This window comes from Mirounga angustirostris, unplaced genomic scaffold, assembly GCF_029215605.1.
Source record: "Mirounga angustirostris isolate CCGP_5_RB_7025 unplaced genomic scaffold, mMirAng1.0.hap1 SCAF_6, whole genome shotgun sequence".
NCBI classification, from domain to species: Eukaryota; Metazoa; Chordata; class Mammalia; order Carnivora; family Phocidae; genus Mirounga; species Mirounga angustirostris.
Window position 1 is genome coordinate 143,170,221 of NW_026991714.1, and position 53,139 is coordinate 143,223,359.

The 53,139-nt window shown below is 50.6% G+C and overlaps 1 protein-coding gene across 1 annotated transcript; it reads right to left on the bottom strand.

Moving 5' to 3' along the window:
* Positions 1 to 9,908: 9,908 nt before the first annotated feature.
* Positions 9,909 to 48,418, bottom strand: RGS10 (regulator of G protein signaling 10). The gene is made up of 5 exons (XM_045878960.3): positions 48,269 to 48,418; positions 36,951 to 37,069; positions 35,256 to 35,342; positions 23,726 to 23,869; positions 9,909 to 10,259 (listed from the first exon to the last, which is right to left on the bottom strand). Exons 1-5 carry the CDS (start codon positions 48,315 to 48,317, stop codon positions 10,113 to 10,115), a joined length of 546 nt encoding a protein of 181 aa, XP_045734916.1. The 5' UTR covers positions 48,318 to 48,418; the 3' UTR covers positions 9,909 to 10,112.
* Between the last annotated feature and the right edge of the window lie 4,721 nt (positions 48,419 to 53,139).

Here is a 53,139-nt window from a genome sequence, read left to right on the forward strand (position 1 = left end):
TTAACGCTCGCTGCACAGCCAGCCTTTTAATTTCAGGGGACATGATGTAGGTGTGAGCTGGAAAGAACTGTGTAAACTTATGGGATATAAACTTACTAAGGAATGAGGAAAGAAACCCTAGAAAGACCCCCCCCCCAACCTTTCCATTTAGAATTTTAAATCATTCACTCCAGGAATGTCGATAATTGCTCAGAAAAAGAGCCCCCAGATCCTCCCCCCACCAAGATTTGGGGGAAATGGCCTTATTTGCTATGGAATGGGAAGGAGAAAAATACAAGGTAGCATCAGTCAATAGCCCTGGAAAACTGTGCCAACACCATTAAGTTAAATCTCCCCTGACCCTAAGTGGTGCCTTGAAGATACATTATTTGCACCCCTCTCCCCTTACCCCACTGGGGGAACTCAAGAGCCAGGCCGGGCCTCTTCATCTCCGGGTCCCACACACCGCAGAGCTCAGGGACTGTCATGTGAGCTGTGTTTACCCTGTGTTGGGCTCGAGAGAAAAGGGGAGTGAGAAGCGTCACAAGGCCACCAAACTCACTCCCTTGGCTGGAGCAGGACCCAGGCTCTGTTGGAGGAGACTCTATTTTCCCATCTTTCCCCATTTTCTTCTCTGTGAGTGGACTCTGTGTCAGAGATGAACTAGAAGGCTTGTCCTAACACAGGGTCTTTGGATTATGTGGGGGGGGGGGGCAGTGAGCTCAAGAGTGTTCATTTAAATTTTTTTTTTAAGATTATATTTTATTTATTTGACAGAGAGGTAGAGAGAGAACACAAGTAGGCAGAGAGGCAGGCAGAGGGAGAGGGAGAAGCAGGCTCCCCGCTGAGCAGGGAGCCCAACACAGGGCTCGATCCCAGGACCCTGGGATCATGACCTGAACCGAAAGCAGCCGTTCAACCAACTGAGCCACCCAGGCGCCTCCGAGAGTGTTCATTTTAATACGCTTCCCAGATGTTTCTGGAGCAAAGCAGACAGGAAGCGCAGCTCTAGGTTAGAAGGCAGTGTTTCTGTTCACCTACCTGAGACACACCTGTCCTTGTTCACATAGCCTTCAAACAACTTGGAACACTTGCAGAGGAAGTTACCCGAGACTATATTCATCCCATAGTTCCCACAGATGCCACAGCAAACCAACAGGAGTACCCTAGAACGTTCTACATTTTCAGGGGAAATACAGTGGCAGTGGATGCCGTGAATTAGCTCAAGTTAATGCACAGTTTCAACATTAGATCACGCTACATTCCTTTCCATGGAGTCCTATCTTCGCAAAGCTGGGTTTTTGGGGGTCGCTGTGACAAAAAGTCCCATACGAAAACCACTGTGGGACAGGACTAGGGGCGTCAATCTGATTCCAAGATCTGAGAAACTGGGGGGGGGTTCTGAACAGGTGCACACATTCCGTTAGTAAGTATTCTTGGTTATTTTTGAATGAAACAGAACTATACTTGTAAATGTTCCATTTGTGTTAGGTTTTCTTTTTTTTTTTTTCCAATCAGCTGCTAAGTTGTGAGACAAAAATGCTTATGAAGTTGTTTGGACCTGTTTAATAAATGGAATAAATTTTTGTTTGTGTAACTTTGGGACACTGTGAAATTTCCTGAGACCCCAGTGCCATCGTGAACTGAGAAAATTCAGGAGCCTCTGGGCTCACGGGAAAGGTCAGGAGAAGTGGTGTTCTCTCCTCCTCAGAAGCAAAGGAAATATAAGTTAGATGACACCAGGAAGAGACAAGAAATGAAAAAAAAATGTAGGGCATTTTACACTACACTTAGCCTGGTTTCTTCATTATATAAAAACTTAAAAAGATGGGGAGACCGGTCTAACTGAGAGACATTACAATGCCTCCTCCTCGATTGGATCCTGGTTTGGAAAAAGGACATTTCCAAGTATGCTTTAGCTCGGGAAGTTTGAATATGGAGTAGGTATTAGAGGATCTTGGGAATAACTGTTCATTTTATTAGGTGTAATAAATACTCTTTTAGGTGAACCATCCTGTCTAATTTTTTAAAAATCTTTCAGGGAAAAATATGAACAGATAGAGGAAACATGGCAGAGTGCAATAATAAGTACAGACGATAATTCTATTATAATCATTAAACTTTTACAAATATTCTGAAATTATTCCTATAAAACATTTTTTTTAAAGTCCTGGTTTAGTGATAAGCTGAGCGAAACAATTTGTCAGCACTGAAGAAGCTGGGATGTAAAGACATGGACAAGTGCCCTGAAAATCCCTCCCAAATTTGCCACAAAATTGTACAAAAGTAAAATGGCACCTTGGCTGCTAAAGGTTTTGCCACGTGACTGATTTCCCTAATGGCAAAGAATCAGAACAAAGTCTGAAAGAGCTCTGTGCATGGAGGAGAGGCCACTTGGTTCTCTGCGCAGCTAGACAAGGAGTTGGGGACAGGGCATGGACACTCTCCATCTGCTGAGAGCCATAAAATATGGAAGGTAGGAAGGAGGAGAAGCAAGGTGGGAGCTCTGGCTTCCTCGATGCCCCCCTGGTTTCAGGGCTCAGGTCAATGTTCCTGTGGGTTCCTGGGCATCTTAAGAAGATGCCCCTTAAAAACTATACCCCAGGGGCACCTGGGTGGCTTAGATGGTTGGGTGTCTGCCTTTGGCTCAGGTCATGATCCCGGGGTCCTGGGATCGAGCCCCACATCTGGCTCCCTGCTCAGCGGGAAGCCTGCTTCTCCCTCTCCCTCTGCCTCTCCCCTCCTCATGCTCTCTCTCTCTCTGTATCTTTATGTTTCAAATGAATAAATAAAATCATAAAAAAACTATACCCCAGATGCTGGTGGTGCTTCCATATTCCCTGAGCTGCCCACTTAAGATTTGTCTACTTTACTGAACATTAGTTTTATCTCAATTTAAAAAAAGCCCCCCCCCCAAATAATCACTCCAGAGAGTAGGGGAAGAAAGAGTAAAATTTTAGCTTCTTATCTTGGCAGCTTCAGAAATAATAACTACATTTCAGAACAAATACCAGAGCTGAAAGACGGGGATTTGGAGATATATTTTAAAATCCAGCCATGGGAGAGGGAGAGACTTAATAGCTCCACTATTTTAAACCTTTAAGCCTCTGCACACACAGTCATTTCTTGATCTCGTTGTTAATATAACTTTTTAGTAGCAGGCAGTTTATTGCATGAAGTCTTAGAGTTCTTTAAGTAATAAACTCGCATCAAAACATTGTTACCAAGGGTTTAAAAAAAATTAGCAGTGACTTTAGAAATGAATGAAATGAAGAAAACAGTCTCCCACTGATGGCCCCGGGGGGGGGGTTATCTGGGGTCTCTAGAGCCAGCAGAGACCAAGGTAGGGGCATGGGGGACAGGTGGGGGGTCAAGAACGAGTGGAAAGAGAAAACCTCAGTGCAAGCCTGAAAGGGCCTCGTCCTCCTGCCTGAACAGCCCTGGGACTGTGGGAGCTAGGAAAGGTAGAGCAGCTACCCCACCTTCCTGCCCAGTCTCAGCCTCGGTGCCACTCACACCTGGATGCCAAGGTGGTGGCCTTGGTCAGCTGACACACAAGTCGTATTTCCAGGGCTGCCCCGTCCCTGGGCCCGTGCTCTCTGAAGCTGATTGGCACAGAAACCCCTTTAGGGCTGGACCTGGGGAGGAAGGACTGCAGTGCACCTGCGGGGGTGGGGCTGGGGGGTGGGGTGGGGTGGGGGGCCCAGGGCCTCAGAGGGTCCTACACGGCTCTCTCCCTCCACAGCTCACTAGCTCCCCCGTGAGCCCAAGTCAGGAACTTCAGGAAGGCTATCCTGCCTGGTTCCTCGGCCTCGAGGACTCTGGGGCGCCCTGGCCATCCTGCAAAGCACCAGGGCAACTCCTCCCTGGCATGCGAAGGTAAAAATGGACCCACATTTTCATGTCTCCAGATCACCCACCTAGAAAAATTCAGAGAAATGCTCCCTCCGGGAGGGACAGGGTCAGCCTTCCTGGGGGATCAGGGTCTCCCCTCTGTAATCATCAGGATCTGTGAATGCAGATGTTTACCAAGCAGCCTACAGCACTGTATTTCTTCCCCCTTCTTTTTAGGAGGGTTGGGGTGGGGGGGCATGTGGACCAAAAGCCACATACTTGCAAAGGCATCCTTCCTCTGGAGACCAAGAAGCAGCAAATTCTTTTCCTGGGAACATCTCTATCAAGCAGACATCTGTTACTCTTAGGCGATCTGTATGCCATAACAGTTTAAAAAACAGTGTTTAAATGCTTAAATAAGAAGAAAACAGTTTGCCCGTGTTGCAAAACAGCTTATAAACCGTACTGGAATTAGCACAAGGGAAACATTTATCTTCCCTAGATAATCTTGAAACTGGACTTTTTTGGGGGATGGTGTATAATTATGTTTACTGGCATAGAAAGATGGTCATGATGTATCACTAAAGGAAAAAACTGGTGGCAAATACAAAACCGGTCTATTTAAAGGAGCATTTGACTCTTACTTCCCTAGTTGGGGCAAAGCCCCTTCTGCATGTCCTGCAAAAGAAAAGGAAGAATAGGCCAAGAGCGTCTGGGTGGTGGCCTTCTCCCTGGGAGAACAGAGAGGAAATTCTCTTTTCTCTAGTTGGAATGGCCAAAGATTGGCCCAAGCTGAAATCTGGCCCCACTCAGGACCATGACAGGCAGTGTCCTGTGGGGTCTGAAAGACCTGCATTCTAATCCTGCCACTATCCGCCATGAGCCGTGGTCCAGGTTTGGTGCCTCTGAAGAGCATTTCCCCCGGGATACAGTGGAAGTGTCCTACCATCTGCAGTGGGCCTCACCCAATGCCCAAGCTCTGGGAGGCACCCAGAAAGTGGTGGGTCTCTCCCATCCTCCCAATTCTGCATTTTTATGACCATCACAAGAGTTGGCCATTAGCCATGGGCAACAGCAAGGTGCCAGATTGTGCAGGAAATCAACCAAAATTCAAGATGCTGATCCATTTGGCATTTCATTCGCTCATTCAGGAAGCATTTACGGAGGGCCTGGGGCTATGTGGCTGCTCTGGGCCGGGCACTGGGCTCACGACCCAGAACACAGTGAAACACAGGGGTCCTGTTCCTTAGGGAGAGAGGTCACAAACCTGTAACAGATAAATAGTCATGTGCCAGGCTCCGAAGGGGCTGGGAATGGGCCTACAGGTGGAGGACAGCTTAGCGGGGTCCTCAGGAAAGGCCCCTCCCAGGAGCTAACATGTGGCCTCACACCAAGGACGGAGCCAGCCACACCAAGGTCACGAGGGCACAGCCCATGAGAAGCCGTGGAAAGCAGCATCTCGGATCAGAAAGTAGGTCCGGGAGCCGTCGAGGGGCAGAAGGTGAGGGGGGCTGGGCTCGGCTCTCCTGGCCTCTGATTTTTTTCTTCTGCAACCAAGGAAGGCCTGGCAGGGGCTTGCACAGGGGAGCAGCACGGGGAGGTTTGTGCTTTTACAAGATAGCTGCTGGGTGTCGTTGGGGAGCAGGAGTGCAGGGCGGAGGACGGGCCATTGGGAGGCTGTCTCGGGCTTCGGGGCTGGCGAGGAGGGAGGCAGCTGGGCCTGGCTGGGGCCGGGCTGTGGACATGGGGAGGCATATTTGGGCTCGATTTTGGAGAGAACCTAGAGGACCAGCTGATGAATCAGACATAGAAGTACAGGAAAGGGGAGGTTCTTAGGCTACAGCCAGGTGCCCCTACCTGGGGGCATTGTGGGAATTGGCCAAGGTCCCCCTATCCCCAGACGGATGCAGCACCGTGAACGCCCCCCTCCAAGCACCAAGGGAGGGCACGACCCACAGGCCCCTCACTCAGAAGTACCAAGACAGTGGCCCCCCAGGTTTCTGCTTGGGCAAGTTTGGACTCACAAAGCGCGGAGAGCCTGTGGGAATCCAAGGAGAACTAGCCTGCTCTGCCCAGGGTCTGGGAGCCACTTGGGCAGTGATCATGCCCCCGGCATGAGCTTTCTGCCCTCCTCACCCCGGCGCCAGCCCTCCCTCAGTGCCCACTGCCTTGGATGCAACCAACCTTGGGAAGAAGCACAAGTTTAAAAAACCTGGACGCTAATGGTACAATAAGACCATTTAGCACTTGAATAAATGCACGTTCTAGAACATCTGCAGCCAGAACGAAGGTAAATAATGAGACACTATGAGTCATGACTGTGCTTGCCTAGCAGTTTACAAAGCTCATAAACAAAGCATGCTCCCAAATTCAGAGCTGGGACCTGGCGGTGGGTACCAATTCGTCAGGCCTCGACGCTGTAACACAGGAAGGGGCCTGTGTCCTTGTGAGCAAAACCACAACGGGAAACTTGGCCAAACTAATTCTTCAGTTCCCAGAAGTCACCTGAGACTGGAAGGAAAAGCTTATGCTCACAAGAACAGAGCACCCATTCTCGTGTTTTTGGAAGCAGTGATTTCCCCAGAGTCAACATAAAGCCTGACGTCCTGATATTTAGGGGAAAGATAAAATGACTGAGCTTGCAAACTGAAGAGGAGCACAACCAGCCAGTCCCGTCCCAGTGGCCCCTCTCCCGGGGTGGGGGGTCGGTGCTGGTCACTCCTGGGTCCAGTATTTGGCCTGGGATCTAGCAGGGGGTCATTCAGCCTCTGTCCAGGCAGAGGGAGGGCCTGAAAGGGAGCTGGGATCAGGGGCCAGAATGCTTGGTTCCAGCCTCAGACTCTCCCACTCACAGGCATGCTCCTGTCTGACTCAGGTCACTGGTTCTTGTTTCCCTTCTCTAAAATGGGGGAAGTAGCTGTTCCCCTCCCCCTCCACTTTTTTTTTTTTTTCCCCAAAGGAGGCTCCACACCCAGCATGGAGCCCAACGTGGGGCCCAAACTCATGGCCCTGAGATCAAGACCTGAGCTGAGTTCAAGAGTCAGATACTTAACGAACTGAGCCACCGGGGTGCCCCTAGTTGCCCTACTTTTTAAGCTTTGGTGTAAGAGGCAGTGAGAGAGAAGCACTTGAAGGGGGGCTCTGCATGTATGTTAGGTGCCCCCCATGCCTAGGAGGGAGAGCTGCCCGTGAGAAGGCAGGGCAGTGAGGACCGTGCAGAGGACATGGACCACAGCCCCCTCCTGGAAAGGCAGCCAGGTCAGAGAGTGGATCCAGGGGTGTCCTTAAGGACTGCGAGGTCACAGAGGAAAATGCCACCCAGGCCGTGCTCTCTGCACAAAGGAAGGCGAGCTCAGGGCACAAACTCTGCAGTGGACAGAGCGTGTGTGAATGGCCTGACACAGGCAATGGGGAGTGACGGGGCCTGCAGACACCTGGTGCGGACGCTCACGCTCTGTCCTAGGCATTTGCATGGAAAGATTTAAAACACCTGCCCTGTCACACGCATCTATGGCCTGCAGGTTGGGAGTGGGAGACCCCACAGACTGTTGTACTAAGCATTTTTTTTTAATTTTTTTTCTGATGTCGGGGGCCTTGCTGACCCTGGAGGGGTGCCCTTCCCAGGGCTCGCCCGTTCCTGGAGCTAGCACATCACTGGGGCTACCTAACCGATGCAGAGCTCCTCTCCCAACCACATCCTTTCTCGGGTTCTCACCGGGCTCTCACCCTCCGGGCCACCTGCCCTCATCATCTGGGCCCAGGTACCGGACAACCAGGGACAGCCCCGGGGCCCCAGAGCCTGGGGAGGTGATTCAAACCAGCCAACCCCATGCCTGCTTACCTCGCTTGGCCTTTCCCAAGGAAACCACAACAGATGCCCTTGCCCACAGCTTCCCGCTGTTCCCTCTGCTCCCCAGCCCCAGGCAGCTCTGCATGGCACGGCCTGCCCCTCCTCTCAGGACCCGTCACAAACTCCCTTTGCAATGGTCATCATCTCCCCATCTCCTCCCCACACCTGAGTGAGAACAAAACCTCCATTTGGTAACACCTGTGCATGCCACGAGCGCATGACTCCTCGCGGCTGCCCCCCCCCCCCCCCCCGGGGAATCTCGGCACCCAGCCTGGTCGCTGGCCCCCTGCAGACACGACTGAGATCCTAATCAACACGTGCCTGGATGGTCAGACGGGGGTGGTCAGGGGGGTGAGGGTGAAAGCTGGGGGAAGCGTCTATCTGGCTGCCTGGATTCCCCACACTTCGGCTTGCTTCCGTAGTAGCTTCAGGAAGCTGAGTTCTGTCCAGGCCTCAGCTTGGCAGTTGGCGGAGGGTGGGCAGCCAGGCGGGAGCAAGCCAGAGGAAGCGGCGGGAGCGCGCATTAAACATCCATGGCTGGCATCCCCCTGGTGCCCAGCTTTCCAGGCAGCTCCTTCATGACCAGCTTCCCTTTGCTAGACCATCTCCTGGCTGGCTCTGTTTCCTTTATTCAAGCGCTTATAAAGCGGCCACCACTCTAAAGGGTCTTGGAGCCCGGTAAGAGGTTCCCGGCCCAGCTGCAGTGCCCCGTACAAGGCTCTCCAAAGGGCGCACCGAGCCGCTTGCTCAGCTCGCTGGTGACCCCAAGTTACCCTCTCTCCACAACGGTGCGGTGGGTGTGCAGCCCTGCACTTTTCTGGTTAGGAAACTGCAAATTGCAAATAGAGGATGGCGTGTCCCTTGCTTGTCCGTCTCAGCGACAAGACCTCGTCCCAGGCAGAGAGAAGGCCTGTCTGGGATGTCCTAGGGAAGGCAGGGAACCCCTGTAAGGGGATCAAACATTTGCCGTTTCTGATGAACGCTCAGTCGGGTGACTCGGTTCTCAGCAGTGAATGGCTCCCTGAAGGCCTTCCCTTCCCCAGGCCCGAGATAGATGGACAGGAAACCTTCGACCACAGCAAGTGGACAATGACGCTGGGGAATCAGGGGAACAGCAGAGGGCTTCACGTGAGGGGAGGGTCATCGTCGCAAACTGGCTCACTCAGAACAGAACCTGTCTCTGCCCGTTATCCCGTAATGACTAAACTCTGTTCCCTTCTCTCTCAAAACTATCCTGGTGTGATTAATGAACTACACAGTCCCCCTCAACATCAGGGAATTTTGCAAATGGAAAAGTCTGAGTGGGAAAGCTCACAAGTAACAGTCTGGTTGCTCTGTTTGTACAAACAGGAGCTGAAGGTTTGGCAAACATGCTGGAGAGGTCTGGCAGCAGCAGATGGTGGGAGCAAGCAGCAGAAGGGAACCGTGCCTGACCTTGGGCTCTGCTCGCAAAGGGGAGGCGGGGGGGGCGGTGCGGGTAACCTGGGCTGGCTGGCACAGCCCTGGCCAGGCAGGGCTTCACTCACAGCCTCTCCACCGAAGACGAGACTTTCAAAGAGCATTTCTTTCCCCTCGTTGGAGTGCCAAGCCTGGAGTTAACAAGTCCAGTAAAGGGTAGGGCAGAGGAGAAAGGGTTCCAATGTGTCCCCAGATGGGCTATGGGAGAACGGAACATCCCCCCAACTCCGTCATCGGCACAGGCCAATTCATTCAACACCACCTTGCGTTGTCGCAGGGACCCTGAGTGATTTTGCATTTATCTTTCTTCCTGGTTGAGATCTTGTTTCTGTCAAGATGAACTATTTATCTGTGTTGCATGACATGTCACGGGCTGTAGGCAAAACCAGGACAAACCCACACATAAGAAATAAGAACCCTCCGAGGGTGCTCATACACTGCTCCCCAAATCTGTAGAGGCTGTCAGTGATGACTTTTCTTTTCCCAGCCCTGAACTTACTCTCGACAAGTATTTAACCAAAAGGCGCCTGACAGACGACACTCCCAGGGGCCTGAGTTTGTCAGATCAACTCATTCTCGAGCTCATTTGCCAAGTGAATCTGTGGACATGCATGACCCCTCCCCCAGAGGCCGGGCAAAGACTTAAAAGGTAACAGGTGGCTCTAAGTTTCACCTGGTGGCCTCAGAGGACATTTAATCAAGTTACAAAATGCTCAAAGTATCCAGTGTTTAAGGACTCTTCTGCTTATGTGTGCTTGTGTGTGTGTGTGTGTATGTGAACTAAAACTTCAAAGCTATTTGTTTTTTTATGTAAGATTAGCCATCATGCAAAACTCACTGGTCAAGCAGTTAATAAAATACACATATCCCACGGAAGGGTTTTGTACATTTCAGTCCTTACAGATAACAAAGCAATTATAAACCCTGCGTGGTCCTGAGAGGGAGTTCCTTCACTTCTGAAAGCCGCCAGTCCTGCCAGCTCTTCGGAGACTCATGTGTTATAAATTCTCGAAGCCCTTTTAGCTGCAGTTTGGGCATCGGGGGGATCTTCTTCCTCTTCCTCGGTTCGCTTGTGTTTTAAAAACAAGTCAGACTTCAAGAAGCGGCTGTAGCTGTCATACTTCATGAGGTTGAAGATCTAAGGAGAAAAGGAAAAAAGAGTCTCAAAGTTGAGGCTAATCAGACCCTGAGTCATTCTATCAAATGTTTATTAAATACCTATCACACGCCCAAGAAGGCAACTACGTGCAAAACACACAAAGCAAGTAAGTCATGTGCTGGGCAAGGAAGATTTCCTGGATGGTTTTGGTAATTATGAGACCGTCTCAACGGAATATAATAGCCACACGAGCGAAGCTGCCTTTACCTTCCTCGGAAGTATAAATGCACACAGCACTGATTCATACCCTTGTATCAAGAGGTCCGTTAAGAATCTCTACTTTATTTGAATAGATGACACAGGGACGTATTTCTCCAGAACTTGAGGTGGCAGAACAGAAACCATTCCTGTAGGGAGGGTGGTTATTGGAAAGGCCACCGTCCTCTCAGATGATGCCAGTATTGTTAAGAACCCCCCAGAAGTCCGGCATCCAAGAACTCAAATAAACCTGTTATTATGCCAAGAAACAAAATGGGGCTACTTTAATGCAGGCAGGGGAGTGAAATGACTGTGTTAGCGAGGAGAGGCTCTGGGAACAGGCCCTAATTAAAGGAGCAGTTGGCTGCAGCGTGTGGACCCTGCACACTCATTCAGCCCAGGAGCATGGCTCTGGGAAAGCAATGACTCTCGGGTATGTTCTGCAGGCACGAGGGGAGGACCCCTAATGGAGCCTAAGTCTCCTGGATTATAGGGCTGCCTCGTGTACCGCAGGTCCTCAGAGAATTGCCCCCTCTCCTTAGCCATGGTCCCTATTCCCAGCATCCCCTCTCCCCCACTCCTACCCGATCCTTTGCCACCCTCCTCCCTTGCCCTACAAAATCGGTGGAGAAAAGAGAAGCATTTTCCAGCTGTTGTGGAGTACATTCTCTTGAGAAATCTTCCTCCTTGTCTCTCTCTCAAACCTTTCAACTGAATTTTCAGGACATTCTGCAGATGAAAAATCCACGCCGTGCACCCTGGTATCTTCGCTTCCTGCACTACGATGGGCTCAACAAGTGGAAAGTTCCAGAGGTGTCTAGAATGTCACTCACAGCCAGGAGGGGTTATCAAGTGGGTGGTAAAACCCTGACACCTTTTAAATTCCACCTCTCCCAACACACACGCAAACTATTTTGAAACCGAATGTCTGATGGAGTCTAAGGACTCAAAACATCTCCCAGGGGGATGGGAGACCTGGAACCTTCTGCCTTTGTACCTTCCTTCCCCCAAGACGGCTTCACCCACAAAGAGAAGCGCCTAAATCATTCTGCTATCACCAGAGTCCACTGCTCAGGGAAAGATTTAGGACTTTGTGTTTTCCTTAAACTCTTACACTAGTGCCTGCCCTTCCTTCCCTGGGTGTTCCCCCAGCCCTGCCTCAGATCTGCAGCTGTTTAGGAAGAGCACGCCTCCATAAGTCCCCACCTTGTGCCTCTCCTTGGCCGTCACCTCTTTTACAGCAATCTTGCAATCCTAGACTGATTTGCTGAGGTTTGGAGAAATGATTCATTTTAAAATAACAACAACAACAAAAAAAAACCCTCCCAGAAAACACAAAAATCAGAGCCAAGGGCAAGGCGGGGGATGAGGAATGCCATTATCGGTCCAAGGCCACCCACAGATGTGCTGTGCAGGTGTGACCATCCCTCACCACCTGCATTATTCAGCTTTTCCAGGCACAGAGCTCCCAGAGGGCACTTTGACATGCGCACCTAGCTGGGAGGCTGGAGCGAGGCTCCGAGTGACTCACAAAAGCCACCTCGTGAGGACCCCTCCTTGCTCTCAGCCCTGCACCCTCTCCCACGCCAGGTCCGCGGCAGATGGGACCCACCACTGCCAGCAGGATGCGGTTCGACCCAAGTGTCTCGTCTGAAGTCTCTGCGTGTGGGAGTGGGACATCCTGTTTGCCTGCCGCAGCTCGAAGGCTCACACTTCAAAGAAGAGAAGAAAAAGGCACCCCGGGACGGAGGAGGCGGGGGACAGAGGGCAGGGGGTTGCTTGGGCTGGGCGGTGGGCAGGACTCGGCCTTCGGGAGATCCCCAGAGGCCGCAGGCTCTCGGCACTCCGCGGTGCCAGCCAGCTCGAGGGGACGGGTCTGCCAACTATTTAACAGGAGCGTAAGGGCCACTCCCTGCCATGGGCAGGTGTGAAATGCCCATGAAGACTTTCGGGCTAGGGGTCCCTCCGCCAGGGGCCTTCACCTGCCCCTTGGAGCTGTGCAGTCACCAGGTGGTGGCCGCAGCCATCAGACCCCTATGGGAAAAGGAAAAAGGAAAGTGATTTTCTGGGGCTGCGAGCTGCCTAAATAGCTCATCGCTGTCACCAGCAAAGGGGCTCCTGGGCACTGGCCTCGGAGCATATGGCAACAGGGTGCTCCCATCCCAGGGCCCCCCATGGGGGGTGCTCAGTGAAAACGGCTTGGAGGATAGAGAATGCTCCTAAAAGTCCCTTCCCAGAAAGTGGCCAAAGGCAGCGTACCCCGCTGCTGACCGCAGGCCACACCCTTATTTGTCACGGGGCAAATGGACACGACCGGGGTCCAGTAAATACCTGCCCAGTGAATGAACAGAAACCACCCAATGTGCAGGGACAGAGGGCTGGCGAAATGAACCAGGGGGGTACCAACCCCGCCGAGAGCACCTTCCAGCCCAGCGCCAGGCCGCGCACAGAGCATTCTCTTGTTAAATCCTGAGACCCTATGAGACCTGATTGCAAAGAGAAGAAACTAGGCCTCAGAGGTTCGGTGCTTTGCCCCCGTGGGTAACGTATCCATCTGCGGGGGCTGCCGAAAGAAGTAACACAGACTGCGGGACTCAAACAACAGAAAGTTCTTTCCTCGCCTTTCTGGAGGCTGGGAGTCTAAAATGAAGGTGTTGGCAGGGTGGGTTTCTTCTGAGGCCTCTCTCCTTGGCTTATTTAGATGGCCCCCAACTGAGGAGGGTTCAACTTACGATTTTTTGACTTTATACTGCTGCAAAAACGACGCACATTCAGTACAAACCGTACTTCGAATGTCGAATTTGGATCTTTTCCCGTGCCAGCGATAAGCGGTCAGATCCTCTCTGGTGATGCTGCCCCGTGATCACGGGCGCAAACAGCTCATGCTGACAACCATCCTACTCCCATACAGCCGTTCTGTTTCCACTTCCAGTACGGTATTCCATAAACGATGTGAGATATGCAACCCTTCATTGTAAAACAGGCTTTGTGTTAGATGATTTCAACGAGCTGTAGGCTCATAAGTGTTGGGAGCACGTTCAAGGGGGCCAGGCTAAGCCATGAGGTTTGGTAGGTTAGATGTGTTTAATATCATCCTCAACTTGCAGTATTTTCCATTTATTGTCAGGATGCACCTCCATGTTGAGTCGAGGAAGATCTGTACACGGTGGTCTTCCCGCTGTGTCCTCACACGTTCTTCCCTCTGTGTGTGTCTATGTCCTAAACACCTCTTCTTAGAAGGACACCAGTCGTATTGGATTAGGGGCTACCCCAATGACCTCATTTTACATTCATTATCTCCTTAAAGGTCCTATCTTTAAACACAGTCATATTCTGAGGTACTGGGGCTTAGGACTCCAACATCAGATTCTGGAGAGGACACAGGCCATAGCAGCCCAAGAGAGATGGGCGGGATGCGAACGCGGGCCACCTCTCTCCCGAGCCCATACTCTGAACCACTCGGCTGTCCTGCCACTCACCTGGCAGACCAGGAGGCAGTGACTGAAAATGAAGTCTACAAAAAGAGTTAGACGTGGAAAGAATGCAACATGTGATTATTACACGTCTAAACACTAAATTTAAAAAACGTGCTAAAATGAAAAACAATCCCAAATATGTTCCTCAAGAGTGTATCTGTGGGGGCGCCTGGCTGGCTCAGTTGGAAGAGTGTGTGACTCTTGATCTCGGGGTCATGAGCTCAAGCCCCATGTTGGGTGTAGGATTACTTAAAAAAAATAAAAAAATCTTTTTTAAAAAAGTGTATTTGTGTGTATAATGGGAAACAAATATCCCTAAAAATCAGTGTGGTGGGTTGAACGGGGGACTCGAAAGTGTACGTCTACCTGGAATCTCAGAATGTGTGACCTTATCTGGAATAGGGTTAGTTGAGGATCTCGCGATGACATCTTCCAAAAAGTGGTGTCTTCCTAAGAAGAGAGGACACACAGAGGGACACAGAAGAGGTCACATGAAGGCAGAAGCAACAATCAGAGTGATGCAGCCGCAAGCCAAGGTACAGCAGGAATGCCAGCCCTCACCAGAAACCAGGAGGAGGCAGGGAGAGAGTCTTCCGTAAGCCTACCGGAGGAACACAGGCCTGCCGACACCTTGACTTCAGACTTCTGGCCTCCTGAACTGAGAGAATAGATTTCTGTTTTAAGCAACTCAGTTTGAGATCATTGGTTAAGACAGCCCTTGGAAACTAACAGTCGGCTTCTTGATTTCAGCTCACTCCTGCTTGTGCATAGACAATGAGATGGCCCTAGGTGTTCCAGAAGATTCTACAAGAGGAGGACTCTCTGATGGGGAGAACTGGCCTCACGGGGCCTGAACTGAGAGCATCACCCTTCCAACACACCTCAAGTTGTCCGCAGGGAAGAGAAAGCAGAAGGTGGAGACAAATCGGGGGTGGGGGTGAGGCTCCAGATGGGCAGACGGCATCGGAGCAGAGCGATATGGCAGACAGACGGTCCTTCTGAGAGACGGGCAGCCGATGAAGCAGAAAACCCCAGTTGGCAGCTAAGGGGCATTCCATACCTTTTTTTTTTTTTGGCCAAGACAGCTGGGGCTCAGCAGGTTGCAGGTTTGGGCAGCCCCACATCTGTCAGCGGCATGCCTCGACTATAAACCATTCAGCATCGTTGCCTTGGGCTCCATTCCGGCAGGTGGCCAGAGGTGGAACTCTCAGTGATACAGGCAAAGGGAGCCTCCCGCCCACGGGCATCGATGCGCTGGGTCCCATCACACAACCAGGGCCCCTCCCTCTCCAGATCCCGGGCCACTGATTGATTAGGACTGGCCTTTCTGCGAGGGAGAATATCCACGCGGCGACTCCAGCTGGAGGTTGTTCCGAATCTGCTGCTCCCAGAAAGGACACCCTCCCAGAAGCACGCTCGGCCGTGGAGAAGACCGGACGCTTACGCAGGCTTGAAGGCCCCTCGGGAAAGATTTCATCGCTGTCTCCAGTAAGTGCATTTCAAGCCTAATCTTTTAATGCCTCTCAGACAGCAGGAACATGAAAAGACCTAAATGAGCATCCTCCCTCCTTTCCAAACCCCTCTGCCATGTTATTTCAACTGGATGCAAGGAGGAAAAGAAATCCTCTAATGCAGCAGAAAATTTTAGTAGTGAGATTTCATATTTGCTTCAAGAACTGGGTTCTTGAAAGAAGGTGGCAAATGCCACCATCTCTGAACTGCGCCTTCTAGAACATGCTCTCTTCCCACGCACCCAGACCACAGACATGCTTTCCTACCCACACGTACAGATAGAAAGTGCCAAGAAAGCGAGCTACCTCCCTCCAGCCCTGAGGCCACGAAATGATCAGAGGCCATGGGGCAGGGCACACACAGGGATGTCCCCACCACGGAAGTTCAAAACCGTCTCCCCATCTTCTGAGTGGAATGCATCCAGAAGAAGGTCTGAGGGCAGCCAGCAAAGAGCAGCTCAGCTCAGCCCTTGTCCCAACCTGCCAGGCCAGGCCATGGAAGTTTCTCTCCTGCTTCCCAGACAGGCTGCCAGAGAAGGACGCCATGCTGGGTGGGATCAAAACTCCAGAAGGAGGGTGGACATGGGCAGAGGAGGAGAGATCCCTGCTCAAGGGTGATACCCCTCACAGGCCCATGGGTCTGGTGCTGTCGCACGGAGCAGCGGAGCACTTGGTCCACTTTTTTTTTTTTTTTTAAGATTTTTATTTATTTATTTAACAGAGATAGAGCGAGAGCACAAGTAGGCAGAGCGGCAGACAGAGGGAGAGGGAGAAGCAGGCTTCCCGCTGAGCAGGGAGCCCGATGCGGGGGCTCGATCCCAGGACCCTGGGATCATGACCTGAGCTGAAGGCAGTCGCTTAACCACTGAGCCACTCAGGCACCCCACACTTGGTCCACTTTTTCCTGGAGTCCATCACACTCAAATCCAAGGCTCAAATGACATGCTTTCTACATGGAGTGAAGGTATTTTATTTTTGCCTTAACTCAGGAGAGTTAAAAGCTATTCTAGCACCCACCCCACCTTCTTCCCCTAAATACCTTTTTAAAGGTATAAAAAAAAACCAAACAAACTCAAAGTATTTCAAATACTATCCTTCCTGCCCCGCCCCATCCCTCCTAAGGCTGTGGTAGATGCAGGGAGCCAACTTTTCTTCCATTTGAATGAAAACCCACGACCTGCCCTCTCGGGCTTTGCACACTGGACAATGCCAATTTCGGAACTGGACTTAATCTTCAGGGGCAGATGTCAGCAAGCACCCACAAGGCGGAGGCGCCCAGAATCCCCGGGCACAGCCACCACTGCGGACTGGGAGATACAGGGGGTGGGGGAGGGAGTGGACCCCCACCTGACCCCGGAAGCACGGCAGCCCCTCCCCCACGGCCGGGTCCTCCCCCACCGGCCCACCCCTTCTTGATGTCTAAAAAGGAAGTGTTTCTCACTTCTCGGTTTCTGGGGAAATTCAAAGTAAAGACACTGCCAACAAGGGGCCGGACGCATGGTTCCTTTCTCTGTCAAGGATGTGGCTGGGAGCACTGACATCTCACTGAAGTCGTTTCTACCTTTTTTTTTTTAAGCATCAGGGGTCGAGGGCTTCCTTTCCTGTGGAGAAGGCCACCTGCATTCTGCCTTCCCCAGACCAGACTTAGCACCAAGCCTGGGTGAGAGTGTCCCGGCAGCACTTGAAACCTGCTTTAAGTGTAGGCACTGGGATCCCTCAGGTTTAAGAAAGAAGAATGAGCAGCCCTGTTCCCCCTCAAACCTCTTTCACGGTCCCAGAAAGCAATGATTTCAAGGTGTCATGTGCAATGACCTTGACCCTCCCATCACCTCCAATCTCTGCGTTGTCCCAGAGGGAACCAATCTGGCTAGTCTGTGGAATTCAAACCAGAGGCTTCAGAGCAAGAAAGGTGGTAGAATGGTGCAGAAGAGACACTTCTAGGAGCAGAGTTGTGTTTTAAATCATTAACATGGCACAATCTCAAGTCACTGAGCAGATTTCAAAGCATTCCATTCTTACACCTTCAGGGAAGGGTCTGGAAGGATATGAAACATACGGGCGTTATTGTTAGGGAGGGAGAGGGAAGGCACGGCCTGAGGTGTTTTAACGTCTTACTTCAGACCCTCCTGGGTTATGTGAATTTTCTTTTCTTCTCAACAATGAACATGTAGTTATTTAACAATTAAAATTCATTTTCAGGGGCGCCTGGGTGGTTCCGTCGGTTAAGCGCCTGACTCTTGATTTCGGCTTAGGTCGTGATCTCAGAGTCTTGAGATCGAGCCCCACATGGGGCTCCGCACTCAGCATGGAGTCTCTCTCAGCTCAGATTCTCTCTCTCCCTCTGCCCCTCCCCCCACCTGGGCTCTCTCTAAATAAGTATACAAAATCTTTAAAAAAATTAATTTTTAAAATTAACCTGCTCAGAATCTGAGGTGACACAGTAACGGGATGTGCTCACGGCTCGTGCTGGCCGAGGGGGTCCCCGGGCTGGCCCTCCTCCCTGGATCTCCCAGCCATGTGGCGGAGCGGCCCGGTATGTTCACCCTGCTGAGCCGACAAGGCCAGCAGGGACAGGCACTGTCATCTCTTGTACAAAGGAAAGCATGTTAGGCTGCTGAGACCGATTTGACCCCTTCCTGTCGTAGCTGACTCGGTGCCTGAGGGACCGACAGGGATGTTCTAGAATCAGCCAGGCCGGGGGTACACGAGAGCCCGGCGGGGCAATGGAGACGGGTGAGGGAAAGGAGAAGGCGAGAGCCCTGGCGGGTCTTTCAAGGCCAAAGACAGCACTGCTGTGAAGCATGTGTGGAAGGAAAGAGGCAGCCCAGACCAGGAGGAGGACGGCAAGGCCAGGTCCCACGGGGCGGCAGGCCAGCAGGTCGGTAGGACGGGTCCAGGTGCACAGGAAGCCCCGCACCCACGCGGGGTCCCCTCTCGGGCTAGTCGGGTCGCCTTCCCCTGGGGTGAACTTTCTCACTTGCAAACCGAGGTGCCATCTTGAACCTCCCAGCTTCAAATAGATGCACCATGAAAGCACTGTGGGAGCAGTGAGGAGGCTCAGCCCCAACGTCTTCCCGAAGTCACGACGGTGCAGAAAGCTACACGTTATTGGCTGTTTCTAGGTGGGGACCCGAGGCTCGGTGAGGGCAAGGCACGGCCACTCTGCATGGCTTTGGAAGCCGGGGTTTCTCAACCTCAGCACTGTTGACACTTGGGGCCGGATAATTCTGTGTCGGGCGGGGCTGCCCCGTGCATTACATTTACCAGCATCCTGGCCTCCACCCACGAGGTGCCGGTGGTGCCCCCACCCCTGTTGTGACAGCCAGAAAGGTCTCTCCAGACATTGTGCAGGATCCCCTGGGGAGGGAGGCAAAATGGTCCCCGGTTAAGAACTGCATGAAGTTAAAGTTTATCTTCATGTGACATTCTAAAGGACACGTGCAGTAACACTCACGGAGGGCCCTGAGTAAACACGCCACAGATACGCCTGCATTTCGCCTCCCAAGCGTCTTATCATAACCTCCATTTCACCAAAGAGGAAGCTGAGGCACAGAGAGGGACTGCATCCTGCCCAACGTTTCACAGCTACTAAATTCTAAAGTCAAAGGAAAGGGGGAAACGTCAGGTCTAAGGAAATAGGGGTGTGACTAGCAGGGAGCGACTTTCTAACATCAGGGCACTGGAGGTCTGCAGACGGCATCTGGTTACCACAGCTTCAGGGCCTAACCCCAGCCAGTCCCTCCTGACTTAGTTTCTATCATCTTCCTCACTGACTGTATACTCCAGCCATACTGACCTCCTCCAACACACCTAGCAGATCCCCACCCCAGGGCCTTTGCACTTGCTGTTGCTGCTCCCTGGCAGGTCCTGCTCTCTTCTCACCTGGCTTCCCCTTGCCACTCAGGGCTCAGTCACCTCCTCAGGGAGCCCTCCTTGACCACGAGATCCAATGTAGGCCCCTCCCAGTCACTTTTAGCCCACCACCTGCTGTATTTACTTCATAGCATTTATCTTTTTCTGTCTTCATGGTTGGACAGGGGCTGATTTCTTCTCTGCACACACAGTTCCTAGCATGGTCCCTGGTACACAGTAGGCTCTCCATCAAGATCGTAGCATAAGGGAGTGAATGAAAGAACAAATACCAGCAAACCGACCAGAACTGAAATAGACCTGCCAGCAGAGGATTTTTATAAGAAAAAAAAAAAGACACTGCAGGAAATTGCAATTCATTCAAAAAACCAACTCTTTGTAAGGTCGCCTCCTCCTTCCTGCTTCCCACAACTTAAATTTGTCCTTTGATTCTAGGCTAAGGTTCCAAGGAAACAGCCACTGTCCAACCCCCACCTCTCATGGCCTTCCCAGCCTTGTGCTGAGCACACAACCAGGCCACGTTTGCAGAACTGAGTTAAATCAGAGAACGATCTCTCCACTTCCATAAATTTTCAAAGTGATGGAGTTTTAAGCCCCCAAACTTCTCTTAAGATAGCGAAATGTCTAACACAATCCTTCGCAGAACACGTCAACCACAAGTTCAGCCTGATGGTTTGGGGGATCGGGATCACTAATGGTGTCACCATCCCATGGCACAGGGATGCCCCTGGGGTGGTGTGTGGGGCTGGGGGCCCCCACACTCGGTGGCTCCAGATATCGCTGTGCTGGGGGGGGGGTTGAAGTTTAGTTTCATTTTTCTGTCTCTGCCCTGCCTGTCAGTTGTCGCTTCTTGCTGCCCATCCCTGCCGGGCCTCTACCAGTATCTCCAATCCGCCGTGACCTGAGAAGCCGAGGCCGCTCGAACTGTGTGTAAACCAAGAATACACAGGACTTGAAGACCCAAGAAGCTCTCCTTTAAATCAGATGCGTGAATGTGGGGTCATCTAATTTAATGCCCATGGAGGATTTTCCCACCTTTCTAGGCTCCGGCTGCACCCCTGAGGAGGGGCTGAGGCTCCCTGAAGTCTCCCTGGTGAACGGGGTGTGGGGGGAGCACAAAGCAGGTGCTCAGACAGCTCTGTCTGAGCCAAGTGGTGCTCAACACAGCCAGAACCACTGAGGGGGGCAGGGCTCGAGTTAGGTGAGCTCTATGGTTCCAAACATGCTCCTCTCGGCTTCAAACTCCTGCACTTAGAAACACAGGGCCCGGGCGCCTGGGTGGCTCAGTCGGTTAAGCGACTGCCTTCGGCTCAGGTCATGATCCTGGAGTCCCGGGATCGAGTCCCGCGTCGGGCTCCCTGCTCGGCGGGGAGCCTGCTTCTCCCTCTGACCCTCCTCCCTCTCATGCTCTCTGTCTCCCATTCTCTCTCTCAGATAAATAAATAAAATCTTTAAAAAAAAAAAAAAAGAAAAGAAAAGAAACAGGGCCCTCCAGGGGGCCCTCTGGGGCACAGAGAACTACAGGCCATGCTGAGCGCACATTTTGATGGTTACCAGCAAGGCTTTTGAGAGGCAGAGTTTTCCGAAGTGAAACAGAACGCAGAAGCCCTTCCCAGGCACTCGCTGCGGAATCAGCTCCAATGCCAAATACCTTGTTTCCGCCCTGTTGCACCTTTGGAAGATAGTGCCTCTTTCTCCCTCTCAAGTAACTGAATTTTTAGCAACAGGATACACACAAGTGCTTTCTTCACATTAAGTACTTTGAGCTGCACTGTGGCACATGGGTACTTACAGGAACGAGAAGGATGGAAAATCTAGAAATCAAAAATTATCTGTGGTTTTTTTCCAGGTATGGAATTATGAATTTTTTCATCTTTATATTTTGATTTCCCAAACTTCTTTTGTTAAGCATGTAGGATTTTTATAGTCAGGTAAATAGAAGTAATTTTAAAAAATATTTTTCTTTGGGGGCGCCTGGGTGGCTCAGTTGGTTAAGCGTCTGCCTTCAGCTCAGGTCATGATCCCAGGGTTCTGGGATTGAGCCCCGCATCGGGCTCCCTGCTCGGCGGGAAGCCTGCTTCTCCCTCTGCCTCTGTCGCTCCCCCTGCTTATGCTCTCTCTCTTTCTCTCATGAATAAATAAAATCTTTAAAAAATATATTTTTTCTTTGTCATTTAAAAAAAGATTGGTCTCTGTCCCTTGTGTTTCCTTCTTTCCATGCATCCAGGAGAGTGTGCCCAGTCACAGGGGTCCAGCTCCACCTGGGGACATGCTTCAGGCCTAACTGCAGGACATCTGGGTCCTTGGGAGCCCGAGGTCCTGGCAAGTGGAGTGACGTCTGCCTGCTGCATTCCTCCCTACTACCTTGGCTTCCGCGGTCCCGGAAAATGGGGTTGCCGGTATTCATCTGGCCCTTCCAGTCCCTCTGCTCCAGCTGGTCTTTTGGGGCTTTGAGGAGCTATGAGGGGCCCCCATGAACCCAGGCTGTGAGCATGGCAGAGACTGTGTGGTCTTTGAAGGCAGGTGGACAAGAATACATCTGGTCTCTAGCACTTCCTGCTCCGTTTGTGACTTTGTACTAACAAACCACCGAGTCTCCCTGAACCTTGTTTTTTGCATCACCAAAATGGGAATAATAATAATCGTGCTGGAGATTAATGAGATGGTACATGCCAAGTGGGCATCAGACACTGAAGGGTACCCCTGAACAGTAAATACTGTTCTTATTGAAAATATCTAGGACACAGGGGGTTCAGTCCAGATTCTCAACTGGCTGTACTTTAAAGTACCCTGGGAAGCTTTTAAAAGACTCCGAGGTCCATGAGGCACCTGGGTGGCTCAGTTGGTTGGGCATCCGACTTTGGTTTCAGCTCAAGTCATGATCTCATGGGTCATGGGATCGAGCCCCAAGTGGGGCTCCATGCTTGGTGGGAAGTCTGCTTCTCCCTCTCCTTCTGCCCCTCCCCCCCCTAAAATAAATGAATAAATCTTTAAAAGAAAAAAAAGCCTCAGAGGTCCAGGTGGGGCAGATATCCTCATGCAGCTATGGACACAAGAAGTGCATTTTCACCATACATTCTATTTCCTTTCCGGCCACAAATCCATGCCCATGGCACCCTTCCCATTGGCTCAAAACCACCACCTCCAGGAAGCCCTCAACAAGTCACCCACAGCCACTGGAATTCCTTCAACACCTAAATTTGGTTCAGGATTCAATTCACGTGGAGTTTGCCCTTTCCACCGTGTCAGCTGGAAAACATACTTGAACTACTTTCCATCTTTGTATTTGCTACCTGAATAACTGTTCCTAATCTCACTCTGAGCAAAGATGGGGCACCGTGGATGCTGGGACAGGCTCTGGGCTCTGTGCCCACTCCAGATGATCCAAAAAAGGCCAACCGAGGCACTGTACCAGTTCCCTGAGTGTGGTGCCAGGACCTGAAGCATCCGCATCACCTGGGAACTTGTTAGGGAGGCAAAGTCTCAGGCCACCTGGGAACCATCACATTTGAAGGTTAACTCTGGGGGTGAGGCCTAGCGTCTGTTTGCACAAGCCCTCCAGATGGGTCTGCGCTTGCTCACCTGCGAGGGCTGCTGAATGAAGCTAAAGACTCATTCGCACCTGTGAGCCAAGGAAGGCCTTTGCTCCCTCGATAAGGATGGAGCAAGGAGAAGCTTGATATTGGTCTGTGTTCCATGTCAACGAGGGTATAGATAACATTTCGTAAGTGCACTCTGAATAGTCACATCTGCAAATTCATGTCTAAGAAATCTCTGGAGTGCAGTTTCGTCCCTTTTCCTATTACCACCGGCATATCTCATAAAAAAGCTTGCCAGAAAACTAATTTACCCCTTATAGGTCCATTTTTTAAACTCAATTTTTCCTGTGTTAAGTGGAATAAAGTGCCAAATGTTAACCTTTTCCTTATAATTCAGGAGCCTCACTATGAACTAGCTTACAGCCTTGGGCCACCAGCAGTGGGTGGCCATGTTTAGATATTTGCACAAAAACAGCCCCAGTTTCCCTACCACTGTGAGTCCTTGTGCTTGCTTTCTAGAATTTTCTCTCTGTTCCTACCTTCAGCAGTTACATGTTGCTTCTTCAGTGTGGGCTCCTAGAATAGCTCCAGCCTCCCTTCTAATCTGGGTTGAGAAGACAGATAACCCTGCTGGTTCAAACTGTGTGTAGACCAAAAGTAGGCAGGCCTGAGGGAGCCTCCTACAGATCAAATCCCGAGCCTGGCATTCCAGTCCCCTCTCGTTTACCAACCACAGCCCTTCAGTGTACCTCAACTTGCCCAGCCAGAGGGGACGGCTTCTGGGGTGTCTAACATTCTTCCAGCCTGGGAATAGGTGTCACATCCAGGGGCAGGTAGGGAAGTCAGGTTACCTGGTCCTGGAGTTTCTGGAACATCAGTGGGTGTGGTTCTTCCAGTATATTCTCATTGAGCCGGGACTGCCCCTCGACATTGACTTGGGATGAGGCCTTACTGGACAGGAAGGTCATGTAGATCTCTTTTGCCTTTTCCTGCATCTGGAGGAGACACAGGGAGCCTGTTACCTGGGAGCCCAGCCCTTCCCGCCTGAGCCCAGTTCTCTACTCCAGCCAGACCCAGAAGCAGCTCCGTCGCCCCTGGGGGCTCTGGCTGCCGCCCTGGGGCTACGCTCTGTGTTGGGAGGGCTCGTGATGGGCCTAGCCCCTACTCCCACCCCTGCCACATGTCTGTAGCCACAGCTCCTGTCACGAAATTGCGACATTATCCATTTAGAAATGAAGAGAGAAAGAATCCCGGCCCAGAGTGAATGACAGTCTGCACCATTCAGGACCATCCTGTGAAGCCTCTGAACGAAGGACTCGAGGGAATATTGTTCAGTCATAAAAAGGAGCAAAGCATGGACACACGCTACAACATGGTGGAACCTTGCAAACGTTGTGCTGAGGAAAGAAGCCAGGCCCTAAACACTGCACGGTTCCATTCACGTGAAATATCCAAAAGAGGCAGATCCACAGAGACAGAAGACTGAGTGGTGGCCCAGAGCTGGGGGAAGGGGGCAAGGGGGAGCGACTGCAAATGGGTAAGGGGTTTCTCTGCAGGACAATAAAAGATTTCTGGAACTAGGGGCGCCTGGGTGGCTCAGTTGGTTAAGAGATTGCCTTCGGCTCAGGTCATGATCCTGGAGTCCAGGGATCGAGTCCCGCATCGGGCTCCCTGCTCAACAGGGAGTCTGTTTCTCCCTCTGACCTCCCCCACTCTTATGTGCTCTCTCTCTCTCATTCCCTCTCTCTCAGATAAATAAATAAAATCTTAAAAAAAAAAAAAGATTTCTGGAACTGGATAGTGTGAACGTACATAATGCTGCTGAACTGTATACTTTAAAATGATTAAAACAGTAAAAATGAGAGCCCTAAAAAAATGGTTAAGTGGTAAGATTTATGCTATGAGTGTTTTACCACAATTTAAAAAATCAAGTTTGGGGTGCCTGCGTGGTGCAGTCGGTTAAGCGTCCGACTCCTGATTTTAGCTCAGGTCATGATCTCGGGGTCGCGAGATGGAGTCCCACATTGGGCTCCATCCTGGGTGTGGAGGCTTCTTAAGATTCTCTCTCTCCCTCTCCCTCTGCCCCTTCCCCCTCTAAAAAAATAAAAGTTAAAAATAAAAATAAAAAAGATAAAAAACCAAGTTAAACCATGCACACATATCCTAACCGGTCATCAAGCACCTACTATGCCTGAGACACATGCTAGGGGTTTTACAGCTATGATCCCATTTCCTTAATCCCCTGATCATCCAGCAAAGGACCATTTCCTGTTGACGTCACTTCCCTGATGAGGACTCAGAGGAGAGGTGATGTGGCTTATTCAAGGAGCCTGCAGGGAGACTGAGGGCTGTTTGGCTCCAAAGCCTTGCATCCCCCCACCCTCCCGGCCCCAGTCCACGCCTGTGAGCTACATCACCCCCCCTAGGGGTCCAGTCAGTCCACATTCCAGGACAGGGATTTTTTTGGTACCGGGATATGAGCCTAAGCAAAGGGGAGAAGGCTCGCTGCCCACCCTGAGTCCCAAGTGCCGACCTGCTGGAAAGCATCAGTCCTAAGTAGATACAGGCCCTTAAAATGCTTCTAAGCACAGTTGGAAAAGATATGCCCATGTGCATTCAGGTTGCAGCGAAAACCTAGAGCAAAAACACTTAGGGTAAGTGCTCTCTGTCTTAAAAAGAGCATGCCTCCTTGCTGAGGCTGCACAAGGCAGCCTGGTCCTCCAAGGCATCCCCTCAGGGTTCTATTTTCTCCTAGAGAAAGGAGGCACCTCGCTGGTGGCCAAGATGGGGGTCGGTTCTCTGAGCATTATAGCCTCATCTAGTACCTCACCCCACAGAGCAAGTCGGGAGACCACTGCTTCTGATCTGCAGCCACGGAGCCATGATGTGGGGGGTGGGGGGGACCTGGGGGGCTTCATGGGGCCCAGAGAAGAGCCATTGTCTCCAGAGAGCCCACCTGGGACCCTGAACAGGCTTGCAGAGCCCGGCTCAGGACAGCCCAGGCTCTGGAAACATTTGGCCTTCTAGAAACCACCAGAAGGCTTCAATACTTGGTGCTTGAAAGGAGGAGAGTTTAACTTATTTTGGTTCCAGGGACTAGTTGACAAAAGATGCCATGAGGCCAAGGTTTGACCATCCTACCCCCCCTCCCCGGAAAGAAAGTCTTGACAGTACATACAGGAAGACTTCCCCAGGTGGGAGATCAACGCCCCAGGCCATGGTGTCATTTCTGGATCAATTATTGCCATGGACCATTAATTGATGTCCAACTCAACAACACAGGAACATCTTAGGCTAAATATGGCTACTCCAAGGGACAAGTCTGGAGGCCATTGCAGAGATCCAGGAAGGGCAGCACTTTGGAGTTTCTTGCTTTCCAAAGACCCACCGCTCCATGAAGTCACGAGCCCCACTTCCACCACCCCTTCTGTCCGTGAGGAACAATTTGGAAAACCACCTCCTGTTTTAACAATACTTCATGAGGGTGCCTGGGTGGCTCAGTCGTTAAGCGTCTGCCTTCGGCTCAGGTCATGATCCCAGGTTCCTGGGATCGAGTCCCACATCAGGCTCCCTGCTCAGCCGGAAGCCTGCTTCTCCCTCTCTCTCTCCCCCTGCTTGTGTTCCCTCTCTCGCTGTGTCTTTCTCTGTCAAATAAATAAAATCTTAAAAAAAAAAAAAAAAAAAAAGAAATGACCTCTTAAAAAAAAAAAACAAAAAACAAAAAAACAATACTTCATGAAAATACAATTCCAACTAGTCTGATCAGCAAACTCCATGCAGAGCTCTGGAAATAGAAATCACTTGGGTCTCTCCTCCCCCTTGAACATTCACACACACGTTTTCCAGATGAATCCAGGATATCTTGGGTGGTTCTGCAAAGGAGAAGTGTACCGAGTAGCCTAAAGCTTGGAGGTGGGGGCGGGAGGGGCCTGGAGGAGAGGAAGCAGGTTGGGGGGCGGGGTGTGAAGGTATGCTAGCCTCTGGGAAGCTCAGCCCCACCCTGAGGTCCCCAGCCACCCCTCCTGAGTCTGTCTGGGAAGTGTGGGGTCCCCGAGGCACCCAGTCCAGGGCCGACCTGGTGCATGGCTGCCCCCACCCCTGGCTGAACACACACAGGGCAATGGCTTCAGCCACAGAGCTTATCTGGGCTGGGATAGGAAGCGTGACTGAAAAGGGAAACCCTTAGACTGCAGACCACAAGCCAGTCACGGGAAGGCCTGGTGCCCATGCCGAGAACTCTTAACAAAAAAGAAGAACCGGGTCTCTCGAGTTATTTTGGTAGATTTTCCATCGCTCTGTTAACCCTCTTCTAGCCCCGCTGGGACGGGGACAGAACGTGCACCACCAGACTGGTGGAGCTGCCCGGGTCTACGGTTCTGGGTGTGAGCTCAAAGGATGGCCAGCTTCTCTTCCCCAGCCCGGCCAGCCTCCCCTAGGACACCTGCTCTGCGGAGAGCCAACAGGCCCAGCATCTGACCCTGCCTGTCCAGAAGGTGCTAGAAAAGGATCCCCCAGGGCCCATGTGATGACTCCTGGCATCAACCTGAGGACCGCCTGTGGGAGTGTTTGCACCCAGATGAGCTTCTCCCAGACACCCCGTGAGTCTGGGGCCTTCACTCCAGCCTGGTAATGCGTCAGTCATAACAACGCCCAGGCAGAAGTCAGCGCTCAAGCACTGCACCCTCAGCACATGCGTGTGGAAGGGAAGCAATTCGTTTAGTATCAGCCTGAGACACAGCAATCTACCCAGAAGAAAGACAAAAGCATCAGCATCCCAAAGCTCCTTGCTCTTTCTTCTCTCCCCCATCCATTAAGGGGCTGAAACCTTTTCCACTGGGAAAATAAAACCTCCTTCCACTCCACGTGCCCTTATCGCTAATGACCTCCCCACTCCTGACTTCTTCCTGAAACATCTCAAAGGAAAAGCGTGCACTTTGCATCTCCATCGCCCCCCTCCTCGGCCCACTCAGCCTGGCTTCTGCCCACCTGCTGCCCACCTCCCAGCAGCTCACTGACATGCACCAGTGCCTCAGTCCCTCAGACCTTCTCCTGGTCTGCTCTCTGGCCCCTGGCTGCCCTCCCAGGATCCTCCAACACCTTCCTGTTTCTATCTGTCTCCTTTGTAGGTTCCCGTCTCTCTGTTCCCCCATAAATTCTGGGATTCCCAGACTTTTGCCCTAGCAAGGATGCTTTCCTAACCACGTGCTCTCCCAAGATTTCAGCCCAACCCTCTTTCCCAAGCTACTGACCATGGAGCCAACTGATTTCTAGAAATGTGGGCTTGGATGTCCCACAGACACCTCCAACTTAACACCAAAAAGCAAAGTGGCCCCTCCTGGCCAGTGGTCCTGCCATCTCTACTTCAGGAAGCTGAGAGCCACGGTCCCCAACACCTGTCTCACCCCACACTGCACCTGTCACCGAGATCTGTTCACTCAGTTCACTCTGCCTCCTTCACGTGCCTGCACAGTCAGTCCTTGTCCACTCCCAGCATTTGGCCGGAGATAGACCGCAGGAGAGGACACATGAGAAAAGTTAAGGATTGAGCCACTACCTTTATTCATATCAGCTTCAGAAAAAGAAGGAGGCAAAGAAAATAGCAAGTAGACGATGCGAGAATATTTCTGAGAACTGGCTCAGGAAATGGAAAGCAGTTGGAGGGACAGCGGATGACTCCGCAGAGAGTGTGACAACAAACGTGCACCTGCATGGGTGGGGAGGAGGGTGCCAACAAGGAGCATCCGAAAATGGCAGGAACTCAGGGGGCATCAGGTGGTCCAGACAGAAGGGACGAGGAGGGCAGCAGAAAGAAGCCATTAGACCCCCAGGGCCCCGATACCCCCAACCCTGAGCAGTTATCCCCCATCCCTTCTCCATGAGAGACCAGAGTTTTTCCACTAGAGAAACTGACTCAGGGAAGCTGCAGAACAGAGGCACGAGGAGGGAAAGGATGAGACACCAAATGGTGAAGCGGACCTCTACTTTGGACCCCCAGCAAAATCCTCCCAGTGCCGCGCACTGGACGTACGTGCGGTTTATGAGCATATCAGGCTTGTGGCCACCAGGAAGAGACTACAGGGCCCCAGGCTAGAGAAAACAAAAGCAAAAAGGAATTCCACAGAAGGATGTGGAAGTCAAGTTGAAATCTCCAAAAGAGAAGTGGGAACCAAAAGCCAAAGAGATGAAAAAAATGGGAGGGAAAAGAGGTAAAAGTGAAGGTCTCGCTCTGTCCAGGGGAGGAGGGCCGTCACTGGGAAAGAGGCCAGAGAAAATGGAAGGAAAGGAGTAACCAGAAGTCACGACAATCGTAACAACCTAACATTGCCCAGAACCACACATTTCCAGATTAAAAGGCTCCACAAAACGCCCACGTGGTGGATGAACCCCAACCCCCCAAAGCCTCTGACTATATAGTTGTAGAATATTTGTGATGAAAAGAAGAACATATGCTATTCCAGAGGGAAAAGAGCAAAAGAAACAAAACAGCTTACATATAAAATACTAATTCTTAACAAAAATGGAAGACAATGGGGCAGGTATGTTCCAAGGTCTAAAGGAGTGTCGACCTAGAATTCATTTCTGTTCCATCACAGTATCAGTGAAGTGGGAGAGTAGGGGAAAAAATAACATTTTCACTCAACAAGATCTTTAAATGTCCACCTGCCATGTCCCCTTCCGCAGGAAGCTACTGCTGGCCGTGTCGCCCCAGGATGAGGGAGCGACTCGGGATAGAGGAGGTCCCAGGTCCTGGAAGCAGGCAAGGGGCTGAGGAATGCCCATGGTGGCAAAGGAAGGCCTGGGGATGCCCCGGTGGGAGCTGTGGCCAGAGGGCTCCCCAGGGGATGGTCCCCAGGTGAACCCCAGCTGCAGAGGCGAACCGAGAGGCCTGAGCCCATGCGACACCGTGTCGAGAGGCATTTTAGAGGGCTGCTGGAGGTTATAAAAATAAAAAAAGCACAAGATGGTCCAAGAAGAAAAAACATGGAAGCATCCCCTTTGGCTCAGCAGCAAACAGGAAAGAGACTTCATCGTGAAAATACAGTAGACAGGGATGTGAGTAAGTGAAAGCTCGGTTATAGCAAGAGGAAGCTGGTAGATAACATCTAGAAGTGATGAGTTAGCTTGGAAGGAACAGGAGCGCAGGGCCAGCCAATGCTGGGTCTAAACCACACCGGGAGCAGCTGAGCTCTGCTCGGGCCAGCCTGGACCCAGCCAAACCCATGCTGAAAGGCCCAGCAAGAACCAGAGGGGGAGTGAAATCTGGAGGGTGCTGCAGGGTGAAGGGCACCAGCCCATCTTACTCCAGAAGGAGCGTGGGTCACTTGGGGATTTTTGAATATATATATATTTTTTTTTAATAAAGAAGATGGTGTTGTAGCCCTTTAGGAAAACCTTTACTTTGGTACTTTATTTTTTTTTTTTAAGATTTTATTTATTTATTTATTTAAGAGAGAGCGAGAGCGAGCACACGAGTTGGTTGGGGGAGGGGCAGAGGGAGAGGGAGAAGCAGCTAAGCAAGAAGCCTGATGGGGGGTTCCCTGCCAGGACCCTGGGATCATGACCTGAGTTGAAGGCAGACGCTTAACTGACTGAGCCACCCAGGTGCCCCTGCTTTAAGTACTTTAAATAAGAACCTCAAACACTCTAAATCCTGGATCAGGTTGTAGTGTTAAATAATATGTAATTGAAATCATAAATACCATAGATCCCTTCCCCTATAACCCTGTTAACTCTAAAATGCTATAAAAAGGCAAGGTACCATTATATTTAAATACCAGTACCAGTCCCTCTCGGAGCTATGATTATTAGAAACCTGCACTGCGGGGTGCCTGGGTGGCTTAGTTGGTTAAACGTCTCTTGATTTCAGCTGGGGTCATGATCTCAGGGTTGTGAGATTGAGCCTCATGTCGGATTTCCCATTCAGCTCAGAGTCTGCTTGAGACTCTCTCTCTCTCCCTCTGCCCCTCCCCGCCACACTCGCACATTCTCCCTCTCTCTCTCTGACAAATAAATAAATCTAAAAAAAGAAGAAAGAAAGAAAGAAACCTGCACTGCCCCTCCCCTCCCCCTCCCCTCCCCCTGGCTTGGTTTTTACAAATCTGCACAACCTGCCATGTCCATCTCCACTCTGTCACAGAGTGAACAAGCCCAGTATGCACATGCTGCTGAATGAATGAATGAGTGAATGAGTTCAGGGATACCCAACACCTCGTTGGAGCTTTTCCTGAGGTTTTATCACTCACAAACACTGCTCAGTTTTAGAAAACAGATCCATCTCTTGTGCGAATTCATGAATTCATGGGGGAGAGGCACTTTTCAGAAAAATTTCAAGCCATAAAGAAATTGGGAAGGGAGAGAAGTGCTTTGAAAGCTGTCTGCTGAGTATGAACACCCTGAAAGGTACAACCACCCTAGGTTCCCCAAGGAGGGCGGGGGTACAGGGCGTCATCCTCCCAACTTCCTAAAGCCCAGCATCCCTGCTGCACATGCAGAGTGTCAAGACCTTCCCGTTCCCTTGGCGAAGCACGGGCCAGGAAAGAGAGCGGGACACAGTGCAGGTCCACTGTTGGAGCTTCTGAGAAAACATGTCTGTCCCTAGGGCCATCACCACAGCAGGAGGGGAGGGCGCTAGGACCCCGCCCCAGGTGGGTCCTCAGGCGCCAGCTGACCTGAGTGGGGAGAGCAGGAAGTAAACAGCACCAGGCTGCTCTAGGCACTTGAATACAGTGGGGAGAAGATAGACAAGGATCTCAGACCCACAGAGCCTTCGTGATAGAGGGAAGACAAGACAGTACAGAAAGGAAATAAAGAAATCCTACACACAAGAGACCAGAGGAGTTGTAAGTGCTCTGGAGAGATCCAGCTGGATAATCCTAGGGAAAGAATGAAAAAACAAGCCAGCACAGAGCCTATTTAAAATAATGGAGGGGCGCCTGGGTGGCTCAGTCAGTTAGGCGTCCAACTCTTGGTCATAATCTCAGGGTTGTGGGATGGAGAGCCCCATGTCGGGCTCCACGCTCAGCATGGAGTCCGCTTGAGATATTCTCTCCCTCTGCCCCTCCCACTCGTGCTCTCTCTCTCTCTCTCTCTCTAAAATAAATAAATCTTTAAAAAAATAAATAAAGCAATGGAGGCAACGTAAGATTCATACGGATCCCACCACCGCCTCTGTTCACTGTAGAGATACACCCTCGACAGACTCCCTGCTGGACCAGACAGGGCGAGTCTTATTGTGAAACTTGGTTGGGCTCACTTCTCCCCCTGCCTCCGTCCTCCTCCACTTTTTAAAATTAGTGATTTGGAACTTACTCCTGGTTTTACTTCCCCTGTAGCCAGACCCACTGGAGAATACACAGGCCCCGCAGTCAGAGACCTGGGTCTGCGCTCTGGCCCCGTCCGCACCAGGCCGGGCAGCGTGGGCAAGCTGCTGCGTGCCCTCCCAAACCACAGCCCACACATCTGGAAGGATGGGGACAGTCATGAGGCTCAGGGTGATAACCCAGACGAGGTCTGGGCGTCACGGGCCTCACGGATGCTTGCTTGCTTGCTTCCCAGCACTGTCTGCCTTCTCAGGCGGCTGGCTGGTGAGGCACTCACTGCATGTTCTAGGCTTCAGGACACGAACCTTCAAGGGGTCATATGCTGGGTGTCGGGGTGGGGGTGCAGCGAGGGGCTGCCAGAATCTGGAAGCTCTGCCTGTAGGATGCGGATGGGCCAGGGCAACCCAACTCCGTGGCCTTCCAGTGTTCACCTGGACTCCCAGGCTCTCCAGGTATGAGCTCCCCTCCCTCCCAGCCTCAAGCCCAGAAGAACTGGCCTGCCCCTCATGCGCTACTCTCCCACCACCTGGCCTTCCTTCGGCTCTTCTCTCCAGGCTGTCCTCCCCACAAGCTACCCACACCCCCAAACTCCACTTCAGGTGTCAGCTTCCCCACCGACCCCCACCTAGGCTCCCATGGAACCCACACTTCCATTTCTCTGCTTAGCACACTTGCAAAGGCTTGTTTAACAAGCTGCTTTCCTTCTCCATGCCTGTTCCCTAAAGAAGCTCATCCGTCTTTGTCCCTGTGTGTCCCCCACACACTTTACAGGGCCTGGCCCTAAGCAGGCCCTCCACAGAGATCTGGTGGACTCAACTGAATCTAAGGACACACAAGCATGATGCAGGGAGAGTGTCCAGGAGACCTCAGAATGTTGGTCCAAGTCCCAGCTCAGCTGTGGCGGGGGGGGGGGGGGGGGGGGCGCTCAGCTTCCCGATTAGTACAATGTGGTGGCAGAGTGGTGGAGGGAGGGCCGGCCGACCTGTAGGCCCCTCTTACCCCCAACACATAAAGAATATGGCAGAAGAATGGACATCTGTTTGCCTGCTGGGCTCTCGCCTAGGGTTTTAGCCTGAGGCTGGACAAATCAAATTGCACAGTCCAGCATTTATGGACAGTGGCCCCTGGGCCCTGTCTTGGGTGCTGGGGCCGAAGGAAAACAATGAGCACTCCTGTCTCCAGGGTGGAATCCCAGCTTTCCAGGGCAGGCAGACTCACCTGCTCACTTTTCCCCAGAGGCCATTCACCGCCTAGTAGGCTCAGACAAAGTCATCCAGGGAAGAGAAGAAGCCCAAAGGAAGCAAATGCCAAGGGTCCTGCTTGGGAAGGCTTTCTAGGCTGACCTAGGAAATTCAAGCTAAAGGGAACCTATCTTAGCATCCACCCTCAACCTCACAGAGAGGAAGGTGGTAGAAGGAAGGCCCCGCTGCTCCATCTTGGGGGAAGTGTGTCTGAGTCAGGAAAAGGCTCTGAACACACCAATGACGAACATTCTCCAAGCTGTTGTCTACAAACACGTGCGTAACGGCTACTGGCTTCATGGAATCCAGGTTTTAGAGACAGAGGCTCAAAAGCTGGCAGCCCACGAGCTGCTTCTGCCCATGGATATGTTTTGTTTGGCAGGCAAGGTTTTACATTTTTTTTACAAATTAGTTCCAACATTTATTCCTAAGAATCCAAACGTCCAACTTCTCTGGAAAACCAGGCAGTGCTGGGCTGAAGATGGAAGAAGGTGCCTTAGGAAGAAAGGCCCGCCCCTTAGGGTTCTGGGGGCAAGGGTGGGCAAGCGAAGACCTGGGTGGGCAGAACTCAAAGCACGGAAAGCCCAGACAGCCACAGGCCCCAAAGTCAGCTAAAGAATCAGCCACAGCTCCTAGAGGCGGGGCCAGCTACCCACAATGGTCCCAGTCCCCACCACTCCCTATAGCCTCACACCAAAAGCTTCATGGATTCATGTTTACTCACCGGCCCCTGTAGGCATTTAGCTGGTAGCCTCTTAGACATACACAGGCATAGGCCTCACAAACGTACCCAATCCATAGGCCTTCCTCCCCATAATCTCCTTCACCTCCCCTCGCACCCAGCCTTCAAGGACAGAAAGTCTGCTGACATCAGAATGAAAGGTTACCTCCTGCAAAGAGCACACATCTACCCAGGAGAACAGTCAGAAACTTTCTGTGCGGGATGCCTGCCAACTACAGGATGTTTTGTAAAGATACATTGAATAATTGACAATCTATCTGATTCGAGTTGCGCTTTTATCGCCGCACATCTGTTTATCGTTTTACTACATCCGTACAAAATGCCGACATGTCAAACTCTGGGGAAGCATCCTCATAACTTATTTATGAAGAAAAAAATCGGGCGCAATGATAAACTCGAAATGACAGAATCGTTATTTTTACTTTAACTATTTGTCCATTTAAACAGCTCCATTTATTTTATTTATTTTTTTTAAAGATTTTATTTATTTATTTATTTGAGAGAGAGAATGAGAGACAGAGAGCACGAGAGGGAGGAGGGTCAGAGGGAAAAGCAGACCCCCTGCTGAGCAGGGAGCCCGACGTGGGACTCGATCCCGGGACTCCGGGATCATGACCTGAGCCGAAGGCAGTCACTTAACCGACTGAACTACCCAGGCGCCCCTAAACAGCTCCATTTAAAAATTAACACACTTTGGGGTGCCTGGGTGGCTCAGTCGGTTAAGCGACTGCCTTCAGCTCAGGTCATGATCCCGGGGTCCTGGGATCAAGTCCTGCAATGGGCTCCCTGCTCAGCAGGGAGTCTGCTTCTCCCTCTGCCCCTCCCCCCAGCTCGTGCACACTCTCTCTCCCCCCTCTCAAAAATAAATAAAATATTTTTTAAAAAATTAACACACTTTTTAAATTATTAATATTTGATCAACACAAGATACCTAATTTGAAGCTTCAGTCTTTCCCTAAATCCAATATGGCTCAGATTTCTTCAGGCAATTTCAAAGTCTACTGGAAAGGCAGCTGTAACTTTATAATGAGAGGGAAAAAAAATTATCAAGAACGTGATCACAGACTGGAAGACATACCTGCTTCTTATCCTGTGTTTTCTTAAAGTCTTCACATGCTAGCCAAAATAAAACATTTTCTTCACTGAATTCCTTTTTTAAAAATTCCTATGGATAAAAAGAAGAAAAAACATCAAGCAGTATTCCACTTTAAGGTAAGAAAGAAACAAATAATGCATTTTCCTTCAAGGGCTGGTTTGGCAAAATGCAACTAATGAGTATGGTTCGGTCACCCTTCGAAAACTCCATCCTGAAAAACAAAGCGTATGTTTAATGTTAAAGCTAGAATTTCATATGCATTTGAACTTAATGACTTGGACATCATCAGGAAGAGTAAAAATGAAGCAGGAATCTCCTCACAAGTCTAAGCTGACAATAAATTACCAAAGAGTAAATTTAAGTGGGAGATATATTAGTTCCTTCCAGACAGTGTTTAAACAAAGTACATTCCTCTAAAATCAGGCCCATTTTTTTTAAACAAAAGAAAAAAAAACATATTAAGCATGTCTAAAAATGTCACGATGCAAACTATTTTAAGTTGGAGGTGTGTTTTCTTTTGTCAGCTGTTTGGGGGTTAGCAGCACAGCCCACCATCCCGCTGTGTGCAGAATGGGGCCCTTCCCGAGATCTAGATGGTGCTCCCAGCGGCCTGGTGTCCAGGAATGTTAGCAGCCCAGCCGGCCACCCCCTCCCCTGGTGCTGCAACAGGGACCAACAGCATCAGGGCTTATGCTGACCTGAGCCAAGACTTAAAGACAGGGAGGGTATGTGCTCTGGTAAGCGCTGTGAATTGTTCAAGACTGTTGAATCTCAGATCTGTACCTCTGAAACAAATAATGCAATGTATATTAAGAAGAAAAAAAGAGGAGGAAGAAGGTAGCGGGAGGGGAAGAATGAAGTGGGGGAAATCGGAGGGGTAGACGAACCATGAGAGATGATGGACTCTGAAAAACAAACAGGGTTCTAGAGGGGAGGGGGGTGGGAGGATGGGTTAGCCTGGTGGTGGGTATTGAGGAGGGCACGTTCTGCATGGAGCACTGGGTGTTATGCACAAACAATGAATCATGGAACACTTCATCTAAAACTAATGATGTAATGTATAGGGATTAACATAAGAATAAAAAAAAAAAGAAAGAAAGAAAAAAAAGACTTAAAGACAGAAGGCAGTGGGACTCAGGCAGATACGGGGCATTCTCGAAATTCACATGTGGTTCTTCTGACACCTGGGGTTTCTGCTAGCCAAAACAGTTCTTTCTAGGCAGCGCCGACACGCCCCATCCATCAGCCCTCCTCTTGGAGTTCAACTTCACTTCTCCAGCTGTTGTCCACCTCTCTCACTGGGTTAATAAGGAGTCCCGAGAATCCCCGACACACAAGAGAACCAACTTTCACATCAGAGAGACCCAGACCACCCCCTCCCAGCTGTCACAGAGCTAGGAATTCTTTGTGGATTCTGCCAATGAGCAAAGTGCCTCTTTTCCCATCACCGCCTCCCCCTCCCATCCAACTATATAAAAACCAGAAACAGTCGGTGCGTGCCCCTCCGCTCTGGTCCAAGGCTATCCGCGAGAGCGTCTCCACCTTGGCCATGGCAAGTGAGAAGTCCTTATTCTCAGGTTGGGACACACACAGTGAAACCAGCCTGTGTTTCCCCCACAGATGTCTACACTTCTTCATGTGCTGCATCGATCCCGGTCAACAATGAAAAAGGCAAACCCTAAATCTTTTCACGCCTTCTGGGTCTTCAAGCAGATTCTCCAGAGAGGCCGCCCATTTGGCTGTGCTCTTGGGGTTCTGCTGGCTACTGCTCGAACTCCCGTCGCTGCCGTGGATGTCTGCAAAGCAAAGTTCAGACTGTGTATGTGGTCCAAAGATACTTCCATGTAAAAATATCTGCAAATAACGGTCATCGTCATCACCACTGTGGCTAATACAGGTTATGTGGCAGAATCTATTCCAGGCATTTAACACAGGGAACTCGTTCTAGTCCCGATGATAACCTTAGGAAGGAGGCACTGCCATTTCCTCCATCTTACAGCTGAGGGAAACTGAGGTGCAGAGCAATGACAGGAGGGCCGTGTCCTTGCCCACCACTCTCCACCCATCCTTCCCCCACCCAGGGTCCTCTGGCCAACCCTCAGGCAGCCTTTGAGTCTCACTCAGACCATCCTCCCCGGGACCCTGACACAATGGCAGCTGCTTCCCCATTACACTTTGTGCACAGTCTTGTAATTACCATGCTGTCTCGTGAGGGGATTTGCACGACTGACGCACTAGTCTGAAAGCTTCTGCGTATCTTTCTGTTGTATTGGCAATATGTAGCTCATTGCTTGGCACATGAATAAAAGTTTGCACCAGGGTTGGGCCAAGGGTGGGAAAAGGGAGACACTGCCTACAGGTGCAAGGTTTCAGGGGGTTGCTAAAAAACTCAGGCATCAAGATAAATGGTATTTTCATGCAAATTTTGAGAAATCAAAATATGCAAAGAATTCCATAACGTGGGGCACCTGGGTGGCTCAGTTGGTGAAATGTCTGCCTTCGGCTCAGGTCATGATTTTGGGGTCCTGGGATTGAGCCCCATGTTGGGCTCCCTGCTCAGTGGGGAGCCTGCTTCTCCCTTTCTCTCTGCCTCTCAACCAGCTTGTGCTCTGTCAAATAAATAAAATCTTAAAAAAAAAAGAATTCCATAACAAAATACCAAAATTGTAAATAAAGACAGGATCGGTATTACTTTTTCCTTTGCCTCCAATATGGCTCAGCATCACACCGTTACTGTGTGTGTAGATTGAATGAATGACTCTTTGTACCCGCACATCTGCTGCCTTCTCTTCCTCAAGACACCTGAAAAGTCTCTTGACTAAAGTAAAGGGGACAGGGGACCTCCAACTAACACACTCTGACTACTTGCCCACAAGGAAGTGACAACACAACACGCCTCATTCTACAGAATTCGGTCCCTTCCTGGAGTCAAAGGAAAAAACCATGGAATGTCACTTCGGGTGGGCCCAGGTTCCAAACCCAGTTTAGCCAATTCAAACTGGGTGGTAAGGGGCAAAATTCTGTGTGCAAGATAAAGCTAATCCTCCTATCTGGCTGGTTATCCAAAAGACTAAAAGGGGAAGCACATCAGGCATCTAGAAGCTCACAGTGGACTCAACAAATGTTAGTTCCTCTCTCCTCTTGCCTAAAATAATGATTTATCAAGTGAACTCTTTTCATAGCTAATGCTTTGTCTCCATTGCCTTTTTTCATTTAAAGGTAGAAACCTGTTTCTATAAAGCAAAGTTTGAATGTAGGAGAAAATACGCTTTTAACTAAAAAATCAGCAAAGCAAACCATTTGAAAAGGATAAATGAAAAAAGTCCTATGAATATTAATTGCTGCAAACAGCTAGGATGCCACACAGGTTAAAATGTTTTTGGAAGAAAGTTGTATCCGAAAACATTGGCCTTAACAGAAACTCAGCTTGCATGATCTTTCATGTTCTATTGGGGGTCCCGCACGTGTTAATTTCTCAAGCAGCTGGGACCCTGTCTCCCAGCATCTGGGAGAACTACCTGGATTTTAGACATTCGCTGGCTGACTGGGGCTAAAAAGCAGAAGCCAGAAGCCCCGTGAGGGGTTGGGGACTGTGTTTCCATACACACTGGTGATAGAGCACATAAGAGAATGACCCAGGACAAATCTATTCCTTCCATCGAGAAGCAAACTCACTCAAACACAACACAAATGGACCTGATGCTTCTCTAGAGTGCATCTTCAGTCTGTGGATATTACATTAGTTCCCTGCTCTCTTTGCAAATGCTAGAACGGCAAGCCTCTGAACACTGAGTTTCTTCCTGACAAAGTACAAATCGAATCAAGAGATCACCATTATAAGAAAGTTCTGCGAGAGGGTTCATTCTGCCAAGCATTTCACCAATTTACTCTCCTGTTCGTGAATACAGCTTGACAATTTGCTTCCCTCCCTCAGCAGATCTTCTGTGACGTAAATACACGCGGAGACACAAGTGGGCCACTCCGGGGAACAGTCTTAGGCAGCCACAAATTTCTCCTGCTATCACGCACCACCTACTTTGCCCATAAGTTTTCAACCTTGGTCTGAAAGGGTTCCAAAGCTCCTGACATTCTTCTCAATAATAAACCAGACCACATTTGGGTTTTTGCTGCTACGCTCTCTTGCAAATAAATACACTTGGTGGATTCCCATTTAACCAAAATGGGAGATAAGATACCTGGCCCCACCATTTGATAGTTGTCACCTCCCCCAACCCTTAATTTGTACTCCAATCATTTTGCATATTAGATTTCTGTTCCAGCTTTCACTTGATCAAAGACTCTTATAACTCAATACAACTAGTCTGGTATTGTCCCCCTATTTTATAGACTGGGAAATAAAGGTTTGGAGGATAAAATAAGGGTTCAGAGGGTAAATGACCTACCCAAGGTGACCCAACTAAAGAACTACTCGATGGAACCTGTATTGGGACTTCAATGTGAAGGTGACTGTCCCTCCCAGGGCCACCTCCACAGAACCCCAGGGGCTCCTCCAGAACACAGGACTTGGCAAATAAATGGCCCTTCCTCTCAGTTCTCAGCTGGGCTACCATCTCCCTGCCATCAAGAGAAATGAAATACATTGACCCCCCACACTGTTACTGAAGGGCACAGAATTTCTAGGGCTGGCTCAGGAAGTCCACCAAGATGCAGCTACTCTCCATAGCCATAGCCACTGGTGTCTGGCTTTGGTGCCCTTGATAAAGACAAATTCCTTCTTGCCTTTTTGCCCACTTCTGCCCCCACCATCCTTACCGTGGTTATCTTCTTCCCACACTCTGATGTGTGTTTTTGCTTTTCCCAGAAGTATTGGTTTGAATTTTTCCAAGATTTCTTGATTGCCTTTCAATTTTGACAAAAGCTTTTGGCTATGCCCTTTTTTCCTTAATCCTTCTTGATTGTTATCAATATAGATAGATAGCTCTAAATAGAAGCACATTTGCAAACTCCAATCATTTAATGGTGTATCTCTCTCTTTTTTAAAGATTTTATTTATTTTTGACACAGAGTGTACAAGCAGGGGAAGCAGCAGAGGGAGAGGGAGAAGCAGGTTCCCGCTGATCAGAGAGCCCCATGTGGGGCTCGATCCCAGGACCCCAGGATCATGACCTGAGCCGAAGGCAGACGCTTAACCGTCTGAGCCACCCAGGCGCCCCTAATGGTGTATCTCTTTTCCAAGTCATGCTCCTGACCTCCAGTGAGACTGAGCAGAGGCCCCTGCATCTGGCACTGCCCTAGAGATCACCCCTCAAGTCAGGTCATTTCTATTACTCAGGGTCCCCCCACTTAGGAGACTTTCACTACTTCTTAATGCATGTAAGCAAAGGCTTCCTAAGACAAGTTTATCTTAAATGTTACAATCAGTCCAGCAATTATAAGAAAAAGGAATAACTTTTTCTCTATAGTATGCAGGTTTACTTCTGAACTTAAGAATAAAGCAAAACCAAGAGTTCCCAGCTTCCTGGCACCTGGGGCCATAAAGGGATAATATTCTTTGTTTTTTCATTGATAAAAGTTGCCATTTTAGACGGATTACAACACAAGAAGGTAAGCTCGGAATGCACAGGAGGAAAAAGTCAAACGTAATTTTCCAGCAGCTTTAAGATCAGTCAAGCTAGTAAGGAACTATCAGTGACACCATTTGTTTCAATTTTGTCCAGCTGTTTATCTTGTCTTGTTTAGTTTACCTATAAAATATTTTTACAATGAAAAAAATTTTTTAACCTCCTGAGGTCTTTAAAGCATTTTAGATCAGATTTTTGTAGGCACAATACTTATTTTTCAATAACTTTATATTCAGATTAATCTATCATTAGCTAATAACAGCAGCAAACACTTATACATTGCTTACAGTGTGCTGGGGACAGTTCCAAGCTTTTTCTGTGGCTTAAATCATTCATACCTCACAATGACCCTGTGCTTAATATTGTCCCCACTTCAGATGACGAAGCACAGATGCAAGGGTCACCCAGCTAGGAAAGGGGGGGACCATGCTCCAAGCACAGCTCCAGAGCCCACTCTCTTTATCATGAGGCTCTCCTGCCATTTTTGTTTTTGATAACTGCTGATCTTCACACTCACAAAGGCCAGAACACAACGGCCTTGAAGAGAAGGACAAAAACTGCACCGTGGGAAAAGACTGAGAAAACCAAGAGGGAATTCAGCGCAGACAAAAACCCACACCAGACCGGGCCAGAATCATCTAGCATGCAAACACAATGTACATACGTTTTCCATTTACATTTATGCTGTTCTGTGTGGTTTCTGACTTCAGCAAAAGCCATTATTTCAAAGATACAGATGGCTGAGGCTGGTTGCTTGCAGCATATTTCGTAATGCATTATTTATAGATGCTATGATGTCATATCTACCAGAGACTTTCTCCAGACATTAATTCCTTGGAAATCCATACTCAAAAGGCATCTGTAACACTCATCGCAACTGAAGGCTTACAGCATGGATTCCTGCTATTAGTCTGCAGGAAGGTCTGGATAATGATCCTGCATAGACAGTTTTTCCAAGTCAAATAATGTCCTAGTAAAATCTCAATACCCAACTTCCTCAAAGCAGAGTCAGTGTACGTTATCAAAGAGTCTATCCTAAGTACCCCCAAAACTTAGAGCATTATTAAAGAAAACAAACCAAACATTCAAGCCCAGGAAGAGGCCGAAATGTTCACTCGAAATTCTGAAGCGGTTTGATGGAACACAAACACACACACACACACACACACACACACCATACTCCCATAAATATTCAAGGAAAAGTGCACACCCCGAGAACCTTATTTAAAACCTCACATCAGGGGCACCTGGATGGCTCAGTCAGTTAAGCGTCCGACTCTTGGTTTCAGCTCAGGTCATGATCTCAGGGTTGTGAGATAGAGCCCTGTGTGGGGTCCACACTCGGCACAGAATCTGCTTGAGATTCTTTCCCTCTCCCTCCCCCTCTGCTCCTCCCCTCCCTCTCTCTCTCCCAAATAAATAAATAAAACCTTTAAAAACCTCATACCAACTATACCACATCAAACATATTACATTTTTTTAAAAAGTCATCCAAACTTAGAAGCAGAGAATCAGTTTGTCACAACTGGTGATCTATGTAAGGTTCCGGAGAAAGTGGGTCATGGAAACGCTCTATCTAAATATTACTTAAGTGCTTATCGGCTCCAGTATCTAACTTCTGAGAATAACTACCCTTCAAGGATGCAATTCCCTTGGTGGGGAGTTTTGCGTGAAGTGCAATTAGCAGAATATAATAATAAAAATGAAAAAGTTTTAAAATGATCATAATAATAGCAAACATCAAAGACCAGAGAAGGCGAGCAGGCTACAGAGGGCTGGCTGGACCCAGAAAAGGCATCATGGCATTTTTTTTTTTTCCAAGAAGCCAGAGACCTCAGAGAAAGCCAAGGGCTCGGGCGGGGCCTCCCAAGGGCACCTGTGTCCCTGTGTCTCCACTCCACTCTCCCCCCAGCCCCTGCCCTGCGCCGCTGTCAGCAGGGCAGTGGGCAAGCTGAGGACATCTGCCCAAGGGGGGTGGGGGCCAGTCCTTACGTTCCATGCTCTGGGGTCCACCTGAGGAGTCTCACAAAGCCCAGGAACCCACTGCCTTCTCAGAGACGCTTCGTGGGAGACAGGCCGGGGGCTGCGGGGCTCCTGAGCACCCTTGGGTCTGGAGGAAAAACAAGACTCCACATCCTCTTTTGAGTGGACTAAACAACAGATGGCCACTGGCTTCCAGTTTCTACCAGAGGGAAGGAAATCAGAACGCCAGACTGTTATTTGTAGCCTCCCTAGAATCTCTACTTTCTAGGCAAAGGCCCAGAAAAAAATAAAATTACCCAGGAGCTCTATCCTGGGGGTGAAAATGAAGACCCTGTCCTGATTTCCTTCACTTCCCAGAGGCCCCCCACTCCCCACCCCCAGGGCCTGACATTCGTGCTCAGATGTGCCCTCACCCCCGCCCCCGGGGCCCCTACGGCCGGGCGGGCAAGTGACCTTCTCCCTCCAGCATCAGAGGGACTGTGCATTTCTCGGGGAGGAGCTGTGTCTCCCCTGCAGTCCGCCATGTCTGGCACTCATGTTCACGTTTACATTGATGGATGTTTTCTGATAGATTGGGGGCGAGACAGCGAGCAGGACCACTGTCAAAACAGCTGCCTGACTGAGCGCTTGCTATAGATCTCGGCTCCACCTCACAGCGACCCGCCCAGGTCGGGCTCATCGGGGGCCCATTTTACAGAGGAGGAAACTGAGGCACGGTGAGGTTAAAGAAGGGGACGAGGTGGGACTCAGCCCCAAGCCCTCTGGCTGCAAAGCCTGGGAAGGGAAGGGCGGTGACAGACACAAGAAGTGAAAGGCGGGGCCCTTTTTCTCACAGAACTTAAAATTAATTGAGAAGATGAGACCAGGAGCTCCCACATGGCTATCTGCCCACAATGCCACAGGCTGGCATGAAGTTTTTTTCACTGGTTCATGTAGAAATGAAAATAAGGATAAGGAAATAGTTACCACTTAAGCTGTCTTGATACCATCAAGGCGGCCTTGGGTTGTTTTTAGGAAAGAGATCATTATATTTATTTACATGGTACAAAATTAAGAGACACAGTGGGAGCAGAGGGGAGAGCAGGGCTTCCTGTCAGCTCTGTCCGTCAGCCACCCAGTGCCTCTCCCTGGACACAATAACCTCTAGAAAATTCTGGTGGATCAGGACATTTCCTTACATGAGCTTCTGTCTTTACTCTCTGGGGTGTTCAAATGCCCTTTCATTCATGGAATGATAAAGATGGCTGATGATGGCATTGTTTTTAATGTCCTGACTGGAGAAAGGAAGAAAGGGGGGGAAAGGAAGAAGGGGCGGGAGGAGAGGAAAGGGAAAAGTTGTCAGCTCCATATTCATATATATATATGAATAAAAATATATATATATATGTATTTTTTTTTTAACTCTAAATATATCTTAACAAGATGACTAAATGGATACCGTGTGAACTCATGCAGGTAGCTCTGGGCTTGGGTCAGAGATTTGAGTTCTCTGGTCTGTCCCTTCTGAAATGGGTGGTTCCGGACAAGTCCCTGCCCCTTGGTGGCCTCTACAGCTGTCCAGGGAGAGACAAAACAGGCTGCATTTCAGGGGCAGAGAGGGAGGGAGGCAGGAGGCTGGGGAGAGTGGCCCTGCTGGGGCAGAGGGGGACCTAGCTGTGGGAGAAGACAGGACAGAGGACACCCTCGGATGCAAAGGGGCAGAAGTGGGAATGCGCAGCCCCCCACAGGCAGAGTGAGAGCTGGGGGGCTGGGCCTGGGAGAGAAGGCAGGCCCCAGGAGGGGTCCCTGAGCGCCGCACAGAGGGGACAGCACAGCTGACCCACAGACCCTTGGCAAGGCCCTGGAGGGATGGGAACTTGCTTAGAAGGGAAATGAGTCCCCGGAAGTCTGCAAGGGTCTGTTCCCCCCGCAGGGGATGCCTCCTGACAGCTCTTATCAGGGAGCTGCTGCTGTCGCCTGCCCGGGGCCCCCTCTGCCCCCACCGCCCCTCTCGGGCTGCAGCAGAGGAGAGCTATCTGGGGGAAGCAGAAGACAACCAGCAAGAGGAAATTTAGTACAATTTAAACAGCAACTTTCTGAGCCTGGAGCCCTGGGCCGAGGGGATTACTCAAGCGCATGGAGGATGCGCCTCAGTCCACCCAGGAAGCCCCAGGAAATGGCCCACCAGGCACCTGCCAGGTTCGCCAAATCTCTAACAGTGCGGGAAGGAGATGTCAATCACATACAAAGTCAATGAAGGCAAATAGAGCTCCAGTAGCCCCTGACACCCACCCGTCTAGAGGGTGCCCTTGGTGGCATTCAGAGCTGGTGGCATTCAGAGCTGACACCACGGACTCAGTCGGCTCGTGGGCTGACCACGCTGGTCTTAAAACAACACCCCTCAGCCCAGCCCGGCCTCTCTGTCCTTGAGCTGCTCTCCCTGAAACCACAGGATGGCCGTGATGTTCCGCAGAGACAGTTTCCCCAGAGGCCAAGACTGCCCCGCTGCTGGGTTGTTAAAACAAAGACATTAAGTTGCTATGTTGACTGTCATCTTTAAATAAAAACTTAAGCCCAGCAATAAATCCGAAACTGGTCCCAAGGGTTTAATGGGATAATGTACAACAGACCCCCTCCACGGGTCGCCCCTCAGTCTGCTCGCAGCGGGAAGGTTGTGGCTTTGGCTTTGCTTTCCAGGTGAGCGGCATCACGATTACCATCAACAGTGTGAGCCGTTGTGGGGGGCGAGGAGGTGGGCAGACAGACTTCAGTGGCATAAGAATCAACCTGGGAACTTATTGAAAATGCAGCTTACTCTCCCTCCCACCTCGGGTCCCCAAGACTGAGTCAGTGGGTCCAGGTGTGGCCTGTAAAGCTGCATTTTATCCAACCCCTTCGCACCCCCAGTGGGTTCATGAACACACTTTGAGAAATCTCCAAAAGGAAAAACAAGGGAATTGCACTTTGAACCTTGGAATTAGGGGTTAGGAACTCCAAACTCTGAGCTTGAAGACATGGTCTCCAATAAGGTTTTGCTGAAAAGCAAGAGAAGTCTAGACAGTAGAAGGTTCTGGGAGGCAGGACTGCGGCTGGGTCCATATCAGGAGTCTGCAGGGCTGGATCCAGCACTGGTGGGGCTGGAAGCTTATATAATTTGGAGAGCCAGTTTAGGAAAAATAATTCGGAGTTACCAAATAAAAGTGTAGTACAGGGTCCCATGGATCACTTGGCTAGCTTCCCAGTACCTCTGCCTCGGGGCCCACGTTCCCTTTCTCACTTGACTCCTTTTCTCACTGCTGGATGGTGATGCCCAAATGGCAGGGCCTCATTTGCCCTTTCCCGTCAGTGGGGTACACTTTAAACCTAAAAATCCAATGGCGTTTGGGCTCTTGGAGGCCAGGCACCCAATACCAATCCATGATGCTTAGCTACTAATCTTTCTGTCACCTAATCCCATGTCGTAAGGCTGAAAAGTGGCTGCCCCCAAAGAGGTACACTTCACGAGTGTCCCCAAATTGCCCCAGTCTTTCTGGGGTACAACCCTCACCCATATAACACCCCCCAAACCAGGGATGCTCTAAAACGATGCAAAGCAATGAATAACCAGGCAGAGATGTTCAGAGCAGCTCTGTTTATAATACGAAAGGGGGAAACCAACCGTTATTACTCATTTATTACGTGCCAGGCATTGCACTAGGGACTTCATATGTTCTGATGTGTCTAATCCCAGGACTCTATGAAACCCACTTTATAGATGGGAAAACAGACACAGAGGTATGTCAGTAAACCAGCTCTCGTAGAAAAAAAAAAAAAAAAGCTTGATCTTTAGCATTTGCCCATTTCCATGGTAAAAATATCCACCAACAGCCAATTTCAAGCTATCTGTGATTTAGCACCCAGTTCTCAAATTTCCCAATAATTTAGCAATTGGCTCAGAGGTCAGGAACTTGCCCAAGGTCACTGAATGATAGAGTCAGGGTGGGAACCATGAGTTGAACTTGAGTCCAGGCTCTGACTATAGCTCCACAGGCCTGTGAAGAGCCACCAAGAGGGAATGGCTAAAAGGAACATCTGAAGCAATCCTTTGACCCACAGACAACACAGCAAGATATACAAAAAGCCCATGACACAAATATAAGCTCTTTACAATGACCCTATGAAGTCCTACTTTATTAGGGGTGTCCTGAGTATTAACACAATGATTTGCATCAGTTGATGGATGGGAAACCAGCTCCCTTTAAGGGCTCACAGAGGGATAGCTGTTTTATTCCCATCTTGCAGATCCTCATTCGCACAGACTCGAAGTTTTCACAGTGGTGGAGGTGGGATTTGGTCCCAGCCGGTCTGGTCCCAGTCCATCCTCTTAACTGCAATGTCCCTCATAAAATATGATATTCAGGGAAAACAGGACACGGACCAACATGTCCAGACTCCTAGCACTAGGAAGAAGTGAGTCTGCGAGTGGAAGGCAGCAGAAAAGCCTCTGAACTCCACAGTCAGGCCAACGCGGGTTTCAAAGATTCTCCATCACTCCCTAAGTGTGACTTGGGGCGGGTTACCTAACAGCTGCCCGCTTCAGTTCCCTCTTCTGGAAAGTTGCCTTAACAGTACCTATCTCACAGCCTTGCCCCTAAGGGTGGAGAGAGAACACAGAACTGAGTGAACAGAGACCTGGGCCCACATTAAGAGCTCAAAGGAGCAGAGCCATAATTGTGAACGAAAAGGGTAAGGTGGTTGGCATCCAAGGCACGGTCTCATCTTCACCGTGGATTCTTTGTCCTATCAAATTGCTCCATATTGTGGCTCAGCCTGGTCCATTGTGACAGCCAAGCCGAGTCCACGGTAAGGTCAGCGCTCCCCTGGCGCGGACTACAGATGTGCCTTCTCCACCCTGGTGTTCACCCTCCTCGGCGGCCCCACATTTCGGCCCCGCAGCGCAGAACTGAAGGCGCCGGGCGGCCGGGGCCCCGCTGCCAGTCCGATCCCGGGGGTCCAGCCCTGCCTGCTCTGGGCGCCGCGCGGGCATCATTCGCACCAACATCCCGCAGCGGAGGGAGGCAGAGAACTGCAGACGGGAAGGAGCCCGCGCGACTTTCTGCTTTCGGATCTAGAGCCCGTACTCCCTCCAAAGTTTGGGGGTGTATGGGATCTCCTTTCTTCTCCCAGACCATCACTAAAAAGAAAACTCCTGTTGTTCCCCCTTTGCTCCAAACTTCCCGTCGCAGCGCCGCTCGGGGCTCTGCGCTCCCGCCGCGGCTGCGACCGCAGGGACGCCGGACGGAGCGAGGAGAAGTGGCGCGGTCCGCGGGGACCCTCGCCGGTGGCATCGCCAAGCCGCGCCCGAGCACAGGAGGGAGGGAAGGATGCCCGGGACCCTGGGCGGGCAGCGTCGGCCGAGGCGGCTCCTCCGGGCGCCCCGATCCCCAGCCCGCGGGGCCGGGAGCCGCTTACCTGACGGCGGCCGCTTCCTGCTGAGCCGGCTCACGGCGCGGTTAAACATCGCCGCGGTCGCCCGGGGAGGAAGGAGGAGCAGCCGGGCGGCGCGGCAGCTGAGCCGGAGGACGGCGAGGAGGAGGAGGCCGAGGAGGAGGAGGAGGAGCCCGCTCAGCACCGCCCCGGCGCGCCCGCGCCCGCCCCCGCCCCGCCGCCCTCCCCCGCCCCGCCGCCCTCCCCACCGCCGGGCGCCGCGTGGCGCGCTCCGTGCGCCCTGCCCGCCCGCGCCGGCGGGGGCCCCGCAGTGCAGCCTCGGGGGCCCGGGCGGCCCAGGGCGGCCCCGGGTGACCCAACGCCGAGGCCCGGCCCCGCGCTCGGGATGGAGGGCACTGGCCTGGAGGGAGCCCGCGCCGCCCGTGGCTTAGGAACCCTGCCCGGGCACCCGTGCGCCCCGGGGGGCCCCCGCCGCCCCCACGAGCTCGCCAAGGCAGCCGCCCCGGGCCCCGCCCCGCCCCGCCCGCCTCGAGACTCGGCGTCCATCCCGGCCTCCCGCCCTCTTCCTGCAGCCGCGAGAAACGGGCACGGCGCCGCGGGCGCACCGCGCTCCGTGGCTCCGTGCGCCTTCGCGAGGCGGCAGGCCGGGGTCCCCTCCCGCTACACGGACGCGGACGCCGAGGCCTCGAGGTTCTGCAAAACCCGGACGCGGCCCACGGCCTTCGCCTCCTCGCCCCCGGGATCCAGGATCCCCGCGGGCCCGGGCCTGCCCGCCCCTCCACGAAAGCCGGTGGGGCACGGCCAGGGTCCGGGCCGCGGGGAGCGAGCCGAGCTGCGCTGCGCGGGCGCCGGGAGAACTTGGATGCCTTCTCCCCGTGGCCTGGAGGCTCCAGGGGCCTGCCTCGGTGGAATTCTGCAGGAACCCTTAGGGTTCCAGCGCCGAGAGATGCCTCTGCCCCGCACAGCGACTTGTTGGGGACACTTCTCTAACTTTGGGGACACGTGGCGCAGCTTCCGGCAGGGCCTTTAGCTCAACTCTCGGAGTCACTCAGGTCCACACTGCGCTCCGGCTTGATTTCTCCTCTACCGCCACCAGTCACCTGCTCAGCGCGGCGCGCCCCGCCCCCCTACCTATTGTCTCATTTCTGTGCAAAACAGCCCCCAAGGGGGTGTCATTAGCCTCATTTTCTTGAGCGTTCGGTTTGCGAAGAATTGTCTTTCTGGAGAGTCTTATTTTTCTCCTTGTGTATCTGGCTTTGTCTCCAAATTGGTCTTTTATTTTTAGCTGTGCTAATTGCTATTTTTCTAAACCGCTCCCCAGTCGTCGGGCCCTGCCACCCATCCTTTTGCAGTGTTTTCTCTAGCTGGCACTTTCTTTTATATCTTCTATTCTGAGCGGCCCGTTCTGCTCATTTTTTCTCCTTCCTTCTACCCACCCGCTCCGTCCCAATTCCACCCCATCGCTGGCCTTCTGTGCTTCTTGTTTCTGGCCCTACCCTTGCCCTCTCAAAGCCACTTTTCCCCCGAGTATTTCTGAGCACCCACTCTCCCCTCCTGCCAGGAGAGCTTTTTCTGGCTCCTGAAGATAGTGAAGATTACGGGGGTTTTGAGCTTCCCTGGAGGATGGTCACTACGGGGACCAGGAACAAACTTAGAACCCAGCAGAAAAGCTCAATTTAAAAAACGCCTCCTCCTGTCCTTGGCCTACTCTGGGGGTGGGCTCCCCACCTGCTTCCGCACCCTTTTTTTTTTTTTTTTAAGATTTTATTTATTTATTTGACAGAGAGACATAGCGAGACAGGGAACACAAGCAGGAGGAGTGGGAGAGGGAGAAGCAGGCTTCCCGCCAAGCAGGGAGCCCGATGCGGGGCTCGATGCGGGGCTCGATGCGGGGCTCGATGCGGGGTTCGATCCCAGGACCCTGGGATCATGACCTGAGCCGAAGGCAGACGCTTAACGACTGAGCCACCCAGGCGCCCCTGCTTCCACACCCTTTGTAACATGCTGCAACCACGGGCAGCAGCTTCCTCCGATGTAAGAGCAGGGCTTTGAAACTCAGGCAGAGTCCTGGATCCAAATGAGGTTGCTACATTCTCGAAGCAATGCCGAGGGTATCTGTGCCGTGGATCTCCCCAGAAAACCGTCCTGGAGACCAAATTACAGGTAAAATGACAGGTAATCCTAACACAGGAAACAAGAAGACTGGCACAGTGGGTAAGTATCAGGCATAACTAAATATGCCAGTTGCCAGGTCCAGCCCCACAAGTGTCCTGAAATGCCCTGGGGTGGCCTAAGACATACCCATGAGTGCCTCCTGAGCTAAGAAGGCGGCTAGGCCTTTCTGAAATAGGAGGAAAATAGCCCAGCTTCAAACCACTTTCACGGTCCTCTTGGCGTATCAGATGGTGAGTTCAAAAATAAAGACCATGGTCAAGGTTTAATGTACACAGTTTAGAATTTCTGCTTCGGAACATTAAGAGACTGTCTGGGTGAAGTTGTTTGAAATATCTGTTTTAAGTGTCTAAAGATCCAAAAGTCAGTTTTCAACAGGCACTGTAGAAAAGACCAAATATACAAGTATAGAGCTTCAGGGTTCCTAAAGCTTGCCAAAAGAACACACACACAATTAAGTTCTGCCTGCAGTTTGCATGTGGGCTGACAGTGCCCACCATCCAGATAGCATCACTCACTTTCTGTAGCTCATCTCAAGCCTTCTCAAATGATGATAACCAGTCTGGACAGGAAGAGGACAGGCAGCTTGGCCTCTTCCTACCCCTGTTGGTCTCATCTTTGGTTGAACAATCTTCATTCAGGCAAGCAAGGAGAAAGAGCCTAGGATGTCAGAGTGATCATTGACTTCAAAGTTGAATATTTTTTGTTCTACTCAGAAACCTTTAAAAATTAGTAAGCTGTGAGTATATTATAGAATTTCTTATATTTTATTGTATAGATTGTATTTTTGAGTCTCTCATAAAGAATATTCTAGGCCAGTTGAGGCAGGTGAGTTATATAGTGAGATAAATAAATAAGTGCAAATAAGTGCCTGACTTGGAGTCAAGAGACCTAGGTACCAGTCCTAGGCACATGCCAGCCCAGCTAAGCGTCTTCAAACACAGCCTCACAGGATTGGACAAGGAAAGGATGCCACCTACATTCTAAGGGTGTGGTGTTCACCAACAATAAACAAGAAAGCCACCTGGCACAGTGCCTGGCACATGTAAGCTCACAAAATTTACTGGAATCTGAATTACTCTTGCTCCCCCTTACAGTGCTGCTTTAATAAACTGTAGCCTATGTGCAGTGAGAAGTGGCATTTTAAAAAGAAAATATGGGGAATGGGCAGGGTTGGTCACAGTGAAAGAATTGACAGGCAGAGAGAAAGAAGGAAAGTAAATTGTTACAACCTCTCTGGAAGCCAAGAGAGGCAGGTATGTTAAGATACATATTTGGCAACATGTGTAAAAGCTTTCAAAATGTTTATACCCATCGGACCAGTGAATACTTGTACAACTAGTAATTTATGCTGAAGAAAGATTAAGAGGGGCAAAGACTTCTGGGTACTGTTGAACATCCCAACTCCTCTTTCACTGGCGCTGTTCATAGTGCTATAAATACTCATTAATGGAGTGACTAAGTGACAGTATATTCCTATGATGGGATATTTAACAGTTGTAAAAACTGTTTTTTTCATTGAAAAAAATCAGGATACAAATATAGAGAAATTTTTCACTGGGGAAGGGGAGGAAATACAGTTGATTTGTGTAGAGAAAACTTGCAGAAAACTATACGAAAACGTTACTAGCACTTTTATCTAGATGGGATAAAGGCTGGTTTTAATTTTCATTATTACATTTTCCAGTTTTGCAAAATTTCTGTGATGTATATGCTCTGAAATCCGGAAAAAACATCAGTAGTTGGAAACTGGTCAAAATCTCTATGGGGTTTAATGTACCAATATTTAAACCCACATTTTTACAACATGAGTTTTGCTGTCTTTAAACTCTGCATTTCCCATGGAGGGAGCAAGCAGACACCAATGGCCTTTCCCATCTTTGATCTCCCTTGCATATCAAGTCACATATTCATGGCATATCACAGCTGGAGGTCAGCGGACTACCCTGCAGATCAGGAAACTGAGGCCCAGGGTGCCTGGGTGACTCAGTCAGTTAAGCTTCTGCCTTTGGCTCAGGTCATGATCTTGGGGTCCTGGGATCGAGCCCCACATCGGGCTCCTTGCTAGGGGGAGAGCCTGCTTCTCCTTCTCCCTCTGCCTGCCGCTCCCCTGCTTGCGTGCTCTCTCTCTAATAAATAAAATCTTAAAAAAAAAAAAAAAAAAAGAAAGGAAACTGAGGCCCAGAGAGCTTCGAAGAGGATGAAGATGTGTTGCTAGGTCTCCCTGAGAGATTTGAGCCCATTCTTCCCTCCCTGCTCTTGAACCACTCTCCTAGGTTTCCTTCTGCCACATTTGCTGTTTCCCCCCCATCACCACCACCCCTTCTTCACAAAACTGGGCACTGCACGCTCAGTCTTTGGAGCTCTTCTCTTGCACACTCCCCTGATCATCTCATCAAGTCTTGTGCTTTTAATACCATTTTTTTTAAAAAAATAGACTTTTTTTAGAGCAGTTTTAGGTTTACAGCAAAATTGAACAGAACATACAGAAGAGTTCCCATATGCTTCTTGCCCCCCAACATGCACAGCACCCCCATACCCACCTCCCCCACCAGAGGGGTATGTTTGTTACAACTGATGAACCTACGTGAAATGTCATAGTCACCCAAGCCCGTATGAAATCCCATCTTTATACCACAGAACTCCCACACTTCTCTCTTCAGCCTGGACTTGCCTGCTTGACATCTTCTCTTGGATGCCTAATGAGACCTCTCAAACTGAGT

Bases quoted from the DNA above. Each gene is read 5' to 3' on its own strand.
- RGS10 (XM_045878960.3), bottom strand. From the start codon at position 48,317: ATGTTTAACCGCGCCGTGAGCCGGCTCAGCAGGAAGCGGCCGCCGTCA. The intron at 35,343-36,950 runs GTTTGCCTTTTT...TTTTATCCATAG, and splicing joins AAGGCGTGAAAAGATTTAGG to GAATTTTTAAAAAAGGAATT. The intron at 23,870-35,255 runs GTATGTCTTCCA...TGTCTCCTCCAG, and splicing joins AAACACAGGATAAGAAGCAG to ATGCAGGAAAAGGCAAAAGA.